This window comes from Chiloscyllium plagiosum, chromosome 16 (assembly GCF_004010195.1).
Source record: "Chiloscyllium plagiosum isolate BGI_BamShark_2017 chromosome 16, ASM401019v2, whole genome shotgun sequence".
Classification (NCBI taxonomy): Eukaryota; Metazoa; Chordata; class Chondrichthyes; order Orectolobiformes; family Hemiscylliidae; genus Chiloscyllium; species Chiloscyllium plagiosum.
Genome location: NC_057725.1, coordinates 17,993,341 through 18,065,429, shown reverse-complemented (window position 1 = coordinate 18,065,429; position 72,089 = coordinate 17,993,341).

Genomic DNA, 72,089 nt, shown 5'->3' with positions numbered 1-72,089 from the left:
TGTTTAATCATCGAAGCAGGAAATTCCATGTTTGAGTCTGACTCCAAGATCTGATTAGCGCAGGGAAAGTGCATTTGTAATGAGGGTAAACAGGTTGCATATCAATCTGCAAATTTCCTCCGACACATGCCAATAACAGGCAGTAAGAGTGGAGGAGATCTCTGGTCAGGCATGTGATGACAATAAATTGGAATTTAGACCATAACTCATAGAATCCCTACAGTTTGAAAACAGGTCATTTTGCCCAACAAGTCCACACTGACCCTTTGAAGCATAACTCACCCAGACCTATTCCCTTACCCTATTACTATACATTTACACCTGACTAATGCACCGAGCCTACACATCCCAGAACACTATGGACAATTTAGCATGGCCAATTCACCTAACCTGCACATCTTTGGATTGTGAGAGGAAACCAGAGCACCTGGAGGAAACCCACACAGACACGGGGAGGATGTGCAAACTCCACACACAGTCCCCAAGGCAGGAATCAAACTCAGTCCCTGGTGCTGTGACGCATCAGAGCTAACCACTGAGCCACCATGCCACCCATAGATGTAGGCTACAACGTGTTTGCAAAAGCATATGTTGCTATAGCAACCCAGACTCCTTGTGTGAGCTTAACTCATCATTTTTACACTCACACTCCTGCGACTGAATATCGACTGCAGCAGAAGTGTAGCTAATACAATACTTTAAGCAAATCATCTCACAACAAAGACTACATGGACTATAGTTGATCATTTCCCTTGCACTCTGAACTCAATTTCATAACTTTTGTATTTTGATTATTTACTTATTTGGATTTCCTTTGACAGAAAACTTTTATTTTAAATAGAGACCTAATGAAAAGATTTATTGCACAATATTAAGATAAAGATGTCATGTTTATATTTGTTTTTACATGCATAAATATTACAAGAATTGCATTAATTATTAGTTAAATATTACAAACTGTGGATGCTGGAGAATTATTGGCTCAAAGTCATGCATGCAATCAAAATTCCAGACCATGTACGAAATCCCAAAAATGGAGATGATACACTTATTCCAAAACAATGTCAGCATGATATTGGAACCAAAAAATATAATTGGGATTAAAGGTAAAATATGTGAATGCAAAGCCAGAAAGTGCAGTAAGCACAATGCAACTCTTTGGTATGATTATATGGAATTATGCACAAGTAATTTTCAAATGCTGTTTCCACGTACACAACACAATCTTCTCCTGTGTTGCTATGCAATTAAGCAGCTCATTCGACTGTCAGGCATGTCATTAAGTGCCATTGACTGTATCTTAGAAAAATCTTGCATTAGATAATACAACTAAAATATCAAACAAGAACAATTGTCATTCACAGAAGTCTGAAAAATACATTACCAAAGAATGGCATGTACCTGACTAGAAATTCTAAGAACTTCCATTATTTTCACGGAATCTAATCTTTATTTATGCTCTCTGCCTCCTTTCCATTTGCTTTGCAGTTATTGTCACCCCTTCATCTCCTTTTGTACATCATTATTCAGCCAATTTCACTTTCTCTCATTTACATTCAATTATTTTCTTCTAACCTTACAAGCATTCAGAATTTATTCTTACTTGTCAATTTTAAGAATTCAGATTTTCTCAGGCAAAGTACCAGTTTAAAACAATGTTCTGAGACTGAGACCTCTGAGCCACCCTCCCCATCCCTAACCACACTCCAGAGGCACATAGTTCTTCCACAGAGTCCTCCAAGTCATTTGTAAGTACTGTGAACAAGAGAAAGCATGGTGGATGGAGGTATGCTTGCGTCCACTTCGTCTTGCTCTCCTTGTGTATCCTCTATTTTATGCATCCTTGCTGGTATCTTCTTGCTCTCCACATTCTTCTCCTTTCCTGATCTCCACTCTGCTCCCCTAATGCTACACTCTCTTGGTGCTTCCTGCTAAGAATAGACAGACTTTGCAGTTAGAAGCAGATGCATCTATCTCATCGATATCTGTAAGCAAAAACCTATTTTCTTAAATACATTATCAAAACATTCTTTACAAGTTACATTTTCATGTCATATAGATGAGCGAAATTGCCTCCTTCTTCACTGTAATCTGTGAGAATTTAGATGTGGGGAAAGTTAAAAATCACACAACGACAGGTTATAGTCCAACAGGTTTAATTGGGAGCACTAGCTTTTGGAGCACTGCTCCTTCATCAGGTGGTGTGGGGAGATATCAATGATTCAAATGATTCAAATGAAAGGGTTCTTTAACCAAATATGTTGAAGGACTAATTGTTAAAATGTACCAAGTGGAGAGGCTGCACTTTGCCAAACGGTGGAGAGAGAGCTCACCCTAGTTTTGGTGGGTGCATTTACTTGGAGGTGACTTGATTATTACTGGAGGAGATCTTGAAGCTAGTCAATCACTTGTTTCTTTGACTGCATGTAATATTTGGTCGAAGAATATAAGGACAGAACATAAAGCAAAAAAAAAACGAGCAAGAGAATTTTGGTAGAATAATCTTACCTCCTGAAGCAAATCAATCAATTTCTTTCATATGCAATAATACTGTTGTGCTGATAACAGTATGACAATCCCAGTCTGGATCTCTTTTGAATCAATAATTGCAGTCCCTCGAAAGAATCCTGGTAAATAGAATTCCTTCATATATGGGAACTAGAAGACGGAAATGAAAATTATTAATTAATTATGTTTCATTTTACTTTTAATACTTGGACAGAGAGCCTTGAATGTGATTTTTAGTTTGTGCAGCATGAATTCATGAATACTGCTGCCTGATACCTGCAGCACTGCATTTTGTTATTTAAAATCAAAAGCATATTTGCATCTAAATGTTTGGAGAAGCAGATCTCATATAGGTTCTCATCAAGATCTAATTCCCTGTTTAGATGTAAAAACAAGTGATGGGGATTAGATTTTTCCAGAAATGCTTTTAATTTTACAATTGCCATGGTAACACTGGGCTGAAAATCACAATTGCTAAATAATTAATCCATCCTCCCATCATCTAGCTTAATGAGCCAAACGCAGGAACTCAGTGTAGCTGTTGTATATTACACTGAGGACAATACACCATGGGAAATTTGGAGGTGTCTTGTGGCAAAGTGGTAGTGTCCCTACTTCTGGACAAAGAGACCCACCTGCTCCAGGCATGCGTCATAAAACAGGTTGATCAAATACAAACACAGAAATAGGGCTTTTGTGGCATGATGGTAGTGCCCCTACCTCTGGGCACAGATACAAAGGTTGAAGTGCCACTTGCTCCAGAAGGTTGTTTATGAAATATCAACTTTATGTGGAAGGAGAGGTGAACACTGCAGAGGCTGAAGAGCACTACGCTCCTCATCCTCGAACTCTATTTTCACTTCTTTCCCTACCTTTCCCTTTTGAGATAACAACACTGCCTCAGGTGGGCAGTGCTTGTAAATTGTTATTTTAATTGATGGCTTGGGTGGTATGGTGCTGGTAATCTTTTTTGAAAAAGCATCATGTGGAATGATGGGGTGAGCGTTATCCACCCCTCCAATTCCATTCTGCTTTAACCCATTCCTCTTTCATGATTTTCCCTTAAAGTTTTATTATTGCACTGCCCTTGGTAGGCAGTGCTTGTTAATTGTCGAAAAGTGTGGAGCTGGAAAATCACAGCAGGTCAGGCAGCATCCGAGGAGCAGGAGAGTGGATGTTTCGGGCATAAGCCCTTCATCAGGAATGTGGCATTTCTGATGAAGGGCTTATGCCCGAAACATGGATTCTCCTGCTCCTTGAATGCCGCCCGACCTGCCGTGCTTTTCCAGCTCCACACTTTTCGACTCTCATCTCCAGCATCTACTGTCCTCACTTTGTGCTTTGTGCTTTTTAATTGTTTAATTGATTTAATTTTCAAAATAAAAACACACAACGTGAAGTGCTGTTATGATGCAGTGTTAGTGACTCTTCCTCTTTGTCAAAAGGTCCAGGTTCAAGTCCTACCTGCACAGGTATGGTGTTAGATACCTGAACAAGATGATTAAAAATACTTTTTGCACAGTTGAAAGGTAATGTGGTCTGTTTGATTGAGACTCTCAGAAAAAGCCACCATGTGGATTTGATCTCAGCAGTCATTATTGAACAGCTTATGTCTGCCTCCACAACAGAGAGGGCAGAATAGCAAGATGTGCATCCATTACATTATTCTACGGCAGCATAGCTGACAACTTTCAAAGCCTAATGTATATTTCTTTTTGTACATTGACTCTTTCCATGTCATATGTGATGTTGTACAGTTCTACATCTTATTTAAAAGGATGAATGAGATTTATAATGCCATTTGAGGCTCCACCAACATGCAGAGTTTTACTTTCCTCATTACAAAAGGAAAATGTCAATGTGGTTGATATAGTATCATCAAGCATATAGATATGCCAAAGGATTTAATAGTCAATTAATTCCTTTTGAATTGCAGTCACACATTTCATGTGGGTAAATGAGGTAAGCTCCCACACAAAAAAGAATCAAATGAATAACGATTTAATGTATTTGTTGTGGTATGGCTTGAGGGAGCCATTTATTTAGAACACCTGAAGAATGTCCTACTCTTCTCCAGACAATAAACATTAATATGAATTGATTAAGTTGAAGACTGAGGCCCCATTGCAACTTCTAAGTATTTCAACGTAAGCTATGCTTTGACATCCATGCGAATCACTGAAGCAGGGATGAGAACACCACTTAACAACATATTTGAAATAAACAGCTCCAATTTATACAGTACCCCCTCAGGAATACCTTGCAGTGCAAACCCATGTTATATATTCAAGTTCATAATGGTTTGGGGTTTGAATTCATAACCTGCTTCAGAGACACAAGTGTTACCAAGTGAAACACACCAACAATTGTGGTCTAGAGTTGGCAATTTTTTTTCTTACTAAATTGGTTAGTTGTCAGCTATCGCTTCCCTGGTGTGACATTATTCATCGGCCTAAACCATGACCTCACTTGCAGTTTAAGAGACTTTTTATTGATAATCATGCCTTCACTTCTTAAAACGCCTTACGAGGGTGAAATTGAACTGTGTGGTTTGAATCCCACTTGCAATTTTGAAAACGTCTACCCTGAAATTGTTCATACTTGTTTGACAATTTGCAAAAATAAATTATTCTAAAACTGGAATAGGATATGTACTTGACAGACAATATGCAGCTCTTAAAAACAGATATTGTTTCGATCAATTCCCCTCAAGTGAAAACTTAGTATTACTGTAAAGCAAATACACTGTGAAAAACAAATCTCTCTTCCTCTCTCAGCTGTAATCTTTTTGAAATTTAAGTGTTCACGCAGCAAGGCAAGAAAAAGTAGAAAAATTGTTTCTCCACTCATATTGGGCTCTGAGTCATTGAGGTAGAGTGCTACAACTAGTCCTCATTTCTCGATATGTTCTAATCAACTTGTTCAGGGACATTACAACACACCTGGAGCAGTAGGACTTGAACCTGGGTGTCCAGGCTCAGAGGTAGTTAATGTGATGTTATCCACTTTGGAAGTAAAAATAGTAGGTCAGAGTATTATTTAAATGATGAAAGATTACAGGATGCTTTTGTGGAGAGGCACTCAGGAGTGCTCACACATGAACCATTAAAAGTTAATTTACAGGTGCAACAGGTAATCAGGAAAGCAAATGGAATATTGGTTTTGATTGTTAGAGGGATTGAATTTAAGTGGAGGGAGGTTCAATTGAAATTGTACAATGTGTTGGTGAAGCCGCACCTGGGGTATTGTGGGCAGTTCTGGTCTCCTTACTTGAGGAAGGGTATACTGGAGACCGTGCAGAGGAGGTTCACCAGATTGGTTCCAGAGATGATGGTGGTTATTCTATGAGGAGAGGTTGAGCTGCCTGGCACTGTCCTCACTAGAATTTAAAAGAATGAGAGGGGATCTCATAGAAACCTATAAAATTATGAATTGAATTGAATTTATTGTCACATGTACTGAGGCACAGTGAAAAGCTTTGTCTTGTGAACAAAACAGGCAGATCACATAGTTAAATATGAAAGGGATAGATAAGATAGAGGCAGGCACATTGTTTCCACTGGTGAGTGAGACTAGGACTAGGGGACATGGCCTCAAGATTAGGGAGAGTAGATTTAGGACAGATATGAGGAGGAACTGCTTTTCCCAGAGAATAGTGAATCTATGGATTCGCTGCCCAAGGAAGCAGTAGAGGTAGCTTCATTGAATATATTCAAGATACAGTTGGATGGGTTTTTGCCTGGTAGGGGAGTTAAGGGTTATGGGGATAATGCGGGTAGGAGGACCTGAGACAATGGTGAGATCAGCCATGATCTTAATGAATAGTGGAGCAGGCTTGACAGGCCAAATGGCCTACTTCTGCTTCTGTTACCATGATACAGTGAACATGAGACTTCATGGGTAATGGGTATAGCAGCAGGTATAGGATGAGTGTGATGGAGCAGAGAGGAGAAGGACATTGATCTCCTTCCTGCACTGCAGCCCAGTACTTTATACCATGGAGGCAGCACTGAGTCAGTTGGCAATCTCCGATCAGACTGGCATGGTCTCATGGCATGGCCTCAACCACCAGTCCACCGATACGAGGACTTCTCTCTTCTCAACAACCTGTTCCTTATTGGAAAAACACTGTGCCTTGTTGCCCTTTCCTGAAAACATAATCTCCAAAACTGACCAGGGCAGCTTCCAGAGACTAGCACTCCAGGGTTGCAATGGGCTTTCAAAAAATGGCACAGAGTTAAGGGATGCTGGTCTGTGGGTGGATGGCCATTGAATGGTGAATACTCGCAGGAATGGTGCATGATAAAATGGGGTGGAAATCAGAAGTGATACATGCCATGGGGTGGGAATGACAATGTGGTGAGTTTAGTAGAATCACTTCACTCAAGTCGACTTGTTAGCCAATCCTTAATCCATGCTATTACGTCACTTCCTATCCCACATGCATTAATTTTGCTCATCAGCTTCCTCTGGAGGACTTTCAAGATTGACTTTTCTCCATCCAGAGACTGTGTGACAGCATCATACTGGGTGGTGTTTAATGCAAATTTAACTTTGACTTTCAGACCAATGCCTTATACATCAAATTGAATTGCTCACATTTTGCAGTTATTTGTCATAACTAATTGAAATAATACACATGATTTTCATTTGTTATTGAAAATTCAATAATATTATACTGTACAGCTGAATTCATTATTATTCCTTGAATGAATGCAACTTAAAAAAAAATCCCTTGATATAGATTTCATCCAATAAAGAACCTTGTAATACAGGAGGATAGCACTCTGTCCATTGACTCTATTCTAGCTCTTTAATAGAAATATCTTGTTGGTCTGATTTGTCTTATTCTTCCTATAGTTCTGCAAACTTTCTGTTTTCAAATATATATTTAATTGCCTTTTAAAAGCCATCCATGCATCTGCAAACACCACTGTGTCATGAGTTGATGCAAAATGTCTTTTTCCTCAACCCTCCTTTGGTTCTGAAGTAATTATCTTCATTTGATACCCACTTGTTACCAAGCCAACTTTCAGCTTCTCTTATTTTGAAATTTTAAATTTCCTTATAACATTGAACACTTTTGTTAAATATTCCTTGAATCTACTTGGTTTAAGGAAAACAATCCAAGACTCGATAAATCCAAAGGCCCGTTATCCCCAGTATCATTTTGAACTTGATATTTTTCTGAATATTTGATTTCCAGATCCAGACACAGTCGCCCAGCTGCAAGCATTCCTTTTCTCATTCATTAGATATGAGCAATTGCTGTCAAGGCTAGAATATATTGTCTATCTCTATCTGTCCATGCGAATGTGGTGGTCGGCCACCTTCTTGCGCCACACAGTTCATGTACTGAAGTTCTTAATTAGGGGCTTGCAATATTTTGACCTGGTGATAATGGAAGAATTGTGACATATTTCCAAATAAGGATAGTGTGCGCCATGGAGGGAACTAGGAGATAGTTGTATTTTCAAACACCTGATTATCTAGGCCATAGAATTTGTGTGGTGCTTTTTAAGAAGAGTTGCTATGGTGCATGTTGCAGCTGACACACTGCAATTACATTGTGACTATAAAATATATTATTTCCTTGATAGATTGATCCTTATGAAAATGTTGAGTAAAGAAGCAACATTTTAAAAATCCAAATTAAATATAAATCTCTTTGCCAGGTATCTCGTGTATATCAGTGAGCAATGCTTTAGCAATACACCCAATAGTCACAAATACATTACAGGGTGTTATTTATATAATTACTCAGTGATAGGTCAATCTCAAATCATACATCAATTACATTCTTCAGCAATTAAAATTTAAATGAAGTATCAAAACATTTGTTACAATAAATTTTCTGCCTTTTTTTCCAAAATGGGCAGGATGTTTCATTCATACTTGTCTAATTGTGCGTTTCACTCGAGCTTCAAGCCATTATGTTAAACAATCTAGCCTGACATTTTGCATCTGTTATAAAGGTCCTTCCATAATTACACCACTTTTAGATGCTACAGGTACTGATGATTATCAGTGCAGCTTCCTATCCCGGTCACACATGCTTCATAATCACAAGAGAAAACAGGAACTCTCAAATTAATAACTTTTTACACATTGTTATTTGGTGAATTAATGAGAAACAGGATTTATCTGATACCAAAAAGCACAGAAAATCACACACAGCTGATATTATCAATCATTGTAAAGGCAATGAGTTAAAATGGAGAATATGAGAGGCCATTGGAAATGGTAGAAAGTGGAGCTCTGAACAACCACAAGATTGGATTCAGTGGTGTGCGGAGCTCAAAGGGGCATGACTAATGATGGCAACGGCCTTTAATGCAACTGGAATAATGACACAGAGAGCGGGCCTTTTGTTCAGATCACCTTGGATCACGGCTGCTTGGAACCTATGGTTGCTTCTGATCTGCTTTTGAGTTGTGGTATTTTATTCTACATTTTTATTCTAATTTTATCTCACATCCATTCCACTGCCTTATCCCACTCTGCATGAATGAAAATCATGCCATTCAGTGCCAAGCTGATTGTAGTGAGCCAGGAAATTTTCCAACACAAGCCATATAAACTTCAGCTTCAATCTCTATGAAATAAAACAAAGACTCCATGTCCATTTTTTTGGACAGATTCATTAACTTGTTCTGCCATTGACAAAGGTGTGAACACAACACCCATCACCCACACAAGGTGGTTATCTGACTGTGCATCTCTTTTAAAAGTGTACCATTTAATTCAGGGCTGACCTTATCAAGATTTATAAAATCATGAGAGGCATTGATAAGGTGAATAGCAAATGTCTTTTCTCTAGGATGGGGGAATTCAAAACTAGGGAGCATTTTTTAAGTGGAAAGGAGAAAGTTTAAAAAGGACATGAGGGGCAACTTTTTTACACAGGGAGTATTTCATATGTGGAGTTAGCTGCCAGAGAAAGTGATAGAAGCGGGTACAATTAAAACATTTAAAAGACATTTCGAGAAGTCCATAAATAGGAAAGGTTTGGAGGGATATTGCCAGGAGTTGGCAAGTGGGACTAATTCAGTTTAAGAACATGGTCAGCGTGGGCTAGTTGGACTGAAGGCTCTGTTTCCATGCCATATGACTCCATGGCTCTAATCACCTTGCTTCATTCTCTATCAAAGTACATTTTCTCACGCTACTCCGCAATAAATTTCCCTTTGAATTCTTATTTAAAGCACTTCACAACCAAGCTAACTCCTCAAAGAGAGAAGTTGGAAATCACAGACATTATATTTGTTTGACTAAGCAGTCTTTGAATTGAGAGAATTTGTAATCCATCTCTCTCATAGTTGTACAGCATGAAAGACCCCTCATTAATAATTGCATGCAGGCCCATTCTTAAATCCACCGTGATTCAATTCAGATTTCAAAGCCTCTTCAATGCTTCTTTGTGGAAACATAACCAAATACCTCTGATAGATGCAATATAGCACATTGAATGTGCTCCATTATTACCAACCAGCTAGCAAGCATCATTGAATATTGATCTCCAATTGCTGGGAAGATGGGGACCATTGGAGAGAATATGTTCAGTTGATTACACTTGATCCTTGCAATAGAGCATGTGCAGCTGACATTAATATGGACTGTTCCTCATTCTGGCTCCCTCCAGAGGAAAAGGAATGCCCATGGAAAGCAATTTAATGAGAAAACTTTGCAAAATTTTACCCGGACCTGCTCACCACAGAGGTCATGAAAGAACAAAGAAGGACAAAACATTCAGCTGATGTAATCCATTCCTTCCAAATTCATGATCTAAAATCCACATTACCACAAGGACCATGTATTTTAATAATGTTATATGTGACAACATCACTCATAGAATCCCTGCAGTGTGGAAGCAGGCCATTCAGCCCAACAAGTCTACACCAATCTTCCAAAGAGCACCCCAGCCGGACCCGACTCTGTAATCCTGCACATTCCATGGCAAATCCATCTAATCTATACATCTTTGGACTGTGGGAGGAAACTGGAGCACCTAGAGGAAGCCCACGTAGGCACAGGGAGTATGTGCAAACCCCAAACAGACAGTCTCTTGAGCGTAAATTGAGCCTGGATCCCTGCTACTATGAGGGAGCAGTGCTAACCACTTTAAGCCATCATACTGCCCTATATCATGCAATGATTTCTACCTCACTCTAAGGACTGCTGACCGTACTGTATGTTTTTGTAATTCACCCGCAGTATTTAGTAGTTTCTGGCAAGGTCAGCTTTTATTATCTCACCACAGTTGTCTTTGACAAAATAACGGTGAACTTTAATTTTTGAACAATTACAGATAGCATTTTATCCTCCACTTTATAGCACATCTGAGTCATTCAGAATACCGTGGGCCTGAAATCACATTTAGGTTATACAAGGTAGCGAATGCAGTATTGTGAAGAAGGGTCACTGGTCTAAAAATGCTCCACTCTGTCACACCAACTGAGTTTCCCCAGCAATTTTTGACTTTGTGAGTTTTAAATCTCCAGCATGCACAGTTTTTTTTAAATTAAAGAATGTAGGTTTCTTTTTCTAAAATGTCAGTTATAGTTCAGATGGATGGTCACAACAATTAGGGGTGGCACAGTGGCTCAGTGGTTAGTACTGTTGCCTCACAGTGCCAGGGACTCAGGTTTCATTCTCGCCCCGGGTGACTGGCTGTGTGGAGTTTGCACATTCTCCCTGTGTCTGCGCAGGTTTCCTCCCACAGTCCAAAGATGTGCAGGTCTGGCGAATTGGCCATGCTAAATTGCTCAGAGTGTTAGTCACAGAGAAATGGGACTGGGTGAACTACTGTTCAGAGGGTTGGTGTGGACTTGTTGGGCCAAAGGGGCTGTTTCCACACTGTAGGGAATCTAATCCAACAGCTTCATTATCAAGTGTCAGAAGCTGAGGGGTGACCTTTTAGAGGTATATAAAATCATGAAGGGCATTGTTATGAAGGTGTAGATGTGTACTGTACCTTTAAGACAGAGAGAGGAAGTCAGCAAGGACTGACTGAAAACACAGAGTGTGCTGAACAATTTAAAATGTAACATTTAGTTGAAACAAATAGCTCGAGTTGTCTTGCCATAGAAGAAAAACAAATTCAAATTTGACCAATCAGTTAAGTTATGCCCCAGACACCAAAGTCCAATTGAGTTTGAATTTTACTGTTTAGGATGACATGAAACCAATTAAGTGATCCAATTGTTTTGGGGTATAAAACCAGACATTTTGAACAATTGGGGGAGAACAGCAAAGAGCACCAACAAGCACAGGCTGCTAGCCAAATAGCCTTCTGAAAGGTACTGGCTCATAAGGAAGGTTGTGCAACAGAAGAAAAGATGACCCAGGAAAACACAAAGGAGAATTGACAAGCTGGCTGGTTTTGAAACATGATTTATTTTTGTAAATCTTAATCATTTTTTTATTGGACCAGTATTGTAGAGTGGGAGGTAAGAGATATGTTAAAAAGAAAGGATCACAAGGGGGCAAAAAAAAAGAAAGTTGTAAATAATTGTGTTTTAATGTTCTCTGTCAGACTTAAAGAATAAAATTGTTAATTGTTAATTTTTACTTTAAATAGTGAGATTTGGGATGGTTCTTTGCCTCTCGAAATTTAACAGATTACAGTGCGAGATGAACTTCTCTTTATGTTGGGTTTAAATTAGTGGGGGGGTTTAACCCCGAGTCATAACAGCATGGATTGGAGAAATTTTCCCTGGGGTGGGGATGTCCAGAACTAGAGGGTTTAAGGTGACAAGGTAAAGATTTAAAAGGAACTTAAGGAGAAACTTTTTCAGGTAGAGGTTGATGCGTGTAAGGAATGAACTATCAGAGGAAGTGGTGGAGGTTGTTAAAATTGTAACATTTAACAGGCATTTGGATGGGTATATGAATGGGAAGAGTTTAGCGGGATATGGGCCAAATGTTGGCAAATGGGACTAGATTAGATTAGGATATCTGGTCGGGCATGGACGAGTTGGACTGAAAGTAGAAAGTGAGGACTGCAGATGTTGGAGATCAAAATCAAGATTAGAGTGGTGCTGTAAAAGTACAGCAGGTCAGGCAGCATCCAAGGAAAAGGGAAATTGACGTTTTGGGCAAAAGCCCTTCATCAGGAATGAGAAACATCCAAAAAAGCTTTTGCCTGAAACGTCAATTTTCCTGTTCCACAGATGCGGGATGGAGAGATAAATGGGGGGGGGGGGGGGAGAGTTGGGGCAGGGCAGAAGGTAGCAAGAGAGCAATAGGTGGATGGAGGTGATAGATCAGAGAGGAGGGTGGAGTGGATCAGTGGGAAGGAAGATTGGCAGGCAGGACAGTTCATGAGGATGGTGCTGAGCTGGCAGGTTGGGACTGGGGTAAGGTGAGAGGAGGTGAAATGTGAAAAATGGTGAAGTCCTGGGGTTGAAGTCTTCCAAGGCAGAAGATGAGGCGTTCTTCCTCCAGGCGTCAGATGGTGAGGGAGTGACGGTGGGGTTGATTAGTGCAGGTGTCCTGGAGGTGTTCCCTAAAGTGCTCTGCGAGAAGGCATCCAGTCTCCCCATTGTAGAGTAGTCCGCATCGGGAGCAGCGGATACAATAAATGTCATTTGTGGATGTGCAGGTGAAACTTTGAAGGATGTGGATCATTCACAGACCATCTCTGACACCTCCTTCCCCTTCTTGGACTTCTCCATCTCCATCAATGGCGACCAACTCCCAAACCTACCGATTCCCACAGCTATCTGGATTACGCCTCTTTCCACCCTACCTCCTGCAAAAATGATATCCCGTATTCCCAATTCCTCTGCCTCCACCGTATCCACTCCCAGGAGGACCAGTTCCACCACAGAATACATCAGATGGCCTTCTTCTTTAAAAACCATAATTTCCCTTCCCACGTGGTTGAAGATGCCCTCCAACGCATCTCATCCACGTCCTGCATCGCCGCCCTCCGACCCCACCCCTCCAACCGTTACAAGGACAGAACCCCCCACAGTCCTTCCCTTCCACCCCACCAACCTCTGCATAAACCGCATCAACCGCCGACATTTCTGCCACCTCCAAACGGACCCCACCACCAGGGATATATTTCCCTCCCCACCCCTTCTGCTTACCGCAAAGACCGTTCCCTCCGTGACTACCTGATCAGGTCCACGCCCCCCAACAACCCACCCTTCTGTCCTGGCACCTTCCCCTGCCACCGCAGGAATTGCAAAGCCTGCTCCCACACCTCCTCCCTCACCTCCATCCAAGGCCCCAAAGGAGCCTTCCACATCCATCAAAGGTTCACCTGCACATCCACCAATGTCATTTATTGTATCCGTTGCTCCCGATGCAGTCTCCTCTACACTGGGGAGACTGGATGCCTTCTCGCAGAGCGCTTTAGGGAACATCTCCAGGACACCTGCACCAATCAACCCCACTGCCCTGTGGCCCAACATTTCAACTCCCCCTCCCACTCTGCCAAGGACATGCAGGACCTGGGCCTCCTCCATTGCCGCTCCCTCACCACCCGACACCTGGAGGAAGAACGCCTCATCTTCCGCCTCAGATCACTTCAACCCTAGAGCATCAATGTAGACTTCACCAGTTTCCTGATTTCCCCTCCCCACAACTTACCCCAGTTCTAACCTGTCAGCTCAGCACCATCCTCATGACCTGTTCTGCCTGCCAATCTTTCTTCCCCACCTACCTGCTCCACCCTCCTCTTCGACCTATCACCTTCATCCCCACCTCCATTCACCTATTGCACTCTTAGCTACCTTCTCCCATTTATCTCTCCACCCCAGAGGCTCCCTGCCTCATTCCTGATGAAGGGCTTTTGCCTGAAACGTCGATTTTCCTGCTTCTCGGATGCTGCCTGACCTGCTGTGCTTTTCCAGCACCATTCTAATCTTGAATTGGACTGAAAGGTCTGTTTCCTGCTGTACATCTCTATAGCACAAGGAAATGTAAACTCAACTCAGGGTTTCTGGATAATAATTGAAGGTACTATGTTCTTTCTTCAGACAAATTGCAATCATGCTTTTCAGGATTCCTGATTCATGAATGTCCAGTTTATGATTGCTCATGTTTGTGAATCCCATCCCACAAGTGGTTTTAATTATAAAAACTCAAAGTACAAACATTCCCTGCATTATGAACGGCTGCTTTCTATTGTCCTGAATTGTGCTCCGAGTTGTGAACTAATCAACCTGCAAATAAATTGACTTTTAAAGGAACATCAGAATGGAACCTGTTTGCAACTCCCTGTAATCATACATCAGTCAGATTCCATGTGTTTCTTTGATGCCATGGATGAAAACCATACAAGATGCCATCAAATTTAAAGTATTAACTAAGTTCAACTCAAATCAAGATTCCACACTCTTGCATGAATTTAAAAAGTCTTTTCAGTGGAAATAAAAATTAACGAAAAGCCACATCAAATTATCCACCATGGCGAGTGATCTGCTTATTATGTTGTTTTGTAAACATTTGAGGAAGCTTTAAAAATCAATCTGGTACTTCTGGCCCTAAGGACACCAAGTTTTTTTTAATTCACTAAGAGGGTGACTCTTGTACCTGAATGTTGTTGGGTTCCAGATCAGACAGGCACATTTATGTTACACTCCAGGTTAGAATGGTGCTGGAAAAGCACAGCAGGTCAGGCACCATCCGAGTAGCAGGAAAATCAACATTTCGAGCAAATGCCCTTCATCAGGAATGAGAAACATCCGAAAAAGCTTTTGCCCGAAATGTCAATTTTCCTGCTCCACAGATGCTGCCTGACCTGCTGTGCTTTTCCAGCACCACTCTAATCTAGACTCTGATTTCTAGCATCTGCAGTCCTCACTTTTGCCCCATTTACGTTACAAACAGGCTGGGGAATCAGCAAGATGTATTGCTTTGGTGTACAAAGTGAGGGATCCAGTGAATATAGTGTCAAGATTCCATGGCTTGAAACAAATGACAATAAACTTTACTGTTCGAACCACTTAATACTATGTACAACACATTTACAACTAATAGTGTATGATTCATATGGGCAACAATGACTGAATCCTCCAGAACACATATTAAATAGCAACTGTGATCAAAACAGATTTGAACAGATCTTTCAGCAATTTCCCCCAAATTTTAATAATGCATCACGCCATCCACTCTCAATCACTGGACAGAATTGAATGTTTCCACCTCGCATCTCTTGAACTGGTCTATTCAAAAACATTGCCAGTCATTGATTACTCAGTCCAAAAAAGGTGATACAGGAACAGGATCTCAGCACTTTTTCTTCCCCTTGGGCAAAAGAAAGTTTTGACATTTTGAAAATTTCTTCATAATAGCCATGAAAATCATAAGCATCGAACAAAAATCTAACTGCAGACTAGACAGGTAACACTTCCGGTTACAGACTTGCATTTATCATACTTTTTAAATTCACTTGTGGGACATGACTGTCAGGAGTCAGGCCAATATGATTCGCTGTGATGATATGATGGCTTCAAGAAGTCAATGATGTCCTGCTTTTTATTTTGAAGAGAAGTTTGAGCTATAGGTGCTGAGCTGCCTATTCAAAGCCAACAAAGTTAACAGATTGTCTGTTTTTTTTTAAAAGCTGGAATAATAGAAACAGCATGAATGGGTGGAGTCGGGCACCCACAGAACCAGGATTAGTGGAAGATGTTACATGTCTCTGCCACAGTAGAGCTGGAGTTCTCTCTCTCTACCAGAATTTTCTCTTGGTATTCTTTCTCCTGAACTACAGAAACACTGCATTGAGACAATCTATTTTACTGATCTTGCCTTTGCCAAGGGTGTGTTTATGAGATGTTGCCATATTGGAGCAGTTCTCGTTTGGTATTTAAATAACCCAATATTATGTTAAGTCTTCCAATACAGTTAATTTTATCTTAATTCTTCTTTCTTCTGTTTGTATTTTAACTGTGGGTGAGAATAAAGTGTGTTTTGTTTAAAGTTGAGTACTGTAACTAATGTGGAACACAACACTTGCCTTTCAATGAGACAAAAGTTTGGGTCGAGGCTATGTCCTTGATATATTTGCAGGAGTTTGGTCTGGTCCAGAACTTCGCCCATCCCCAGATGCCCATGAGAAGGTCCTTGAGAATAAGCTAGAAAATTCAAGATGTATTACCCACCCGAGTCACCGTGGAAGGCCAACAGAGCTCTAATTCAAACAAAAACCGGGACTTAAATATCATCACTCAACACCAATGCTTTTCTTATGCCCTTTCTTAAACTTTGAGCAGATTATCAACAATCACATTTTTTGCCAAATTCATGCTCAATAAAATGCAGTGAACACTCATGAAAGTTTCCTTTAAAAACATCTTAACTAGTTTGTACTTTTATTCTGTTCCATAATTTTACGGGCCTTTCTGATTTAACAGCAAACTAATGCTATGGCTGCCTCCCCCTCTTCATATATTGTTGCATATTAATCATGCTAGATCATACAAAGCTTTTACCACAGCTTTTTCAACTTGAATAGAGTTTATTTTCATACTTTCCTCTGCAGTTGACAGAAATGCATTTTCAATTACTCCTTTAAGTTTGCTGTAGAAAGTGTGCATTTCTGATTGATGACCAACTTTAAAAATATCTTTCTCAATCACATTTTCTATAAAAAAAAATCCACTTTCAGATGGGTGAACCTGTGCCAAGGGAATTTTGTCCTTTCTATGCATCATTTTCAAATTTATTCAAGCCACATCCTTCTGTAAGCATACATTTCCTTCCCACAGATTATGAAAAAGCCAAGAATTTATTTCAAATTACTTCACAATTTCCTCCAAACATTTGTTTACTCCTTTCTTGTTGATTTCTTTTGTGGGTTGGTTGATGTTTTCAATCAGCTTAGCACCTGCTCCAGTCACTACAATCACCTTTGTTTTTGAGTCATCAAGAGAAAACAATTTTCATCACTTCACAAAGACATTCTGCTCATTTCAGAATTTTTCTTCCAAGGCTAGCCATTGCTTCTTAGACTCTTTCAAACTATTGTCAGCTCCTCATTATGACTCTTCATTTTTTTTTTCCTTCAGCTGCTTCTAAAATCTTCTATACTGTACTTCTCAACATTTTCTATTCTCTGTATTGCATCAGAGTTCAAAATCTTTGTTGGCTTTTGTAGGACAACGTTCTAAAACTTGTCAGTCTGAGTTTTTCATTCTGTGTTCAACCAACTGTTCTGATTCATCCACAATTTCTCCTGCCTAAGGCATTTTCACGATACTTCATAGAGCCTGTGACTGTAAGGTTTATCAAGAAGATTTATTGAATATCTTTCTTGGTTGACTTTGCTTTTACTAAATGATAAATGTTTTATCATTTAGATGTTTCTAGCCTTCATACTACTGTGTAGATTCTTGTCAGCAATGCTCAACGGTCACCACCATTTTACAGTTTTCGTGAGCAAACTCCAAACTGGGGGAGGTGAAGGCTTCATGGTATTGTTGCTGGATTGTTAATCCAGACACTCAGGTAATGTTCCAGGAGTCTGGGTTCAACTCATGTCACAGCAGATGGTGGAATTTGATTTTTTTTTTAAATCTGCAATTTAAGAGTCTAATGATGACCATGAATGCATTGTTTGTAGTTGGAAAATGATATCTAGTTTATTAATGTTGTTTAGGGAAGAAAACGGTCATCCTTGCCTGATTTGGTCTACATGGGACTCTTGATCCACAGCAATTTTATTGATTTTTAATTGCTCTCTGGGCAATTAGGGATGGGCAATAAATACTGGCCTCACTAGTGATGCTCTCATCCTATGAATGAATAAAACAAACTCATCTTTCAAGCATACATGTTGGTTCTCTCCACATTAATCAACTTTTCTTTTGCTGTGTCCAAGTTAATTGCCTTCAACGTTCTTGCATTTCTGGTACTAAATTTCCTTGGATTCCTAATCTCATTGACCTTTTTCCACCTTAACATGTATTGCTTTATGATCTTGGGTTAAAACATCCATATAATTTAGGCAAATCGTCTCAAATATTCCTTCTACAAAATTTCAGTTTCTCTCAACTGGTTGTCTTGAAACTTGAAAATGACAGCTATTTCAAATTTGCCAAATGTTTACCCAGTATAAAATTCACCCTTTCAAAGGATAATCTAGGAACAATCCTCAATGTAACAATTTTGATTGCTAAGCAACTCAGTAAGCTAACTTTGTCCAAGAGAATAGGTTCGTAAATTGGATAGAAACTCTCTAGTAATATTTGCTCTGGCATGAAAACATCTGGAGCAAAAATCGTATCATCTGCCACGATCAAAGACTGATCTGCTCCAACACCTCTCAAAATATTAGTTTGGTTACTTGTGCAGGTGGGCAAGTAAACAAGTATAGAGTCAGAATCATAGATTCAGTACAGTACACTAGAGGCTCAAGGGCCCATCGAGTATGTGCCGACTTATCTACGTCTGTGCCACTTTCCAGCGCTTGGCCATAGCTTTGAATGTTATGACATTTAATGTGTTCATCCACATACTTTTCAAAGGTTGTTAGGTTTCTTCCACAACTGCACTCCCAGGAGTGAATTCCAGATTCTCACCATCATCAGGGTGAAAATATTTTTCCTCAAATCCTGTCAAGACCTCCTGCCCTTCACCTGTCATGGTAGGAGACTTTAGCTTTCTAAACATAGACTGGGACTGCCATAGTGCTAAGGGTTTAGGTGGAGAGGTATTTATTAAGCATGTACAAGAAAACTTTCTGATTCAGTATGTAGATGTACCTACTAGAGAAGGTGCAAACCTTGACCTACTTTTGGGAAATAAGGCAGGGCAGCTGACTGAGGTGTCAGTGGAGGAGCACTTTGGGTCCAGCGACCACAATTCTATTACTTTTAAAATAGTGATGGAAAAAGATAGACCAGATCTAAAAGTTGAATTTCTAAAGTGGAGGAAGGCTAATTTTGGTGGTGTTTGGCAAGAACTTTCAAAAGCTGATTGGCAGCAGATGTTCGCAGGTAAAGGGACAGCTGGAAAATGAGAAGCTTTCAGAAATGAGATAACAAGAATGCAGAGACAGTCTATTCCTGTTAGGGTGAAAGGAAAAGGTGGTAGGATTAGGGAATGATTAAGAAAAAGAAGGAAACATATGTCTGGTATAGACAGGATAGATCAAGTAAGAGTACACTTAAGAGGGAAATTGGGTGGGGAAAAATGGACATGATGCAGCTTTGGCAAATAGGGTTTTTACAAATACATTGAGGACAAAAGGGTAACTCAGGAGAAAATAAGGCCCCTCAAAGATTAGCAAGGCGGCCTTTGTGTGGAGCTGCAGGGGATGGAGGGGATATTGAATGTAGGGAAATAGAAGGTGACATCTTGAAAAATGTCCATATTACAGACAAGGAATGCATAAAAGTAGATAAATCTCCAGGACCTGATCAGGTGTACCCTAGAACTCTGTAGGAAACTAGGGAAGTGATTGCTGGGCATCATGCTGAGATATTTGTATCATTGATAATCATAGATGAGGTGCCAGAAGACTGGATGTTGGCTTATGTGGTACCAATATTTAAGAAAAGTGGTAAGAACAAGCCAGGGAACTATAGACCAGTGAGCCTGACATCGGTGGTAGGCAGGTTGTTGGAGGGATTCCTGAGGGACAGGATGTACATGCATTTGGAAAGGCAAGGACTGATTAGGAATAGTCAACATGGCTTAGTGCGTAGGAAATCATGTCTCACAAACTTGATTGAGTCTTTTGAAGAAGTAGCAAAGAGGATTGATGAGGGCAGGGGTAGACGTGATCTATATGGACTTCATAGATTACATTACAGTGTGGAAACAGGCCCTTCGGCCCAACAAGTCCACACCGACCCGCCGAAGCGAAACCCACCCATACCCCTACATTTACCCCTTACCTAACACTACGGGCAATTTAGCATGGCCAATTCACCTGACCCTGCACATCTTTTGGACTGTGGGAGGAAACCGGAGCACCCGGAGGAAACCCACGCAGACACGGGGAGAACGTGCAAACTCCACACAGTCAGTCGCCTGAGGCGGGAATTGAACCCGGGTCTCAGGCGCTGTGAGGCAGCAGTGCTAACCACTGTGCCACCGTGCCGCCCACATAGTAAGGTGTTCGACAAGGTTCCCCAGTGGGAGACTGGTTAGCAAGGTTAGAAGAGGAAAGGGGACCTAATTGTGGTATACAAGATAATGACAGGCATAGATAGAGTCGATAGCCAGAGACGATTTCCCAGGGCAGAAATGACTAACATGAGGGGTCATAGTTTTAAGCTGGTTGGAGAAAAGTATAGAGGGGATGGCAGAGGCGGGTTCTTTACACAGAGAGTTGTGAGAGCATGGAATGCGTTGCCAGCAGCAGTTGTGGAAGCAAGGTCATTGGGGAAATTTAAGAGACTGCTGGACATGCATATGGTCATAGAAATTTGAGGGTGCACAATTGAGGATCAGTGGTCGGCACAACATCGTGGGCTGAAGGGCCTGTTCTGTGCTGTACTGTTCTATGTTCTATGTTCTAGAACTGGCTCAAAGGTAGAAGACTGAGGGTGGTGGTGGAGGGTTGTTATTCAGACTGGAGATCTGTGACCAGTGGAGTGCCACAAGGATCGGTGCTGGGTCCACTACTTTCCATAATTTATTTAAGCATAAGAGGTATAGTTAGTGAGCATAAGAGGTATAGTTAGTGAGTTTGCAGATGACACCAAAATTGGAGGTGTAGTGGACAGTGAAGAAGGTTACCTCAGATTACAATGGGATCTAGATCAGTTGAGCCAATGAGCTGAGAAGTGGCAGATGGAGTTTAATTTAGATAAATGCGAGGTGCTACATTTAGGGAAAGCAAATCTTAGCAGGACTTATAGACTTAATGGTAAGGTCCTAGGGAATGTTGCTGAACAAAGAGACCTTGGAGTGCAGGTTCAAGCTCCTTTAAAGTAGAGTCACAGATAGATAGGATAGTGAAGAAGGCATTTGGTATGCTTTCTTTTTTGGTCCGAGTATCGGTTACAGGAGTTGGGAGGTCATGTTGTGGCTGTACAGGACATTGGTTAGGCCACTGTTGGAATATTGCATGCAATTCTAGTCTCCTTCCTATCGGAAGAATGTCGTGAAACTTGAAAGGGTTCAGAAAAGATTTACAAGGATGGCTAATGCCTGAAACATCGATTCTCCTGCTCCTTGCTTGCTGCCTGACCTGCTGCGCTTTTCCAGCAACACATTTTTCAGCTCTGATAACTCCAGCATCTGCAGTCCTTGCTTTCTCCTTACAAGGATGTTGCCAGGGTTGGAGAATTTGAGCTACAGGGAGCGGTTCAATAGGCTGGGGCTATTTTCCTTGGAGCGTCGAAGGCTAAGGGGCAACCTCGGAGAGGTTTATAAAATGATGAGGCACATGGATAGGATAAATAAACAAAGTATCTTCCATGGGGTTGGGGGGGTGGTGTCTAGAACTAGAGGGCATAGGTTTAGGATGAGAGGGGAAAGATATAAAAGAGACCTAAGGGGCAACCTTTTCATGCAGAGGATAGTACATATATAGAATGAGCTGCCAGAGGACGGGGTGGAAGCTATACAATTACAAAATTTAAAAGGTATCTGGATGGGTATATGAATAGGCAGTCTAGATTAGAGTGGTGCTGTAAAAGCACAGCAGGTCAGGCAACATCTGAGGAGCAGGAAAATCGAAAAGCCCTTCATCAGGACTCAGGTTTTTGCCCGAAACGTCGATTTTCCTGCTCCTCAGATGCTGCCTGACCCGCTGTGCTTTTCCAGCACCACTCTAACTTCGATTTTGATTTCCAGCATCAGCAGTCCTTACTTTTGCCTATATGAATAGGAAGGGTTTGGAAGGATATGGCCCGGGTTCTGGCAGGTGGGATTAGATTGGGTTGGGATAGCCGGTTGGCATGGACGAGTTGGACCGAAGGGTCTGTTTCCGTGCTGTACATCTCTATGACTCTGTTCTATTTGGGTTTGAGCGGTCCATGACACACGAATATTTGTCCCTAATTCTCCAATGTTTGTTAGAAATTCTCTTTAGGACTTTACTCTCTGCTTAATTGGCTGGCTTAATGCTCCATTCAGGCTTCTTTGTTAAACGAGCTCAGAATTTCTTACAGCTTTACAGTACAGTAACAAGCCATTCAGTGCAACAGCTCTGTGCTAACATGTGCATGGTTTGGTAAGTTTTCCTTGCTCTTGTAACAGCCAAACCAATGATCCTTGAAAGGGCAGTTGGAGGCTGGTATCAAATGGTGAGGTAATTTTTTTATAACAAACAAACAAAAAAGAATTGCTGGAGAAACTCAACAGGTCTGGCAGCAAATCCTTCATCAGAACCATGTTTATTTGTATGTGAATGTAGTTTCATTCCTTACCTGCCTAAATGTGGGAGAGGTACACCCTATGTCAAAAATTGCCAGCCATTGTTGGCCGCTGATTTCTCTGCAATCCTCTACTCCCCTAGACCCACAAAATTTAGCTCGAGCCTGATGCTTGAGTTCCTGAAGTTAATCTTTATTCTCGTCAGGACCAGCACACTTGCGTTTGACTAACATCCTCAGTTGCAACATCTAATGCTATTTTGTGTTGCCCATTTTACTCATCAATGCAGTGTGGTAGCTCTTGCTTTCACATGGTTTGCAATTGTGTTTGAATGCAAATCAATTTCTACCATAGTATCCTGTTATTATCCTATTTACAGGTGGCCTGTTCAATATTATAACAGGGAAAAATGTAAAGCAGATGTACGCATTTATAAAGATACATGGGCCAAACTGCATGAGTCAAGTTTTGAAACAGAAACCTAAAATGATTCAGTTCAGGAACATGTACTTCAAGTTGCCTCCGATTTCCTGTTTGATTTGGATTGCATTGTAAATTTGCCAGAGGCAGTTATTGGGTATGATTTGTGGGAGCTTTAAAATATTTTTGCCGTAGTTTGTCGTGTTCTTTCAGTTCAACATAAGCAATGCTGACAAGATCTAAGGAGAGAGAAATTGTGCATTTGACAGTAGGGCTGATCAAAACACAATGGGGTTGAGGAAAGCTCCAGGCAACTGAAGAATTCATCCAGAACCGAGCTCATCGAATACCTGTCTTCCTCCAACATTTAAGCAGAAGTAATGGGATTGTAGAATAAAAGCGAAAGAATGGGTGGTGGAAATCTGAAATAAACATCACAAATCCTGGAAATTTTCTGCCATATTTTGAGGTCATAGAGTCAGAGAGTCATAGAGATGTACAGCACGGAGACAGACCTTTTGGTCCAACTCATCCATGCCAACCAGATATCCCCACTTGCAATGGTTTTTGTATCTTGAGGTGCCCCTTGTAGCTGGTCCAAGGCTCTCAAACATAAAGGAACATGGAAATCCCTGTTGTTTAGTCTTGTCCCCATATGCTAAATTTCCTCAATCAGCTAAAGGTTGAGCTGGAACATTGAAGGTCACAATAAATATAATCATTGATATCTATCTTCATCAGATATAAAGATGCTCCACATTTTCTGGTAACAATGTTTAGTAGTCTTGTCAGGAGTCTGGCACCTTGAGATGATGATTCAACTCATTTAAAGGCAGAATATAAATTGTTTATTGGCTGCATGATACACCCAATTTAATGTGCTCATTGTAATTAAAAATGGAAACATACACAGAAGTAAAATTTTAACTGTACTGTTAGTGCAATTTTAACTTTCACAGGCAGTGACTATGCTGCACCATTCAGTCCTTCGTAAATGAGACTGCAATGTGATTACTGCCTGAAGATATTATTCACTGCTTTACCATTCTTGAATGACAGGAAGTTAGGTGTTGTATGATTACATAGAAGAAAGACACCTAATTAAGCAGGTTGGTCTGACTTTTGGAATGGTATGAAACAGGTGATAGCTAATTGGCAGTCTATTTTGTTTCATATTTTTCTCAACCTTTATTTACCTCAACTGCACTGGATATACAAATCATGAGATATGTAAAATGGGTTTCACTCTCATTGTTATCTTCATTTTACACAATCTCTGAATGTTGACATTATTCCTGCCTGTGAATCACCACAAACAGATCCCCTCCACTTCCATCATACGCAATCTTTTCCTTTGTTTCATTGCAGGAGTACAGGCCCACCCCCAGATCAACATTTCTATTGTGTCCCATCTGACCTACCTGTAATCCCCAGGCTGTTTGCAGATACAGGCCACACTGTGCCTAATTCCCAGATTATAACGACACAGATACCTGGACTCTGGTCAGACCAAGTGCCTGAATAACCCGTGGTCAAGTCTCTGGATTGGACTGGGATAGAATGAGAACCTTGACAATCTGACTTCAGACCCCCTTGATCCCAATAAGCACAGCTCCCCTATGTCTTCCTCACGTGTCCATTTGCATGAAGCAAGTGCAGTAAGTTTGCCACAAAATCTGTCAGTGCATGCTGCAAGTGTGATGTTGTGAAATTGTAGTGCCAGCCCTTTGACTGTTTAATGCTCCCTACCAGTACAAAGTCGCCTATCACTCTTAAAAATAATGCAAACTCCAGTGGCTGACAACCTGCAACTGAGTGCTGAGGATTCTGTGCACTCAGTAATCAATATGTCCCACACAGAGCATAGGTCGATGCTGAAGTCAGTGAGTCTGTGCCAAGAAAGCAGTGTGTAGCAGACTGAGGCTGGCAGACTCCAATGAAGTGCAAAGTGAGTGAGCATTGAGAAAGCAAGATAAGTGACATCAAAGGCATCCTATGTAGATGCATGCGATGCATGTGTGTGTCTGCAGGTGAAGCAGCCTGGCAGAAGCATGCCCTGATGAATTAGTGTTGAGTTGGCATAAGACCACTAATGTTGATGTGGTAAAGCTAGTAGTTTGCCAAGACCAACACACGCAAATGCCGGGTCGAGAATGTTGATGGCCTTACAGCATGCGGTTGTGAAGAAGCAGTTACATGATGGTGGGGCAAACATTCACTGAGCCACAGCTGCCAGGTAGCTGCATTGATCTACGTCAGGACTCTTCACCATCTAATTTCTCTGAGAAAGAGAGGGGAATTGAAAGTGGCAGCTTAGTTAGGCAAGGTAGCATGCAAATGCATGGAAATAAGGTAGTCACAACTGAATGGAAACATTCTGAAGTTGTCATTTAAGACTTAAGAAGAAAATTGTAAAATAAACCTCTTTAACATCAGAATCCCGATTTTTAAAATTTTCTCTGCATTTATCCACCTGTCTCCCCATCGTTCACATCATACTAGGGAGAGACGATAGCCCAGCGGTATTATTGATGGACTATTAATCCTGGTGCTCTGGCAACTTAGGTTCAAATCCTCCCATGGTGAATAGTGAAATTTGAATGCAATATAAAGAGGTTCTGGAATTAAGAATCTACTAACGACTGTGAAACATTGTCGATTATTGGAAAACCTCATCTGGCTCATTAACATTCTTCAGAGAAGGAAATCTGCTAGTCTCACCTGGTCCAGCCTACATGTGACTCCAGAGCCACAGCAATGTAGTTGACTCTCAACTGCTCTCTAAAATGGTCTAGCAAACCGCTCAGACCTATCAATTGTTATGAAGACTTAAAGAAAACAGACAGATCTGGCATTGACAAAGGTACTGAAAGCGACAAGGCAAAACCAGCTCTGTCGCCCCTACAAAATCCTCCGTACTAACATTTGGGTGCCAAATGGGGTTAGTGCCAAAACTGGGACAGCTACCGCCCAGACTAGTCAAACAACAGCCTGCCATCGTCTATAAAGGTATAATTCCAAGAGCAAGACACTGTCCCAGATGCCACTAACTCTTGATATGCACCTTCCCACCAGCTGGACAGATCCAGCAAAGTGGCATACAGTGGGAGTTCTCAACATTGACTCTGAACCTCATGAAGTCTCCAGTACAGTTTAAACACAGGCAAGGAAATCTGCTGTTGATTATCGCTTAGTCATAGAGTCATAGAGATGTACAGCATGCAAACAGACCTTTCAGTCCAATTCGTCCATGCTGACCAGATATCCTAACCTAATCTAATCCCACCTGCCAGCACCCGGACCATATCCCTCAAAACGCTCCATATTCATATACCCATCCAGATGCCTTTTTAATGTTGCAATTTTACCAGCCTCCACCACATCCTCCACCACAGCTCATTCCACGCACCACTCTCTGCGTGAAAGTGTTGTCCCTTAGGTCTCTTTTATATCTTTCCCCTTTCACCCTAAACCTATGCCCTCTAGGTACAGTCTTCTTCCATGTTGAGCAGCCCTTGGAGAACACACTGAGGGTGGCTGGGGATTTCAAGAATGGCTCAGCAACAGCACTACTGATCAAGTTGATTGGATGCTAAAGTGCATAGCTGCTAGACTGGGTCTGTGGGAGGCTGGTGAGGGAACAACTTCACCCTTATCCATCTGCCAGCTACAGATGCATCTATCCATGATTGTATTGGTTAGAATGACCACATAGTTCTTGTGGAGATAAAATCCCACTTTCACATTGAGAATGCACTCCATAGTATCTGTTTGTCATCAGATCTGGCAACTCAAGACTGGGTATCCATGAGGCACTGTGGGCCATCATTATTTATTATGTATTTATGTTTTAACAAAATGAATTGTTAACTATTATCATGCAAATTTAAATGAAATATACTTTGAATCCCAACACATACACATTCATTCACAATTAGGCTTGTTCTGCAAAAATAACATGGATGATAAACATAGGCAAAAAAGAATAGATATTGTGGATCTAAAGTCAAAGTCACAATGGCGGAGTGAGGTGACTTTCCCAGTGTTTTTTAGCTTTTGGGGATAATATGTTGTTCAACCACAGAAGATCCTCAATTTGGTAGCTGATTAATTGGTCCTACGTCTTTGGTTGACTTAGGTCTTCTTGTTTTTGGATGATTTTTGGAGAAAGACAGAAACCTATCTTGGTTTATAGGTTTTCTGGAAGTTTGATAGCAGCTGCCCTCTCTCAGTTCTGCGTCAAACTTCAACTTACCAATGAAAAAACTGCTGCTAGGCAGTTTGACAGTCGAAAGGCACCTAGTGCCTGCTTGCCTTGTGAAAAAAAATCAGATCCAGCTTTTCCAGAAGATATGTGATCTTGCATACCCAGTAAGTGAATATTTCACATTTCACTGTTGAACTTTGAGTTGAAAAAAAAAACTACTTCATTCTCTGCCATCAGCAGCATTCAAACTCCAATTATATTTCGTATTTCCACTCCAAATAAATTTATTTTAGTCCTTACAAAAGTGTGGAATGCATTTACCTAGAAGTTAGTGGAGGCTAGATCTTTAATTTATTTGAGGCAGAGTTCTGTAGATTTTTGACTGATGAGGGTGTCAGGGGTTATGAAGTAAAGGCAGGACAATGAAGTTGAGTCCAAGACCATATCAGTCATGACCTTGTTGAATTGTGGAGAAGCCTCAAAACGTCTACTGCTGTTTCTGTATACCCACCTATTGTACAATCCCATTCTTTAATGGTTTCGCATAAAAGGTTCCTTGGACAGAGGGTGAACAACACATCAACACATAAAAATAAAAATGTTGAATACCTTTTGGATCCTTATCAGGCTCTTTTCTTTCACTGTTTGTATTTCTAGGCATGAGACCAGCATCTACTTTCCTTGATATAGCATACCACTGCCCATTTGTGGCTTCCTCCCATAACTACAGAAGTCCCTCTTTTCATTACTATCTTTCACTCCAGTGGATTTATAGTTTAGCTTCTTCAAAATTTAGTGCCCTCTGTCTTGTCTCCTTCCCATGTGCTGCTTTCTTCTGAGGTACCTTTGTTAGATCCATAAACTGGAAGCATGAAATAAAGCCCACAATCATACAAACCCTGACAGTTAGCTCACTTTGTTGAAAAGAGACCTAGACATTCTTCCACAAGTTGTTTGATTAATATAACAGAATTAATGGGATCTTTTTTTTTCATTTCAAGTTGTAAGAATCAGTATCAATTTGGAATTTCAGTCTGGTCTCAATGGTTTAAAACAAAATCTTTTAAATTCAATTCTGAGCTGAATGCTTTGGCTTTCTGATCTTAACAGTGTGCAGAATATATCCCTGAACATGAAAAGGATTATTTACTATGTGTCAGCAAATTCTCTACCCAATTTCCACCAGGCAATGAAATGGTTGTGCACAAAAGTCATTTTAAACTAGTTTTTCATCGTGCGCTCAAATGGTACAAAACTATATCGTGGAGACATCTCTGATCATTTAAAGGCCTGTCTGACATTTGCTGTTCCATATTCAATGTTCCACCAGATGGAATAATAGCAGACCATAAAATGTTTTGCTAAGGCAAATCGAAACATTATTTCATTGACATGTAACATCGAACTGTAATGTGGGGGCAAAATTTACAGAGGACCTATTACTGTTACACTTTCTCAAACTCCTACCCATCTCCAATGAAAAAATAAAGTTGTTTGCAAAAGGATCAATTTTTAAAAAGACCAGCCTACTGCAATATTATGCTCTTCTATTTTGAAATCCGATCTCTAAACATGATATATATCTCTCAACAATGTTTCTACTTCCTCAGTAGGCTAAGGAAATTCAGCATATCCACAAGGACTCTTACTAATTTTTATAGATGCACCATAGAAAGCATCCTATCTGGATGCATCATAGGCATGATTTGGCAACTGCTGTTCCCAAGACCACGAGAAACTGTAGAGAGTTGTGACCACAGCCCAGTCTGTCATGCTAATCAGCATTCCATCCATTAACTCCATCTATGCTTCCTGCTACCTCTGGAAAGCAACCAACATAACCAAAGATCTCTCCCATTCTCATTAAAGTCTCTTCCACCATCTTTCATTAAGCAGAAGATATAAAAGTTTGAATACATGCATTAATAGATTCAAGAACAGCTTCTTCCCCACTGTTATCAGACTTATGAACAGACCTCCCAAATGTTAAATCTGAGTTTCCTGTCTGCACTTTCTCTGCAAATGTAACACCGTATTCTGCTCCGCTGGTACACTTTGTATGGCATGATCTGCCTATGGTAACCACACAAAACAATACTTTACCTTGATGCATTTGACAACAATAAATCAATTGATCAGTATATACATAGAACATACCTTTCATTACAATTTTCAAACAAAAAGCATTGACGACTCAACAGTTGGCTACAGTTAAACGGGATTGACTGTCAAGCTTTTAATGGAGATATAACAAAAGTTCATTTTTTGATGCCATTGCAAAAGGAATTTACCACAGTGACTGAATTATTTTCACTTACATTTACTTGTTTAAGTAAAATTAGTGTTAGTTATTAAACATGTATGAAACCTGCCAATGGTTTTGGAAATATTCAATGTTCTTTTCAGCCTGACATTGCTATTCTAAGTTAATCATCTTAAATATTAAAGTATAATTTTTTCATCTTGGATAATTAACGCTTGTAACAGCATTCTAGTTGCATGGTTGATTTTTGAAAAATATCATAACAATTCATATTGACATATGCGTTCTGTTCTCAGCGCCTTTCTAAATATTTCTTTTTGCTTCTCATTCTAGGGTCAAAGATACGAGAACAGCACCTTTTAATTGTGGCTTAGAGCCACACATCCTTTATTACTTTTCCACTAAAAGAATGTTGAGAAGAGTGAATTTTTTATTAACTAAAATACTAAGGAACACAATATTAAGAGGCTAGGTGATTAAAATGCAAATACAGTGCATTGAAGTTCTTTCCAATAAGTAATTTGTCAGCCTGTCCCAGTAATTGATAAACTCTTGTCATTTGTTATGCAAGGAAACCTTTACTTCTGGATGTTCAGTGTCAGATCTTTCAGTTAGATGCTGTCAAGGCACTCGTATGAGAAATAAAACATGGAACAAATTGCACTGAGAGTGATGATTTCAAACAGAAATCTATTAGGAAATATATTTTCTCAGATTCAGTCCTAGGGCAAGTATTAACATTTATCATCTATTTACATTATTTTGCTATTTATATCTCCTTTGCACAGATATGTTTTGGTTGTTAGTTGTTATTACTTTTGAAACCACTCGATAAACGTGTTGTCATATTGGACCAGGATTTCAGCATGTTAGACAGCCTCTCTATAGAGAGGTAAAAATGGGAGTGGTGGGAATTTCGCAGTCCAACCCACAAACATTTTACTTCCCACTTCCACATGGAGGTCACTTGGGCTTCACACGCTCATAGTACCCCTAGCAATAGGAACAGGAGTAGGCTGTTTGGCCAGTTGAGCTTAACTCACGTTCAATAAGATCATGGTGGATTCAGCACTCCTCACAATCACTTTCCTACCTCCTTCCCATTTCATGAATCCCAGAGGCTACTGGCCATTTGAATAGAAACTCTCTGAAACCCCACTGTGTGAAACAGAGTGTGCAAGACAGAGCAGCTCAGAATGAAAAGTTGATCTGTTCCCCATGCATTATTTTTTGGATAGCCAAGATATCACTTGGGAGAGTTGTGGTAACCATGGGCTCACAACATCTTGCTAGGGGGCATCAGATTTTTAGGTTGGAGGAGGGAGAGGGGATTTTAAGGTACTGTTTGTGGGATGGAAGGTGAGTTTCAGGTACCATTTGCTAGGCATCAGGTAACCATTGGGATTGATCATCATCAAGCAAATTGCATGTAAAAAGTGCTTAAAGAAGTATCAAACCCATCAAGACCTGTGCAATCTGTCAAGAAGTGACAATGTTGATAAGATGTGTCAACATTTGTTTTACTGAATGAGATTGTTTTTCAATAGAAATATTAGCCTGCAATATTAGAACTTTAAGGGTGGAACTTTACTTTTTCTGTCCTGTGTAGGTAATGTGTGAGCTCGCATTGTCTGTGAAGTTGTAAAAGATGTGAGTGCATGTAGGCACTAAGTTGGCATCAGTGGATGAGGTATTTTCTGTACATATGGAGGAATGTAGGATGACGTCGGATTTTGAAAGACCTCGGGCAATGGGTTGATCCCATCAGGTGGCATGGAATCCACATTAAGTAATTGCCGGAAGCTTATCTCTCCAAAGAGATTTCCAGGAGTCCAGCAGAACTCCAGAAAAGCACAAATGCATAAATAAAAGCATGGATTCTGATAGAAAATAAAACGTTCCTCCCAAATTGTCAGGGTCACAATTTTGACACAGTCCATAACAAAGCAGCTCCTTTTTGGTTGGCATAACATTCACAAACACTTACAACCTCCACTAATAAGCTACTGTGTAAGTGAATATAAAAATATAGAACATAGAACATAGAAGAATACAGCGCAGTACAGGCCCTTCGGCCCTCGATGTTGCGCCGATCCAAGCCCACCTAACCTACACTAGCCCACTATCCTCCATATGCCGATCCAATGCCCACTTAAATGCCCATAATGAGGGAGAGACCACCACTGCTACTGGCAGGGCATTCCACGAACTCACGACTCGCTGAGTAAAGAACCTACCCCTAACATCTGTCCTAAACCTACCACCCCTTAATTTAAAGCTTATGGCGACCAAAACTGCACACAGTATTCCAGATGCGGCCGCACCAGAGTCTTTTTCAACTGCAACATGACCTCAGTACTCCGGAACTCCATTCCTCTACCAATAAAAGCCAGTACGCCATATGCCTTCTTCACCGCACTATTTACCTGGGTGGCAACTTTCAAAGATCTGTGTACATAGACACCAAGATCCCTCTGCTCATCCACACTACCAAGTATCCGACCATTAGCCCAGTACCCCATCTTTTTGTTACTCTTATATAACTTCTTGGGTACTTTCTGTAAAAGAGAGATGAGGAAAAACATCAGCACATTTGTATTTAATTGTAAGCTCAAACTATTGTTATTTTTATAGCTTTATCTACTCAAGACTGTGAAGCTTAATGTTGAAATTCCTCCTGATGCTGTTTCTTTTGTTATGATGTTGAAGGTGCATAGTGTACCTTAGGAGAGACTGAATGCTGTTCTGAACTGAGAGATTACAAGTACCCGTGTACCTGAATTGGTTGCTGTTTGGCAACAATTCAAATTTAACCAATCAGTTTAAATTATGCCACAGGGTAACAAAACCCAATCGAGTTTTAATTTATTGTTTTGCCAATATCAAATCAACGAGGTGATCTGACGTTGGGAATATAAGAATGGAGACATTTTGAAAATTGAAGACAGAGCAATTTTGAGAGAGACCCAAGAAATTAGGAAATTCTTGTTATCAAAGGTACCATTTCATATGAAACATTTGTAGTAAAAAGAAAGAAGATAACCCAGGGACATCTTCAGCCAAAAGAAGACAAAAACCAAAGATGATAGCGACTGTGCAGTTTTGAAATTAAGTTGATGTAATTTTACTAAATGTCTTATTGGAACAGCATATTGTTATAGAGTTGAAGGCAGATAATAAGCAGTTAAGTGAAGGGGTGACTTAGAGTTGCAAATAGTTGTTGTTTAATGTTCACATTTAGAGTTATTTTCTTTAAATTGTGGAATTTGGGAGTTCTCTGTCACTCATATCTTAACAGATTATGAGATGAGGTGAGGTTTTCTGGGTGTTTGGTTTAATTAACAGTGGAGTCCACCACCATGTTCTAACACATAGGACCAGAAATCCAGCCCATCGAGTCAGCTCCACCAAGCAAACATAGCTGATAAGTTTCTCAACCCTCTCTTTCTCCCTGTAACTCTTGATCCCCTTGATAATTAAGAATTTATCTATCTCTGTATTAAATGCACTCAATAACCTGGCCTCCACAGCCTTCTGTGGTAATGAATTCCATTGATTCACCACTCTCTCGCTGAAGAAGCTTATCATTTTCTCCATTCTAAAAGGTCTTCCCTTTATTCTAAGGCTATGCCTCAGGTCCTAGTCTCTCCTACCAATGGAAACATCTTCCCAACATCCACTCTGTCCAGGCCATTCAGTATTCTGTAAGTTTCAATTAGATCCTCCCTCATCCTTCTAAACTCCATTGAGTACAGACCCAGAGTCCTCAAACGTTCCTCATATGTTAAGCTTTTTTATTCCTGGGACCATTCTCATGAACCGCCTGTGAACACACTCAAGGGTTAGTACATCCTTCCTGAGATATGGGGCCAAAAACTGAGCACAATGCTCCAGATGTGGTCTGACCAAAGCCTTATTGAGCCTTAGAAGTGCACCCCTGCTTTTATATTCAAATTGTCTCAAAATAAATGCCATTTGCCTTCCTAACTACAGACCCAACCTGCAAGTTTACCTTGAGAGAATCCTGGACTAGAACTCCCAAGTCTCTTTGCACTTCAGACTTCAGAATTTTCTCCCATTTTTAAATAGTCCATGCTTCTATTCTTTGTATCAATGTGCATGACCTCATCCTTTCCCATGTTGTACTACATCTGCTACTTCTTTACCCGCTCACTAACCTGTCCAAATCCTTCTGCAGTCTCCCTGCCTCCTCAATGCTACCTGTCCTTCTACCTATCTTTGTATCATTTGCAAAATTAGCCATCATGCCCTAGATCATTAATGTATAAAGTGAAAAGTTGTGATCCCAAGACTGACCCTTGCAGAATTCCACTTGTCATTGACTACCATCCTGAGAAGGATTCTTTCATCATCACTCTCTGCTTTCTGCCAGACAGCCAATTTTCTTTCCATTCTAATACCTTGCCTCTGACACCCTGGACCCTCATCTTACTCAGTAGCCTCATATGCGGCACCTTGTCAAAGGCCTTCTTGAAGTCCAGGTAGATAACATCTATTGGCTCTCCTAGGTCTAACCTGCTTGTTACTTCCACAAAGAATTCTAGCAGATTTGTCAGGCATGACCTCCCCTTGATAAAACCATGCTGACTTCAACCTATTTTACCATACACTTCCAAATATTCAGAAATCTCATCCTTCACAATGGACTCCAAATCTTACTCAAGACTGAGGTTAGGCTAATCAGTCTGTAATTTTCCATCTTTTGCCTCCCTTTCTTTTTAAACAGGGGTGTCATGTTAGGGATTTTCCAGTTCTCTCACAGATTCTAGCAATTCCTGGAAGATTACCACTAACACCTCAACTACTTCTTCAGCTATCTCCCTTAGAACTCCGAGCTGTAGTCCATCTGGTCCAAATGATTTATCTACCATCACGCCAGGCAGTTTTTCTAGCACCTTCTACTTGGTGATGGCTACCATACTCAGTTTTGTCTCCTCATTCTCTTGCTTTTTGGGAAATTTCTCGTGTATTCCACCATGAAGACTGGCGTGAAGTATTTTTTCAGTTCCTTAGCCATTTCCTTGTTCCTTACTGCTATCTCTCCAGCATCATTTTCCAGTGGCCCAATTTCCACTTTTGCCTCTCTTTTACCCTTTATATTTGTAGAGAAACTCTTACAGTCTTCCTGGCTAGCTTACCCTTGTATTTAATCTTCATCCTCCTTATTTATTTCTTTGTCACCCTCTGTTGGTCTTTGTAAGTTTCCTAATCCTCTGGTTCCCCACTGCTTTTTGCCACATTGTATTCTTTCTCTTCTGCGTACATCCTATCCTGACTTCCCTAGTCAGTCATGGTTGCCTCATTCTCCCTGTACCATGCTCCTTTCTCCTGGGGATGAATTTTGCTGTGTCTCCTGAATTACTCCCAGAACCTCCTGCCATTGTTGTTCCACTTTCTTTCCTGCTAGGCTCCTCTCCCAGTCAATCTACTCCGCTCCTCTGCCATGCCTCTGTAGTTGTGTTTATTCAACTGTAATACCATTAACTTCTAATTCAATCTTCTTTCTCTTAAATTGCAAGGTAAATTCAATCATATTATGATCACTGCCTCCTAAGGATTCCTTCATCTTCAGCTCCCTTTTCAAGTCTGCCTCATTGCACATTAAATCCAGTCTTTAATTTCATGATTTGCTTTAAATGTTATTTCATTAAAGACTATTCTGATTTGGTGTCATGGTGGCTCAGTGGTTAGCACTGCTGCCTCACAGCACCAACTTTCAATTCCAGCCTCGGGCGACTGTCTGTGTGAAGTTTGCACATTCTCTCCACATCTGCTGGGTTTCCTTCGGGTGCTCCGGTTTCCTCCCACAGACCAAAGATGTGTAGGTTAGGTGAATTGGCCATGTTTAATTGCCCATAGTGTTCAGGGATATGTAGGTTAGGGGTATTAGTCAGGGGTTAATGTAAAGTAATAGGGTAGTGGAATAGGTCTGGGTTGGATGCTCTCGGTGTGGATTTGTTGTGCCAAATGGCTTGTTTCCACACTGTCAGGTTTCTAAATGATTAAGATGAAACTGTAGTGTCATTCCTTCATTGTCACTGAGTCAAAATCCCCTCCCTTACAACACTGCAGGCTTACTTACCTCACCATGGACTGTACTGTTGCAAGAAGTCAGTTCACCATTACCTTCTCCAAGCTTCAGCAACAAATGTTAATTCAGGCAGTGAAGCCCGAATCCCATGAGCGAATAAAAACAAAAATTTATTATAACATGATCATTGTACAGTTATACTTGCACTGGAGGGTCGTAGATATACTAATGTTCCATTAATTCATGAATCTGAACAATAGCTCACCAAAGAATGTATCAGTACACTGTATGTCAATTGAAGTTAGCACAATTTATTTAACATTATTGAGCAGAGTACAACAGTAGCTTATGAAAGCAGAAGAACAATATTAAACAATAGTTATGTCCTTTAATCTTAAGTATCTTACAATCAGTTCAGAAGTGGATCAACTTCCATAGCTCTTGAAATTTCTTCTTTTTTGTTTTTGTATTTACCTCAAGGTAAATCTTCTTGAAGCTCCTTCGACTGCAGTACCCGATCTTCCATGATTTGTTTTAAATGTTATTTCTGCTGGTTGAGGCTTAAGTAAATGTTAAAGTCAATCCACAATCAAAGCTAATCACCCACTGTCCCTTGATATTAACATTAGTCGTTTGGTGTGTGTGTGCAATTCACCTTATTTAGAGGTTAATTCAGAGTAACCCTTCACCAATTGCCATTTCCTTCTGTACTCTTTATCCTATTTTATGGAATGCAAAGACCTCTTTATCAGTGTCTGCATTATTTGTAAAGCCTGGCTTCACATAAACGTGTCTTTCCCAATTATTTCTAATCACAACAGCCTTTAAACAAAGTTAAAAATCACACAATACCAGGTTATAGTCAAACAGATTTATTTGGAAGCACCAGCTTTCAGACTGCTGCTCCTTCATAGGTGATTGTGGAGAATAAGATTGTAAGACACAGAATTTATAGCAAAAGTTTACAGTGTGATGTAACTGAAATTATATATTGAAAACGACACAGATTGTTTGTTAAGTCTCTCATCTTTTAGAATGACCATGTTGGTTTCAGTTCTTTCGTATGTAAAGCACAAAACGTTTTTTACAAGTTACATTCTCAAGTGAACTTTAACAATTGGTGTCTTGCCGGCCCAGATAAGGTATTGAAGGTGTTAACTCCCTGTGAGGCTGTTACAGTGTGATGTAACTGAAATTATATATTGAAAACGACACAGATTGTTTGTTAAGTCTCTCATCTTTTAGAATGACCATGTTGGTTTCAGTTCTTTCATATGTAAAGCACAAAACGTTTTTTACAAGTTATATTCTCAAGTGAACTTTAACAATTGGTGTCTTGCCGGCCCAGATAAGGTATTGAAGATGTTAACTCCCTGTGAGGCTGTCTGTGTCACAATTTTCAGACTGATTCTAATCTAAAAAAACGGAGTTACAGAATCTTACATGGATTCATTCCGTTTTTGAGCAAAGTAACATGTAATTCTGTAAGTACAAATTCACCCCACAAACTTACATGTGTATGTGTGCAAGTGGGTGCGCGTGTGTGTGTGTGTATAGGGGTTTAAGTCTGTGGGAGTGTATGTGTGAGTGTGTGAGGGTCTGAGTGTGTGGGTGTGTGTGTGTGATTCTGGATCAGTGGTGCTGGAAGAGCACAGCAATTCAGGCAGCATAAATCCACATTGGTGCCCTGGGGTTGAAGTGTTCTGAGGCGGAAGATGAGGCGTTCTTCCTCCAGGCGTCTGGTGGTGAGCGGCGGTGGAGGAGGCCCAGCACCTCCATATCCTCGGCAGAGTGGGAGGGGGAGTTGAAATGTTGAGCCACGGGGCGATTTGGTTGATTGGTGCAGTGTCTCGGAGATGTTCCCTAAAGCGGTCTGCTAGGAGGCGCCCAGTCTCCCCAATGTAGAGGAGACCGCATCGGGAGCAACGGATACAATAGATGATATTAGTGGATGTGCAGGTAAAACCCTCGGATGCTGCCTGAATTGCTGTGCTCTTCCAGCACCACTGATCCAGAATCTGGTTTCCAGCATCTGCAGTCATTGTTTTTACCTCGTGTGTGTGTGAGTGTCTAGTACAATGGGGTTACCTATAACGTGACATGAATCCAAGGGCCCGGTTGGAGCCATCCCCATGGGTACCGAACTTGGCTGATGGGGATGGCCTCAACTGGAACCTTGGGTTCATGTCACACTACAGGTGACCCTATTGCACTATACACACACACACACACACAGATGGACACACACACACACACACTCAGACCCCCCTCTCATACATTCACACATACACTCCCACACACATCCTCTCACAGACTTAAACCCTTCTCCACTCACACTCACACACATACACACACCCTTTCACAGACACTCATAAGCCTCCCCCAAACCCCCACACACGCACACCCACATGCACACATACACATGTAACTTTGTTGGGTGAATTTGTACTTGCAGAATTACATTTTACTTTGCTCAAAAGCAGAATGAATCCATGTAAGATTCTGTAAATCTGTTTTTTTAGTTTAGAATCAGTCTAAACTAAACAGTCTAAACAGGGAGTTAACACCTTCGATACCTTTTCTGGGCCGACATGACACCAAATTGTTAACGTGCACTTGAGAATATAACTTTTTTTTAAACAAGTTTTGGATTTACATATGAAAGAACTGAAACCAACATGGTCATTCTAAAAGCTGAGAGACTTAATAAACAATTCGAGTCTTTTTCAATGTATAATTTCAGCTGCATCACACTGGAAACTTTTGCTATAAATTCTGTGTCTTACAATCTTATTCCCCACAATCACCTATGAAGGAGCAGCACTCTGAAAGCTAGTGCTTCCAAATAAATCTGCTGGACTATAACCTGGTGTTGTGTGAATTTTAACTTTGTACATCACTGTTCAACACCAGCGTCTCCAAAATCATGACTGCCTTTAAACAAATTCTCTCCCTTTGATCTTATCAGTTATTTTGAAACCTTTCTCAATGATGTTAACACGGTCTGTCTTTTTATTTTAAATTCACAAAGTAGCACTGCAAAAACGAGTCACCATGCCTCTCCTAAAGGCCTGATTTGGAGATGCCGGTGTTGGACTGGGGTGTACAAAGTTACAAATCACACAACATCAGGTTATAGTCCAACAGGTTTAATTGGAAGCACACTAGCTTTCGGAGCAACGCTCCTTTATCAGGTGGTAGTGGAGGGCTCAATCCTAACACACAGAATTTATAGCAAAAATTTACAGTGTGATGTAACTGAAATTATACATTGAAAATTTGATTGTCTGTTAAGTCTTTCATCTGTTAGAATACCGTGATAGTTTCACTTCTTTCATGTGTAAATCACAAAACCTGTTTTTAAAAAGTTGCATTCTCGGGTTAGCTGTTAACAATGGTGATAGCTAGACAATATGTTGAAGGTGTTAGCCCCCTGTGTTCTCTGTCTATGCCATGATGTTTAGATTGATCCTAATCTAAAAAGTGAGATAACGGAGTTTTACATGAATTCATGCAGTTTTTGAGCAAAGTACAATGTAACCCTGCAAGTACAAATTCACCCCACAAAATATATGTGTGCATGTGTGGCTTTGTCTGTGTGTGTGTGTGTCTGTCTGGGTTGGGGTTGTGAGTGTGAGAAAGTGTATGTGTGTGTGTAGTGAGTGCAGAGTGTCTTAAGTCTGTGACGGGGTGCATGTGTGAGTGTGGGAGTGTGTGTGTCTGTAAGGGTGTGTGTGGGTGTCTGTGTGCGCGTCTGTGTATATGTGTGTCCATGTGTATGTGTGTATAGGAGTGCCTGTGTGTGTGTGAGAGTGTGTGTGTGTAGGAGTATCTGTGTGTGTGTATAGTGCAACAGTGATCACCCGTAATGTGACATGAACCCAAGGTCCCGGTTGGGGCCCTCCCTATGGGTACCGAACTTAGCTATCAGCCTCTGCTCGGCCACTTTTTGCTGCTGCTTGTCCCAAAGTCCGCCTTGGAGGATTGTCACCCGAAGATCTGAGGTCAAATGTCCTGGACCACCAACTGGGAGGGAACCCTCCTGTCTGTTGATTGTCATGTAGTGCCCATTCATCCGTTGTTGTAGCCTTTGCTCGGTTTCACCAATGTACCATGCCTCCGGGCATCCTTGCCTGCAACGTATAAGATAGACAACGTTGGCTGAGTCACATGAGTACCTGCCATGTACAAGGTGGGAGGTGTCCCCACGTGTAATGGTGGTATCTATGTCCAGACTCTGACACGTCTTGCAGCGCCTACAGTGACAGGGATGTATGGAGTTGTCCTGAGAGCCGAGCAGCTTGCTACGAACAACGATCTGTTTGAGGTTTGGCGGTTGTTTAAAGGCAAGTAGTGGAGGTGTGGGGAAGGTCTTGGTGAGGCGCTTATCCTCATTAATAATGCATTGCAGGTCACGAAGAACATTGCGTAATTTTTCAGCTCCTGGGAAATGCTGAACAACAAAAGGTACCCTGTCGGTTGCAGCACGTCTGTTTCCTGAGGAGGTCATTTCGGTTCCTTGCTGTGGCACGTCGGAACTGGCGGTCGATGAGTTGGGCATTGTACCCCGTTCTTGTGAGGGCATCCCTGAGTACTTCCAGGTGTCCATCACGTTCCTCCTCCTCTGAGCAGATCCTGTGTATGCGTAGGGCTTGTCCATAGGGGATGGCTGTTTTAATATGTTTGGGTGGAAGCTGGAGAAGTGTAACATTGTGAGGTTGTCTGTGGGTTTGCGGTAGAGTGTGGTGCTGAGGTGACCATCCTTGATGGAGACGCACATGTCCAAGAATGAGACAGATAGTCACGAGTAGTCCATGGTAAGTTTGATGGTAGGATGAAACTTGTTGATGTCACTGTGTAGTTTTATCAGTGACTCCTTGCCATGGGTCCAGAGGAAGAAAATGTTGTCAATTTACCTGGTGTACAATGTTGGTTGGAGATCTTGTTCGATCTTGTTCGAACCTGTGCATAAAAATGTTGGCATATTGGGATGCACATTTGGTCTCCATGGTTGTTCCGTGTGTCTGGATGAAGAATTGGTTGTCAAAGGTGAAGACGTTGTGATCGAGGATAAACCATATGGGTTGTAGGATGGTGTTTGGAGATTGGCAGTTGTTGGTGTTGAGTACTGAGGCTGTTGCCGCGATGCCATCATTGTGGAGGATGCTGGTGTAGAGTGCGGAAATGTCCATTGTGACGAGGAATGTTCCCGGTTCGACTGGTCCGTGGGTGCTGAGTTTCTGTAAGAAATCCGTAGTGTCGCGACAGATCCCCTGTACAATAGGTTTCAAGATGCCTTCCACATAGCCGGAGAGATTCTCACATAGGATCCCATTGCCTGACACAATGGGATGTCCTGGTGTGTTGGTTTTGTGTACCTTTGGAAGGCAGTAGAAGTCACCTACACGAGAAATACGTGGGATGAGGGCATATAGGGAATTCTGAAGGACTGGATCAAAAGTTCTGGTCAGTGTGTTTAATTCACGGGTGTACTCTTTGGTCGGATCAGCTGTTAGTTGCCTGTAGTGTTCCTAGTTGTTCAGTTGTCGGTACACTTCCTTGCAGTAATCTGTTCTATTCTGAATGACAATGGCTCCTCCTTTATCTGCTGGTTTGATGACAATGTTGTGATTGATTTTGAGAGCTTGGCTGTCATTGCGTTGTGAACGGGTGATGTTTTGCTCTACCTTGTGGGTACGGCTGATGAATCTGGCATTTATATATTTCCTGACAGTTTGAGCATTCATGTCAAGCCCAGGGCAGCGGCCCTCCGGTGGGGTCCAAATTGACATCTCCTTTGGTCGCTCCTCTACAGATCCCTGTAATGACTGTTCCAGTTCGTCAGTGGGCTCAGTGGGATCACTGCTGGCACCTTGAAAGAATTCCCGGAGTCTCATTCGTCTGATGAACTCTTCCGTGTCTGCTGCCAGAACCAACAGGCCCATTTTGGCAAAAGTTGAGACCCCTACTCAGGATTTCAATCTCTTCCAGTCGAAGGGTATGGTCCGATAGGTTGATAATAGACTTCCCCGCAGTGATAATATTGTCTACTGTGGTTCCAGGGCGGGCTTTGCTATTACTGGTGAGAATGCCAAGTTCCTCCAGTTTTTTGTTCTTGGTGTGCATGTACATGGTGTAGTTTTGTCGCCTTGTCTGTTTGGCAATGGCGCGTAATTGTACTGCTGTATCCTGTGTGCAGGCTGAGAGTGTGTGGACTCCATCTGAATTTCAAGGTTGTGGCTCCTGCTGTAGAGTTGGTGCATGAGATGATTGAGGAGTTTACGAGAGGTGCGGTGGCAAAGTTTCTCTGCGTAGTCTGTGTTGTAGGTCGACTTAAGTGGGTTTGTGATCCGTAATCCTTTTGGGATCTTTCCTGCTTGCCTGCATTCCTGTAGAAACTTGATGTCTGTGTCGATATGTACGATCTTCTTGGAGATCCTCTCCACTTTAAACCGAAAGTTAGTGGTGTCGATAGTAGTCATGATTTGGAGATGCCGGTGTTGGATTGGGGTGTACAAAGTTAAAAATCACACAACACCAGGTTATAGTCCAACAGGTTGGACTAAAGGCAGGTTACATTCATGTTATGTTTGAAGTCTGTGCACTAGCTGAGAGCCCTTTAATAGTTTGCTGAAAGATTTTCATTAATGGAATAACTTCCAAGGTTTTATGAATAAGGTGAAAATGGCTGAGAAATCATAAAATTTAGGATCTGCAGGATTTGGCCTACCAGTTTCTTCTATTGAACTAAGGTCCTTACAGGGTCTATGATAGGAAAAAACATGAGATACAAACATATCCGCTCTACCTGATTTGCTGTTCAGTAAGATAATTACTGACTTAATGATGGGCTTAATTCCACTTTGCAGACTGTCTACTCCCTACATAGCCCCATTACCCCCACCCCACCCCAGTCCCTCAATACCCACTATCTTTAATTTATTATAGACAATCGGTCTACTTTAACCTTATACGTGTATGCAACAACCAAGCCTGCACAACTCACTGAGGGAAATGGTATGCTAAAGACATTCTGACAGAAGCTGTTCCTCCTTAAATCCATCTTATATTGGAGAACCCTTATTCTGACAGTATTTGTAGAATTCCACACCAGAGTTATGCCCTATGAAGCAATCCTCGCTGCCCTCTCAAATCTTTTCTGTTTTAACAAGGTCATCTCTCTATGTATCAGAGTATGAGATATTAGACCAATCTGCTCAATCATCGCTCAAAATACAATCGTTCACCCCAGGATTGAGCCTTGTGAACCTTCTCAGAACTGTTTCTAATGGAAATATTTAGCAAGGAAACGAAACTTTAAGTGTGGCTTCAACATAGTCTTTACAGTGGAGCAGAGGCAGGGTCCTTTTATGTTCTAAACCCCTTGCAATAAAATGGGGTGATAGGAAGTGGGGACTGTCGGAAGGGTTAATGTTTCATTTTCCTTCTTAAATTACTTGCTGCACTGTGTGATAATTCTTTGTGCGTCATGTACAAGGACACTTCAGATGCTTTTTTGCAGCAATCTGAAGTATCTCTCCACTTATATAATAGCTGTTTTCCAACCTTTCATTTTCCCACAATCCATTCCATCTGCAAACCTGTTTGATCGTCAACTTAACCCATCCTTTTCCCCTAGCAATCTTTTAGATCTTTCTCCTAACCTCTTACCCCTACACCATAAGCTATTATGCTGTTTGGTTAACTTTTATAAGACAACTTATTGAATGTCTTTTGGGATTACAAAGACACTATCTTGACTAGGTTCCCTTTGTCCATCCTTTTTGTTACATCCTCAAAAATATTTGAACAACTTTGTCAGACTTGAGTTTCATCTCATAACATTGTGTGGACTCTTCTTGATTGTATTAATATTTTCTGACAGTCAATCCTTAATAATGGGATCCTAACATTTTCTCAGTGACAGATCTTAGGCTAACTGACCTAGCAGTCTTTTCTATTTCCCTTTCCTGTGTTATATTTGTGATTTTCAATCCACAGGAACTTTTTGAGAATCTAATTAATTTTGAAAGATTGCAATCCATGCATCACTATCTTTTGTAGTTATATCTGAAGACTTTAAGATAAAGACTATCAGATCTAAAGAGCATGTCAACATTTAGCATCATTACTTTGTCAAGTTTGCTTTCTGAAGAGTATGGTGTGCCACATTTCCATCTTAAACAATGGAGATGAGGAGAATGGGGAGGAAACTCCCATTTGGGTTAGAAGCTGTAGCACACATAGTTGGTTGCAAACATAGCAAAGGCTAACACTGCAAAAATGGAAGTTGTAACCACCTGGGAAAACCTTGAGTAGGAAGGATTACAGTTGAAAGGGATGTCAAAAATAGACAGGCAGGAGGCTGAAAGAACACAGAAGGCCAGGCAGCATCAGGAAATGGAGAAGTTGATGTTTCAGTTGTAACCCTTCTTCAGGACTGGGCGTGGGTGAAGGGGGAGCTGCAGATAAAGGGGGGGTAGTGGGGCAGGGTGGTGAAGTGGCGATAGGTGAGGACAGGTAGAGGGTACGACCAGGTTGGTCAATGGGAGGAATGAATCCAGTAGGTGGCAGGGAGCAGTGGAAGGGTTCGGGAGGGACTGGGAAGGGAGTCAGGAGTTGGGAAGGGAGGTTATTTGAAACTGTAAAACTCAATGTTGAGTCCTCCCAGCTGTAGAGTGCCCAGGAGGAAGATGAGGTGTGTTCCTCGAATTTGCAGTGTGGTTCATTGTGATAATAAAGGAGGTCAAGGATGGGTCAAGTCAAAGCGGGTGCACTGACCCCTGAAAACATTATTTTACTACAGGGACATCTATACGGCACAAGTCCAAATTCAGAACTACAGAAGCCTCCACGGAAGTGGCAGGTAAAGCTTCACATTAATCTTTTTTCCTTTTCCAAGTAATCGTTTGACATAGAAAAACTGAAAGATACACTTTTCTGCAGGGTACATAAAAAGTTTGCACTTCAAGGCAGAAATGCTGAAAGTTACGGTCTATAAAGTCAACACACGAGGACTAATATACACACTACATTGAAAGCTTTCACACATGGGATAACATAAATTGGCCATCAGGATAGGTGTCCAGCAATTTCTAACATTTTATCTGTGTTTACAAGATGACAGAGCTCACAGTGACAACAAATACCTAATTCTGATAGACTGGTCACATTTAATAGAGCTTTATAGATTTCACTTATTGGCCTTTGGTACATGTAGCTCATTCTATGCAAAGAGCTGAAGATGAAGTCACTGATCAATCTACAAGAAGCTAATGAGTTTTGTGATAGCTGCAGAAGGCCTTCCATCAGCTGGTTTTTACTGTGATCATGCTCAATGCTAAAGAAACTGAAAACACAGTAGCACAGTAAATATATGAAAAAATGTCTCTATTTTTCAATTTGTTCACACTCTACAATGGCCTGACCTTGTACAGTAAAATACATTGAAAAATGTTGAGAATTAGTTCTGGAAAACTGTTTTCTGCTAGCAGGCTGTCTTCAGATGAGTGTGAGATACTCCACCCTGTCATTTATGCAGGCAAGCATGTTTCCTCTGCATATTTGCTGCACTGCGTAATCCTGGATCATTTTCCCTCCCCCACCTTACCCCAGTTCCAACCTTCCAATTCAGCACCATCCTCATGACCTGTCCTACCTGCCAATCTTTCTTCCCACCTATCCGCTCCACCCTCCTCTCCGACCTATCACCTTCATCTCCATCTCCATCCACCTATTCCACTCTTAGCTACCTTCTCCCCAGCCCCAACCCCAACCCCCTCCCATTTATCTCTCCACCTCAGAAGCTCCCTGCCTCATTCCTGATTAAGGGCGTTTTACCCGAAACGCTGATTTTTCCTGATCCTCAGATGCTGCCTGACCTGCTGTGCTTTTCCAGCATGACTCTAATATTAGATTTTGAACCAACTGATATTTTTGTTTAAGAGGCATGTTAGAAGAAAGAGCCTGCAAAGGGATTTAATCAGTTAAATGAGCATTAAAAATGATGGATGGAGTGTAATGTGCAACATGTGTTGTATTACGCTGTATAAATTGTTGCTGCCTTTGAACTTTGGCATTCTTGCATCATCCAAGATGACAAATGCCAACAGCATTTCTCCTTTTTCTCAAAAATATTCAGATTTGGTTATATTTTCTTTATTTTAGGGTTGATATTGTGACCTAGTGCTTCTGAAGAGGAGAAATACTTACAGGGAGCACAGAGGAAGAAATCATAGGATCTCAGTCCCTAATACTGTGCCCCTCAGTGACAAAAATCATGTGATTTGGATGATTTGATTTTCAGATCTGCCCTTTCTGGGAATGCTACTTTACACCAGTCGAGTTAGATTACAGAATCAGCCTTCATTTTTTTCCCCACTCTCTCTTTCCTTTCACTTCCATTTGTTCTGTACAGAATTTTGATAAATACATCCACAAAGGATCAGTCAAGTTTTTGCTATGGTCTTAAAACAAGACTCAATTCATTCGATTTGGAGCAATTGTGGAAAACAATTTAATCTCAATCGAAAACAACATTTCAATTATGCAAGTACAATGCCAATATTTTAGATTACATTTTAAGCAAATAAAGTAAGCTGTGTTGTTCATTGATAACAAATTTAGAACAGACACAAAATACAATAATAGTCATTAGAGACTTGTCTCACACAATAGATGTTAAGAGAATTAGTATTCAGCGAGTGCATCCTTTTACTGTTTCTAATTGTTATACTGTGCATGTCTCTTGAAATTTCTAATGGCCTGCATAGAGCTTATTTTGGAACTTAGATTGTTTCCTACATTGTACGCAAACAGCAATATAACTCCATTAAACTCTTTACACAATATATTTATAAAATAATATTCTGCCATATTTGTGTACTTTTAAAACAAACAGTGAAATAACTACTGATTTTCAAGAGACAGGATTTCAATGAAACAGTACACCGTGAGACTGGGCAATGCAATTTTTTTTTCATCAAGTCCATTAGTTTATCTAAGTGAGCATGTGCATAAGACGTGAGAAGAAATAAAGGAGAACCATTTATGCCATCAAGGCTATGTGTTGACTGGAAGTTGTCAATGCCCTATATCTTCCAGCTGTGAAGATACATTTAAAGAAACATCTTCACTTACTGTGTTGTGGAATAAACAAAGATACACTACAAAATAGGGAAATACTAGCCTGAGGTATATCACTAACCAGAAATTTTCTACTTGGCATTTATCCCTATTGAAGTGAGTGCGATCAGAATGTTGGAAGTGCTATTAACTTCTATATTGTTTTGTTTCCATTCTGTACAACAGATTATCTGTTTGTTTATAGATATAGCTATCAAAAGTAACAGTTTACAAAAGTAAGAGGGAAACACAATGTGTGGTGAAACTTGTTATGTACTTCAATCCCACATAAATTGGCATGCTTTGCCTGATAAATAAAACACAAACTATTCATTCTCTTTCTGTACTCTACAGGGATTATAAATCACAAAAGATGAATTGGCATTTGAAGTTTAAATCCTTGGCATCATCAATTAATTTGGATTAAGTAACAGCTCACTTGCCCATTTCTTTTTATGCAATTGAACCATGATGGATTTGATTAACTTTTAAATGCAGTTGGGTAAAGTTTCCACTTTGATCACAGTTGCCAATTCCTGAGCAACTTGTGTCTGTCTTCCATTAGTTTCCGCTCACGTATATTTGCATATCAAAAAACGTAAAATCTGTCATGAACCTGTACAATTGAGTTGTGTGATAAAATGCAATGAACTAGATTTTCCATTCTCCTAATAATCAGAGACTGGGGTATGACAGCACATTGCTCATTGGAACCCCTCAGAAGTTTTCATTCACTGAACCCATGGGAATTGCTCAGTAATTTTAATTGATCCCTGCTCCTTGAGATCCTCTGAAAACCTCTCCATCTCTAAGTTAGTGTTGGGATCTATGGACAGCTGTGACCTACTTACCTTGATAGTTTCCCAGGAATAGTTAAATGGACAAGTCCTAATCTAACTCCTAACTTATGATATAACTCACCCCTCCGACTTACCTCAATCCTTGACTAACCCAGTATCTATCACTTGACCTCCTTCTATCCTTCTAACACCCCCACAAACATCTGATTCGCCGTTGACCCTGACTTCAAAAAACCTCATTATCCACTTGACCCCCAACACTCTGACTCCTCTATGATCCCTGTTTCTACCAAACCTAATCAGACTAGTCCTACCTCCCAAATTCCATGACAAGCCTCTATTCTGACAACTCTCCCAACTCAACAACCCTCTCACCTTTGTGCCATCTTAACCATCTACATCCCTACACAACTGCCATCCTATCAACCTGACACCGTACTCAATTGTCCCCAGGTACCCATCACCCTACTATCCTACATGCTTGCTTTGCAACCATCCATTGACCCATTCACCTCACCAGCCCCTAGCTGTTGACCTCACCCACTCTCCACACTTACTCACTGATATCATCCATTCTATCATTTACTTACCTATTTGACACACTTATTCATTCATCCTTCCAAACTTTCCTACTTACTTCACCCATATACACCCCTGAGCATTCATCTATTAACTCATTCATTCACCTATTCACCCAACCTTAAAAATAGGGGCACGGCTTGTCTTCTCCTGATGATCCAGCACAATGAGATCTGACACCAGGTATGTTCCACATTTCTGAAGAAGTCAGGTTTTGGAGCTGGCTTAGGTCAGTAAAACAAAAGTGGAGAAGCTACTGTCCTCAGATTGCCTGTCCTCGGAAGACTCAGACATAAATCTTTCAAAAAAAATTGCAATGAAATATTCTCTTTAGTTTCTTTAAAGATGATGGCAACTCGTCAAATTTTTAGGTTAAATTTGCTAAAAGTAGGTTTGTAGAAACTAAGTAATTATAATCACAGTGGAGCACCATCTCGGTTTCACTTGAATCAGTTTCATTTTACAATAACACCCAACGTGGTTCTGCATTTATCATAACCTGTCAGTCGGTTCCTGAAGCTTATCTTGTGTTCTGGGTCCCAAAACAAGCATCAGAATTAACAAACTTCAAAAGTGATTGGTGGTTAGGGCTTGTTTCCAGCTGATTTTTAATTAATAACAGAAGATTTAAAAACCCCAGATGGACAGAACACAGTTTTGGGCTGTTTCAGCTATTTTAGTTGCATTGCATTGAAAACAACAATTGAACTGAAACTTCAAGCGCTAACACCCAATACTTATAACCAAGTAATTCATAACTTGTTAACATTCCCAGCTTTAACCTAATTGTTTTCACAGGCTGTTTGTCGTTTTATGTTCACTCGTGGGATATGGGAATTGGTGGCTGAGCCAGCAGTTATTACCCACCCTAACCTTCCCCAGAGAATGTTGTGGTAAGCTGACCATCTTGAACTGTTGCAATTCCATGTGCTTTAGATGCCCCTGTTAAGGAAAGAGTTGCCAGAGTTTGATCCAACGAATCTGAAGCAACTGCGATATATTTCTAGGTCGGCAGGAGACGAACTTGCAAGTTATTGTTTTCTCACATGTCTGCTGCCCTTATCCTTCTTGATGATAATGATTGTGTGTTTGGAAGGTGCTGTCTGAGGATCTTTCTTGAATTTCAGCAAGGCATCCAGTAGATGATACACATTAATGGTACTGAGCATCATTGGTGGAGGAAGTGGATGTTTGTTTCAATCTAAATGGCTGTGTTGTCCTGGAAAGTGTCAAGTTTCTTGAGTGTTTTTGGGGCTGCACTCATCCAGGCAAGTGGGGAGTATTCCATCACACTCCCGAGTTGGGCCATGTCGATGGCTTTGAGCAGGCAGGAGGTGAGTTACTCACTGCAATATTCCTAGCCCCTGACTTGCTTTTGGATTCACAATATTTATATGGCTAGCCCAGTTGATTTTCTGGTGAATTGTAACTCCAGGATGTTAATAGTGGGGTATTTAATGATGGCAACACCAATTGAATATCAATGGGTGATTGTTAGATTGCCCCTTGTTGAAGATAGTCATTGCTTGGCATTTGTGTGATGTGGATATTACTGCCAGTTGTCATCCCAAACCTGGATGATAAGATTAACATAAAATTTTATTTATAGATAAGACTTCTTCATGATGCTGGATCCAGTATAACAGATTTTGTAAGGGTGTCATAAGTTCCTATAGTATTTATCTGATGCATAATTTATTTCAGCAAATGAAGTGAAGGAACAGGATTGCAGGACAGACACCATGCAATATTAATATCTTCTGAAAGGGAGCTCTGATAGAATTGCTTTCAAAAGTGGAACACCTTAGTTCAATGGAAAGAAAAAAAAATGAAAATCTGTGCAATGTAAAGAGTAGGGATAACCAAAATGTGTCAAACCAAGTATATAGCTAGAGAAATGGAAAATCAAACAAAACATCTGAAGGAAGAAGAAATTGAAAGGACAACCAGTAAAATGAAAATTACATGGGGGCTTTTCTGATTGAAAATCTTAAACCAAAAAGTCATGAACAGAAATTTCAAATAATAATACAAGACCAATGTGCACGGATATGTGTGTGTGTGTGTGTGTGGGAGTAAATGGGCTATGTACCACCTGTCATGCAGTCTCTTAACACTAGAAAATGACAGGATTAGCTCATAGCAAGAGGCCACCTCTGCAGACAAGCTTTGTGCATCTCTGTAATATCAACTGCAGTGAGGAACAATCCAAGAAACATCTTCACTTCATGAAAGAGGTTGTGACTGAAATCTGCTAAATGCTGCATCCACAAACGCAGTTCAAATTAGGGCAAGAAGAGCATTGCCTGAAGCTGTCAAGAAGACAGTAGATCTTACTTCTTATCTGCAACTTGCCTGATTTAAGCAGCATCTTACAGTATAAGAGAGATCACCTGAGGGTCTCAAAACACATAAGATAGACAGTTTAATCTCAATCTCTCTTGCTTAAAACAAGCTGAACAAGTAAAAACAACAGCTTGCATGAAGTTCAGACTTTGTCAAGGTGCAGGGTGCCATTGATTATATCCTCATTGAAAACTTGATCCAAACATTATGCATATAAAACCAAACTAATCACATTTGTTATTCGTTAAGTCTCTGTTTCTCCACGTGTCATTAGCTGTCCTGGTGCTCCAGTGGCTATTACATGGGTGTTAGAAGGTTGCTAAGGAGTGTGTGAAGGGGATTTGGAGGGGGCTTCTCTGCCCCAGGCCAAGAAGGCCAAACTTAAGTAATCTGAGGTGGCTGGCCAGCTGACAGGCAATGGTAAGGCAATTGGATCGGCAGGAGTGCGATCAGGAAAGCTGTCATCCTGACAGGTCATGTTCCAATGGTTCATTACCACAATACCCACTGATTTGTTGGAAAACAGACTAAAGGACTACTGTCATGCCCTGCAAATCCTTTTGAACAATGGGACCCAGCACCGTGGCAATAGAGGTCAAAACTTCCAAAACAGCAGTCAAATAAAAGTTGTGTGCTGCAGAAGAAGCTGTGACATTGGCCATTATGGTGCTGTCCACAGGTGTGTTGATGGAAGCGGTACACCGCGTGGGAAAGAATAGACTGCGAGGTGTTGGCAATCTGTGTCAAGTTGCTGCTGGACTCTACTCTGATCCTTAACATTGAGCATGGACAGACTGACAAAGACAAGCATTTGCCTAAATATCCTGATCAACCTTAGCATATACCCTGACCCATTGAAGGGCTGATTTGAGTCCTCTACGGTAGAACCTATGTGCAACCTTGCCCTCAGGCAAACTGGCAACTGTGCTATTGTTTCTCCCAATCATTGGTCCTGTGCATTTGTCCAACATCTCACCATATGAAGATCCTTCCTTCATCCTAACCTTTAACATAAGTGCAATGGTCATCTCTTGGATTGCTGACTGTGAGGAATCTGCTTCTTCCTTACCATGCTTTTCTACTGACTGAGAAGGTGGATCTTGACCACATTCCATCTAAAGAGGGCAATGTTTTGAGTTATGGTGAGGGGACAGCAGAAAGTAAGAAATTCATCATCTGCAGCTAGCAAGTCGGACGTGGTTGTGGGAAGCAGGGGAATTGAATGAGAGGACATATATTAAGAATTAAGATTTCTGAAATTCAATCTCTCCAACTTTGGCAGGAGAGACAGACTTGATGCTGCCCCTTCCTATTATTGGGAGCACAATCTCCTCAATCGAGATTTAACACGCAGATATACCAGTGCTAATATAAGGTCACAACATGAAAAGTTGACCTTGTTTCGCTCCCCAGATTTTGGAGATCTACTGAGTAGTTCTGGCATTTTCTTCTTTTAGTTATGCAGACATGCATGTCCTACTTCAGTTAGCTGTGAATGATGAGCTCTGAGCTGTCAATGGGTACAACATATGTATGGGTAGGCAAAGTATATGAATTTTAGGGTGTTATGGACAAGGCCAGACCACTCAAAATATTCTTAAGCAGGTTCCCCAGACCATAACTTTGCAATTTGTTTTGGTAAGTGTACAGTGAAAATTACCCAGAGTAAGTTAGCAAGGTTGACTACCAGAGTTGAAAGCAGACAAAAATTTATTCACAAAATTACACAATGAAACACAAAGAACAGAATAAAGAACCCCTACAAAACTCAGTCTATCCAACTAGACTGAATTATGCAGTTCTGAATATACACAACAGTCCCAATAAGCAAACTCTCATTAAAAACCAATATAAATGGAACACATGCTTACAGGTTGAAGTTGAGAGGCAGAAAGAGAGAGAGTTTCCACAAAGCTCCCGGTTGAACTTCCCAGTTCAAGACTGAACTAAAACTGCTCAGCTCAGCTAAAGAGCTGACCACTCTCCTCTCTTTATACAGGTCACTTCTAAAACGTGACCACTTTGGCCTGAAGTCTTATCTGTTTGCATACAAACAAAAGGCCTCTCAAAATCCTTTCCAGCTCTATACCAAACCAGACTGATCGGAGCGCAGCCCGCTTTATTGCCCCTCTGAAAAAATGTCAAGAACAGAATCCCCTTGAGCCAAGGAACAGCCTTTAGAAAAAAAAGGGACTAGCTTTGTGACAAGGGCTGTATATTAATTGGTGAGGATTATTATTAAGTGGGTGATAGGATGTAGAGATTTGAGCAGCAGGTGTAGCTATTAGCACAACATGTGCGTCATTTTCCTCTATCCCTACTTGTTCCCACTGTTCCCTCAACATAATACTAGGAATAAGTTTACGTCACAAAGTGGACTGCATCAAACAGCATACAGTTGCTTACAACAAGCAACAAGTTCTGACCATCCCCAGTCAGCCCACACTTTTAAACAATGTGTCCAACATTATTGTGATCTGCAATCGGACATTTGCCACATAATCCTGAGTGTGTCAAGAATCACACTGACTACCCATCTTAACTTGATGTCATAGGTCCCATAATGAGGACCAAGAGCAGTTAAGCATCCATGGAGATGGAGGGACAGTAGGGGTGATCTTTACTCATCAAAATCAGTTATGAGCATTTACAGTAATAGTGATAGATGTTGCCACTTCCGAGGCTGCAGGGAGAAGAATAGACTGCCTCAAAATGGAGGCAACCTCAAAGAGCTAATAAAAAAGTGTTTAGAAGGGCTGGGTATGAGTAGGCAGCTTCTGGTGGTTGGAGGGCTGAATCCTCCAATTGTTAAAAATCACACAGCACCAGGTTATATTCCAGCAGGTTTATTTGGAAGCACTAGCTTTTGGAGTGCTAGCACTTCCAATAAGCTTGTTGGTCTATAACCCGATGTTGTGTGATTTTTACCTTTGTCCACCCCAGTCCAACACCGGCTCCTCCACATCATGTCCTCCAAGTGTGGAGATGATTGGGTAGTTACTGCCTTGATGTATGCCACTGTAGATCGTAGAGTATCCACAATGCACACCCAGGATATCATTCGAAGGCCTGCATTGAAATTATTGGCAGTCTCCTCAAGCTGAAAGTCTTTTTGAGACATGGGAAATCCATATGGCCATGTAAAATTGCTGCCAGAGGCCAAATAACTGGATTCATTGGTGCAGTCATTGAGTGGCTGAGTGACGTCTGTTCCTACCTTTTGTATATTCCCCTGGCAATGTCTTCCCTCATTATTTTACCACTCCTCTTGCCAACCTGCCCATCCTCAAATGGTTGGCAAAATTCTAGCCATGGCATTATGACAGCACAAAGAAGAAGTCAATTCACCCACTGACTCCAGCCGTTTTAGTTTTTCTAATTGACCCTGTTCAGATATATCATTAGACATCTCTGGAGCAGGTGGGACTTGAATCTAGAACCTATGGCTCAGAGATAGGCACCATGCTGGCTTTATACAGAGGAGTCCAGTTCATCTGATTCACCCAACTCCCTCATCCTTGTAATTTCATCTCCTTTGAGTATCTTTTAAATCTTCTAATGAAACAATTGATCATTGCGACTTCCATCACTTTTGAAGACACCGATTTCAAGTCATTAACATTCATTGGATAAAAATTGCTGCTTATTGCATTCCCACTGCATCCCTTGCCCTACATCTGGAACCTGTGCCCTCTCTAATGAGAACAGCTTTTCTTTGTCTACTTTATCCAAACCTGTCAGACTCTAAAAGCAGTAGCAATATAATGTGTTTCAAATACCTGTCAAAGGACACTTGCTTCAGATATAAATAACTATGATTTAACTCTCATTAGTATCCTTTATAGCACAAGAATACCACAAAAATTGTGAGGTGATTCACTTTACGCTAATTATTGATGTACTTGCATCATTATGAAGTATGGTACAATTAGTGAAGTACCAATTGTAGAAGGGCTCCATCTAATCTTGATCTTCCAGCTCCTTTCACATTTTCTACATAAACAAACTACTCTTAAGTTATTTCATTTTCAATTGCTTTCTGTGAAATTTTACTGTGAACAGCATAGTGCCCTGAGTGCATCACGAACCAGTTATAATTTGTGCACACGTTTGAGGAATGTGCATTTTGAAATAAAAACTCTGTAATATAGAATTAATAAACTATGTTTGGAAATGCATATTTTCTATTTGTGCAGTAATCAATATGATTGTTTGAAACACTTAAAGAGCTAAAATATGTTTGAAGTAAATTTCCACAGACATTATCCTGAATCTGAAAGATTATTGATGGTGATTTGTTATGTTCAATGTTGATGCTGTGGCATAGAATTGCTCCAATCTCTTCATTGTAGCCACCTAATTCCACGTATTGAAGCAAATTGGAATCATGCCAACGTATCTGGAGATGTGACTGTTCGATCATGAGAAGCTGAATTTGCTAGAAGTTCCTGGCCCAGATATTGGATTGGCTCCAAAGTAGGGCTATGATTTGGTTACATAATAAGATGCATGCACAGTGATACCAAGAGCAGAACCACAGCAAATCGGTCCGCCATTGTTGTCTGCTTATTGGCTAGGGGCAAGTGGCAGCACAGGAAACAGTTGGCCATCCAGGAGCCAGTCAAGATTTTGATGACAATTCAGTTGCAAATAATTTATTATATTCCTATTCCTATTCCTAAATTTTCTCATTTTTATTTGGTGAAAGGATGTATGGAGGCAATCAGGAAGAACCTCAATGCTGACAAAGGAATGAATCCATACTTGTTCTTCCAAACTCATAGCAGGGAAATAAAACAATAATTCAAACTTTAGGGATCTTTGTTTTAATGACTGAACATTAGATTAGATTCCATACAGTGTGGAAACAGGTCCTTCGGCCCAACAAGTCCACACTGACCCTCCGACGAGCAACCTACCCAGACCCATTCTCCTACATTTACCCCTGACTAAGGCACCTAACACTCTAGGCAATTTAGCATGGCCAGTTCACCTAACCTGCACATCTTTGGACTGTGGGAGGAAACTAGAGCACCCAGAGGAAACGCACACAGACACAGGGAGATTGTGCAAACTCCACACAGACAGTGGCCCAAGGTGGGAATTGAACCCAGGTCCCTGGCGCTGTGAGGCAACAGCACTCAGCCACCATGCCACCCTTAAGAACCAACTACAGGAGATATGGGTCATAATCATATGCAATTCAGTTTTGCCGCAGGGCTCTCAAACAGGGATTAACCCCATATTTGCATGTGCTAAAGGCCTAGTACCTGTTGAAAGGATGCAGATTGAATGCTGATGGAGGAACCTTCATCAAAATATATTAAACTAGGAATAGTTTAATATATTTTGATGAAGGTTGATAGTGAGTCCAATGGGACATAGCATGACTCAAGTCATCAAATCTGAGACATTTACAGCACTTGTCTGAACCAATCCCATTTTTAAGCACACAGTCCAAAGCCTTGAATGTTGTGGTATTTCATCTCAGTATTTCTTAAATATTGCAAGGATTCCTGTCACCCGATTTTTCTGTATCCAATCTTGTGCAACCTTCTACACCCTGGAATTCCTTGGACTTGTTGGCACCACCCTTCACCTTTATCGAAATATGTTAGCTCTGCAGCCTCCTTTTAGTATGACTCTCACTGTTCTGGAGTAGAACTTCTGATGTGCAGCTGCTCCCAGTTCACTTTGGTCAGATCCTGTCGTACCATTTTAAAATTGGCCTTCTCCCTGTTAAGAACCATTATTTCTGTTCCATCTCTGTCTTTTCAAATAACTTTACTGAATATTGGTGTCTGTCATCAAAATGCTCCCCCACTGCCACATTTACCACCAGTCCAGCTTAATTCTCTAAAATAAAGTTTAGCACAATCCCCTCTCCTGTAGAATTTGCTAAGTGTTGACTTAAAAAGCTCTCCTGAATACTTTAAGAACTCTACCCTTCTCAGCTTTTGAAACTTTGTCAATCCTAGTTAATACTGGGGATGTTGAAGTCTCCTATTATTATTAACCTATAGAATGGTGTGTTGCCTCTCTGGTGGATTAAGGATGTCTCAGAGAGGGTGCAGAATGTTCTCAAAGGGGAGATGGACCAGCATGAAGTCGTTGTACACATTGGAACCAATGACATAAAAAGGGAAAGGGATGAGATTCTGAAAGGAGAATATAGAAAGTTAGGCAGGAATTTAAAAAGGAGGTCCTTAAGAGTAGTAATATCTGGACTACTCCTGGTGCTACAAGCTAGTGAGGGCAGGAATAGAAGGATAGAGCAGATGAATGCATGGCTGAGGAGCTGGTGCATGGGAGAAGGATTCACATTTTTGGATCATTGGAATCTCTTCTGGGGTAAGAGTGACTTGTACAAGAAAGATGGATTGCACCTGAGTTGGAAGGGGACTAATATGCTGTCAGCGAGATAGCTGCTTGGGAGGATTTAAACTCGTAAGGTGATGGGGGGGGAACCAGGGAGATTGTGAGAAAAGATATCAATCTGAGACTGGTACAGCTGGGAAAAGAAATGAGTTAAACAGTCAGGGCAGGTAGGGACAAAGAAGAGAACAAGGTAGGACTGATAAATTAAACTGCAGTTCAATGCAAGAGGCCTAACAGGGAAGGCAGATGAACTCAGGGCACGGTTAGGAACATGGGACTGTGATATCATAGCAATAACAGAAGTGTGGCTCAGGGATGGACAGGACTGGCAGCTTAATGTCCAGGATACAAATGCTACAGGAAGGATAGACAGTGGAGGCAAGAGAGGAGGGGTTTTTGATATGGAATAGCATTACATCTGTATTTAAAATGTTTATTTCTGGGAATGCATCCAGGGAAGTTATTTGAGTTGAACTGAGAAATAAGAAAGTAATTATCACTTTATTATTATATTGTAGACCCCCCCAATAGTCAATTGAGAAACAAATTTGTATGGAGATTTCAGTTATCTGTAAGAATAAGGTGGTTATGGCAGGGGATTTTAACTTTCCAAACATAGACTGTAACTGCTGTAGTGTTAAGGGTTTATATGGAGAGGAATTTCTTAAGTGTGTCCAAGAAAATTTTCTGATGCAGTACGTAGATGTACCTACTAGAGAAGGTGCAAAACTTAACCTACATTTGGGAAATAAGGCAGGGCAGGTGGCTGAGGTGTCATAGGAGAGCACTTGGGGTCAGCGACCATAATTCCATTAGCTTTAAAATAGTGATAGAAAAGGATAGACTGGATCTAAAAGTTGAAGTTCTAAATTGGAGGAAGTTTAATTTTGACAATATTAGGCAAGAACTGTCAAAAGCTGATTGGGGGCAGATGTTTGCAGGTAAAGGGACGGCTGGAAAATGGGAAGCCTTCAGAAATGAGATAACAAGAGTCCAGCGACAGTATATTCCTGTTCAGGTGAAAGGAAAGGCTGGTAGGTGTAGGGAATGTGGATGACTAGAGATATTGAAGTTTTGATTAAGAAAAAGAAGGAAGCATATGTCAGGTATAGACAGGATAGGTCGAGTGAATCCTTAGAAGAGTATCAAGGCAATGGGAGCATACTTAAGAGGGAAATCAGGAGGGCAAAAAGGGGACATGAGATAGCTTTGGTAAATAGGGTTAAGGAGTATCCAAAGGGTTTTCCTAAATACATTAAGGCCAAAACAGTAACTAGGTAGCTGGAGAATAGGGCCACTCAAAAATTAGCAAAGACTTGGGGGAAGATACTAAACAAGTATTTTGCATCAGTGTTTACTGTGAAGAAGGACATGGAAGATATAGAATGTGGGAAAATGGATGGTGACACCTTGAAAAATGTCCAATTTACAGAGGAGGAAGTGCTGGATGCCTTGAAATGCATAAAAGTGGATAAATCTCCAGGACCTGATCAGGTGTACACTAGAACTCTGTGGGCAGCCAGGGAAGTGATTGTTGGGCCCTTTGCTGAGATATTTGTATCATTGGTAGTCACAGGTGAAGTGCTGGAAAACTGCAGGTTGGCTAACATGGTGCCACTATTTAAGAAAATTGGGAAGGACAGGCCAGGGAAGTATAGACTGGTGAGCCTGACGTCGGTGGTGGGCAAGTTGTTGGAGGGAATCATGAGGGACAGGATATACATGTATTTGGAAAGGCAAGGACAGATTAGAAATAGTCAGCATGGCTTTGTGCACGGGAAATCATGTCTCACGAACTTTATTGAGTTTTTTGGAGAAGTAAAGAAGAGGATTGATGAGGGCAGATGGATGTGATCTATGTGGACTTCAGTAAGGCATTCAACAAGGTTCCTCTTGGGAGACTGGTTAGCGTGGTTAGATCTCATGGAATACAGGGAGAACTACACACTTGCATACAGAACTGGCTTGAAGATAGAAGGCAGAGGGTGGTGTTGGAGGGTTGCTTTTCAGACTGGACACCTGTGACCAGTGGTGTGTCACAAGGATCGGTGCCGTGTCCACTACTTTTCATCATTTATGTAAATGACTGAGATGTGAACATAAGAGATATAGTTAGTAAGTTTGCAGTTGACACCAAAATTGGGATTGTGGTGGACACTGAAGAAGGTTACCTCAGAGTACAATAGGATCTTGATCAGATGGGCCAATGAGTTGAGGAGTGGCGATGGAGTTTAATTTAAATAAATGTGAGGTGCTGCATATTGGAAAAGTAAATCGAACAGGACTTATACACTTAATGGTAATGTCCTAGGGAGTGTTGCTGAACAAAGAGACCTTACAGTGCAGGTTCATAGTTTCTTGAAAATAGAGTTGCAGGTAGATAGGATAGTGAAGCAAGTGTTTGGTATGCTTTCCTTTATTGGTCAGAACATTGAGTACAGAGGTTGAGAGGTCATGTTGCGGCTGTACAGGACATTGGTTAGGCCACTTTTGGAATATTGTGTGCAGTTCTGGTCTCCTTGTGAAAGTTGTTGTGAATGTTGAATGCTGTGAAACTTGTAAATGTTCAGAAGAGATTTACAAGAATGTTGCCAGGGTTGGAGAATTTGAGCTATAGGTAGAGGCAGGATAGGCTGGGGGTGTTTTCCCTGGAGCATCGGACATTGAGGGGTGACCGAATAAAGGTTTCTAAAATCTTGAGGGGCATGGATAGGATAAATAGACAAGGCCTTTTCCCTGGGGTGGGTGAGTCCAGAACTAGAGGGCATAGGTTTAGGGTAGAGGGGAAAGATATAAAAGCGACCTAAGGGACAACATTTTCAGGCAGAGGGTGGTGCGTGTATGGAATGAGCTACCTGAGGAAGTTGTGGAGGCTGGTGCAATTGCAGTATTTGAAAGGCATCTGGATGGGTATATGAATAGGAAGGGTTTAAAGTGACGTGGGCCAAGTGCTGGTAAATGGGATTAGATTGGGTTGGGATACCTGGTCGGAATGGATGACTTGGATTGAAGTGTTTGTTTCTGTGCTGTACATTTCTACGGCTCGATGACTCTCTGAGATTTGTTCACATCTTTGTTCAGTGATGTGATTGCTCCTTTGTCTTTGTAAGATCTACCAATGTGGTCTTATTTGAGGAGTCATCTAACATGTCCTCCTTTACAGTAGTAATTGATGTCTTGATGAATATTACAAAACCACTTCTTCCTTTCCAATTCCCGAGTCTTGCCTGGAGACTCTATAATCCTGAAATTGAGCTGCCAGTCCAGCTCCTCTATCAAACATGTTCTCCATGGCATTCATGATATCACATTCTCATGTGTTAATCAAACACTCTGCTTTCATTACAAAACTCCCTGAATTAAAATAAATGCCATAATTGATTTTGATTTTACTGTCACATATACTCAAGTTCAAAAGTACAGGAGGACAGCGAAAAGTATATTATATCACCGCATAAGGCACCTTCCTCGGTACAATGACATAGGTACAGAATTTTGAGAACAAGATAGGAAAAATAGAACAAAGGTAAACATTGTAGTGATCATAGTACAATTACAGTGTTTTAGCTGGAAGTAGAAAATTAAGAAATAAAGCTAAAGGTTCAAACATTACAGTCTTTCAGAAGCAATGGTGGGATCGCATTTGGAGGAATTACCTCGAGACTGGAAGCCCATGCTGAGGCCATGCCAGTCAAGACACCACCACCTACTGCCAACAGACCACTATGCTGTGCCAAGAGACCGTCTTGCTGAGTCACTGAGAGATCGCCAAACCAGACCGAGACACCGCCACCACACCAGGCCAGGCCGAGAATTCGCCACTCCGGCCTATGATCACCATCCCACTAGGCAGGGAAACTACCGCACCCAAGCCAGGAGGCTACCATGTCAGGCCAGGTGGTTGCCCACCAGACTGGGAGGCCACCTCACCGATCCTGCACTGAATCCAGAAGCCCATGGCCGGGAGAAGAAAGAAGAAGGAAAAGAAACACAAAAAAAAGGAAAGAAGAGAGAAAAAATGAAAAGGAAACAGACAGAGCGGACAAGTTGAGTTTCAGCATCTTGGGTTAATTGCTACTTGAACATTAGAATATGCTCTACCTGATTTCTTCGTATTGTTTTCATTGAATGATTTCACGTTCGTAAACGATCATGTTAATCATACTGAAATTTGTAAGTGCAGCAGTTTTCACTCAGCTTTCTGTGTGTATGTGTCTGTGTCCTTATGTGTGAATACTCAGCTCACGTTTAAATGTAATGATATTTTTATTTTTAAAGACCAGTTTTTTCTCCTCACTCTTTTGTAAGTAATAGCTTCATCATACTAAACTGGTTCACAATTCCTGTTGTTACAATGCATAAACAATGTAAAGTATTGAACGGTGACGTACATGGTTGATCAGTTTGATTCCAAATCAACCATTCCAATTCAGATGTAAGAGCTTGAGCTTCAAACATGTTTTCATGTAAAGTCGATTAGACCGGTCAAGGAAAACTGTCTCCAAAAGAAGTTCTTAATTGTAATGAGTCATTCTTAGAAATTCATACATCCACTATTCCTAATTAATCAAAAATTGGACTACATTTTTAAAATTGCTATTTTTATCATGCCTGCATTGCTTACTATGTGATTTTGAAATCTGGAAAAGTTATGTCCTTGGCATTGCAAAAATCATGGCCATGGGTCAGTTTCTTTTATCTCTCTTTTGCAGCATTCACGTTTTACAGCAGTCATATACACAAAAATATATGGTACTCCTGCTGCGCTATTTTCCAAATATTTATCAGTTGTACAGTTGTAATAGTGTGATAAAGGTGTCCATATGTTCCACTCTCATAACTAAAGATTTATTTAATGGACAATTGATCCTGGTGGAGGGCGTTACTACCTAGGAATACATATAGAACAAAGAACAAAAAAAGTTTCAGCACAGGAACAGACCCTTCGGCCCTCCAAGCCTGCACCGATCTAAGATCCTCTACCTAAGCCTGTTGCCTACTTTCTAAGGGTCTGTATCCCTCTGCTCCCTGCTCATTTATACATCAGTCTAGATACATCTTAAATGATGCTATCGTGCCCGCATCTACCACCTCCGCTGGCAATATGTTCCAGGCACCCACCATCCTCTGCGTAAAGAACTTTCCAAGCATATCTCCCCTAAACTTTTCCCCTCTCACTTTGAACTCATGACCCCTCATAATCGAGTCCTCCACTCTGAAACATAGAAACATAGAACATTACAGCACAGTACAGTCCCTTCGGCCCTCGATGTAACTCCGACCTGTGGAACCAATCTGAAGCCTATCAATTCTACACTATTCCATTTTCATCCATATGCCTATCCAATTACCAGTTAAATGCCCTGAAAGTCGGTGAGTCTACTACTGTTGCAGATAGTGTGTTGCACGCCCCATCACTCTCTGAGTAAAGAAACTATCTCTGACATCTGTCCTATGTCTATCATCCTTCAATTTAAAGCTACGTCCCCTCATGCTAGCCAACACCATCTGAACAAAAAGACTCTCACTGTCCACCCTATCTAACTTTCTGATTATCTTATATGTCTCAATTATGTCACCTCTCAACCTTCTTCTCTCTAATGAAAACAGCTTCAATTCCTTCAGCCTTCCTCATAAGACCTTCCCTCCATACCAGGCAACATCCCAGTAAATTGCCTTTGAACCCTTTCCAAAGATTTCACATTCTTCCCATAATGTGGTGACCAGAATTGCATGCAAAGCTCCATCTGCGGCTGCACCAGAGTTCTGTACAGCTGTAACATGTCCTCGTGACTCCGAAACTCAATCCCTCTATCAATAAAAGCTAACACACCTTATGCCTTCTTAACAATCCTATTAACCTGGGTGACAACTTTCAGAATCTATGTACATGGACATCGAGATCTGTCTGCTCATCCACACTGCCAAGAATCTTACCATTAGCCCAATACTTTTTATTCCTGTTGCTCCTTCCAAAGTGAATCACCTCACACTTTTCCATATTAAACTCTATTTGTCACCTCTCAGTTCAGCTCTGTATCTCATCTATGTCCCTCTGAAGCCTGCAACATCCTTCAGCACTGTCCACAACTTCACCGACCTTAGTGTCATCTGCAAATTTACTAACCCATCCTTCTACACCCTCATCCAGGTCATTTATAAAAATGACAAACAGCAGTGGCCCCAAAACAGATTCTTGCGGTACACTACTAGTAACTGAACTTGAGGATGAACATTTTCCATCAACCACTACTCTCTGTCTTCTTTCAACTAGCCAATTTCTGATCCAAACCGCTAAATCACCCTTAATCCCATGCCTCCATATTTCTGGGAAAAAGCTTCTTGCTATCCACCCTGTCTATACCTCTCAAAAGTTTGTGGATCTCAATCAGATCCCTCTCAATCTCTGTGTTTCTAATGAAAATAATCTTAATCAATTTCACCTTTCTTCATAGCTAGCACCATCCACACCAGGCAATAGCCTGGTGAACCTCCTCTGAACCCTCTCCAAAGCATCCACGTCATTTTGTTAATGTGGTGACCAAATCTGTATGCAGTATTCCAAAGGTGGCTGGACCAAAGTCTTCTGCTAAGATTTCCATGATTTTTAAGCTGGTCAATTGAATTGTGTTGAACCATTGAGAATTTCAGATATATAGTTTTTCAGATGCAGCATCATTCATAACATCCTTCTTGTCTGCTTGTTGGCCCATTTTATTTTTTAAAGATGGCTGATTTATAGCCTTTATTCATTCATACAGAGAAAGATAGGAACACAGGAATTAGGAACGGGAGTAGGCAAGTTAGCCACTCAAGACCCTCTCCACCATTTAACATGGTCACAACTGATCTAATATTGGTCTCAACTCCACTTTCCTGCATGATCCCCATAGCCCTTTATCCTGCATTTCATCAGAAACATATCTATTAGTTTCCTGAATCTGTTAATTGATTCTGCCTCCACTGCACTCTGGGGGATGTGAGTTCCACAGATTCACAACCCTCTGTGAGAACTAATTATTCCTCATCTTACTCCTCATCTCAGTTTTGAACCAAACTCCTCGATACCTATAACCTCTTGTTTAAACTGTCCCAAAAGGGAAAACATCTGTTCAATGTCCATCAAGTGTAAGTATCAATTCCTAATAATGATTGATTACAATTAAGAACTTTTTATCAGATACAGTTTTTCTTGGGAGGTCTAATTGACTTTACATGTTAAAGTCAACAAATGTTGATTTAATTACTATACATATATTTGTTACCCCAGCTATTCCATTTGAATTGGAATGACTGATTTGGAATCAAACTGATCAGCCATGTACGTAGTATTTTATATACCTCAGTCAGATCGCCCCCATTCTTCCAAATCTGAGAAAGTACAGGCCTAAGCTATTTAACTACTCCATGTATGACAGACCTTTCACCTCTGGAATCAACCTGAACTGCCCCCAGTGCCACTACATCCTTCCTCAAGAAAGAAGACAAAAATTGCACGTAATAGGTGTTCTCCAGGTGTGGATTAGAGTGGCACTGGAAAAGCACAGCAGGTCAGGCAGCATCCTAGGAGCAGGAAAATCAACAAGATGTCGATTTTCCTGCTCCTCGGATGTTGTCTGACCTTCTGTGCTTTTCCAGTGTCACTCTAATTGAGACTCTGATTTCCAGCATCTGCAGTCCTCATTTTGCCTAGTTCTCCAGGTGTGGTCTCACCAATACCTTATATAATTGTAACAACACTTCTTTACTTGTATAATCCAGTTCTTTTGCAATAAATGCCAGGATTCCATTTGCCTTTCTTATTATATGCTACACCTGCAAGCCAACTTTTTGTGATACATGCACAAAGACACCCAGATCTAGACTGACATACCTTGAATCTGCTTCCTACTTAAATAATTATTTGCCCTTTTATTTTTCCAGCCAAAATGAACAACCTCGCACTTATCTAAGTAAAACTCGATATGTCAGAATCTGGCCCATTCTCCCAACCTATCAATATCCATCTGTAAAATCTTTACCTCCTCATCTGCTTTCTCATCTGTTTAGTATCATCGTGATTTTTGCTATGTTATACTTTGTCACTGCTTGGAGAATATTAATGTAGACGGTAAATAGTTGATGTCCAAGAACTGAATCTTGTGGCACACCACTAGTTACAGATCGCCATCCAGAGAAGGACCTATTCATCTGAACCCTCTGCTTTCTGGCAGCCAATCCTCTATCCAAGCCAACACTCTACCTTTAACCTCTTTGCATCTAAGTTGCGAGAGTATCTTTTACACAGCACCTTGTCAGATACCTTCTGGAAGTCTAGATATACCACATCGACTGTATCCCCATTATTCACTTTGCTGGTTACATCTCAAAGTAATCCAAAAAGTGTGTCACACACGAGTTGTCTTTCATGAACTTGTGTAGGCACTGGTGAATTGAGCATTGGTGTGTATGACTTTTGTTGTATGAGTTTGCTTTTTAAAATTCAGCATTACTTATTTGGTTAAATGTTCCAGAGAGCAGAGAAAGCTGCGTCACTGCATTTAGTCAATTCTGCGTTAGATTTTTGAATGATGAGGGAACTGAGTATTCTGGGCAGCAGATCAAAAGAGGAGAGGAGACCATAGTCAGATCAGCTATGACCTTTTTTTTCTCTTCTCACCCCCACACAACCACCTAACTGAGGTAGTGCTTATATTTTCCCCAGCACCCATGTTGTGTGCGTGCAGGTTTAGGACACAGTGAAAGACAACAGGTGTACAAATCTTTATTCAATTTCCACCACCAGGAACATGACTTTATTGAACAGCAAAGAAGGCTTGAAGAGCCGAATGGGCCCCCTTGTCTGATAAGTCTCACATTCCTATCTTCTGTCACAAGTTACGAGAAGTGAGACTGTACATTGCCAAATCTAATAAGTTAGAAAATATATCAGCAGCTATTGAAGTATGCAGATTTAAGCTGTATTTACTGTTTGTTCTTTAGGCTGCTGTTGGAATTAGGTGCCTTAAGAGCTTTGACTTTGACTCGAGCTATAAATTGCTGCGTTTTTATTTAGGCCCTGAAATTGCACAGTGGGAATGGTATATGTCACCGGAAATTCCTCTGTCTGCTATTTTAGCAGAAATATTAACCCACTTACTGTAAATAAGTTGTCACCTTAGTTAAAATAGTAGTAAAAGAAGCAGTAAGCAATAATGTTAAGCATTCATATACTGATATCCCTTGGCATCAATTCAATATTCAGCTATTTCTGTTCTAATTAGGTGTTGTAAGGTTCCTTCTGTATGCAGTCTTATGTATTGTTCAACACAGTTGTTGTGAATAAATTTTTAAAGTTTAGTTGTTTATCTATTGTGATCTGGAATGTTTGGTTGGATTTGGAGTTTAGTGCACTGGGTGTACATGTCAGCTGAAAGGCATAAAAATTACATTCAGGAGTGAATTTGTCAGCCTTTATTTTTAACTCACTCACAGGTGTGGATGTTGCTGGCTAATGCAGCATTTCTTGCCCATCCCTAAATGCCCCAAAGGGCAGTTAAGAGTCAACCACATTGCTGCAGTCACAGGTAGGCCAGACCAAGAATGTCAGATTTCCTTCTCTTAAAGATAATACTAAATCAGGTAGGTTTTTCCAACAAATGACAACAGTTTTATGGTCATCATTGGACACTGTTTTCCAGATTTCTTTCTTAAACTAAATTCACCATCATCCAAGATGTTCCAAGATGGCAGTGGTATACGATGCTTCAGCCAGAGCTCATCCATTTTGTCTATTTCCTTCTTGTCTCTTGCTCTTTTTTGTCCTCTTTTTCTTTCCCTCTTGGTAGTTATTTTCTTCTTTTCTCCACTCCCAGCCTCAGCACAGACCCAGCTAATTGTCCTCTTAGCCCAGTCTCTCAGCGGCACATCGTGGTCTCTCAGCCGGGCGTAGCGGTATATTGAGCCAGTCCGACAGTGGCATATTGTGGTCTCTCGGCCGGGCATGGCAGTGTTTGGCCTGGTGTCTCAGTGGCCCCTGGAAGTCTCTCAGCTGGGCATGGCTATATCTCAGCTGGTCTCTCGGTGGCACACCATGGTATCATAGCAGCCCATGGCAGTATCTTGGCTCGTGTCTCAGTAGCGCACGGCGGTATATCAACCTGCACGTGGGTCCTTCCCAGGTCTAGCAGGACGAGACTGGGGAGGCAGCAGCTTCAACAGCAACAGCAGTGATGGCATCATGGCCCAACAGGGGAAGAGTGAGCAATAAGGGAGCTCGTCCTACATCTGCAGCGACAGTGACATTGAGAACAGGCAGCTGAGGTCTCCCAGACAGTGAGATAAATAGAGGATTCGTCAAAAACTGTTGAACTTCTAACTTTATTCCTTTATTTTTCTAATTTATATGAAGAAAGACTTTAATGTCATCTATGACCTTATTTCTTTATTTTTCTATTATTCTATGAAGGTTATGGTTAACTTTATAACTTTGTTTCTTTTGCTACTTTGTATCTAAGTTTTTTGTCCCTTAGTACCTTTGTGCTTAAGATGGCACTATGTGTGGCAAAATTATATACTTTTCACTGTGCTCCTGTACTTCTACACTTCAGCGCACATGCCAATAAAACCTAAATTCGAATCAGATATGGCAGGATTTAAACTTAGCCCTCCAGAACATGCCTGGATTAAGTATCTCATAATAATGTCACTAAGCCATCACCTCATCAAGACATCTTTTGTTCTGAGTTATGTCAGTTATTTGTCACTTTGTTCAAGCACTGTGTGCTGTTTACTTCTCTCTCATTGGTTGTTTTTGCATGCAAATCTTGATGGTTCTTGCAATCTGAGTACTCTTCAGTGTTCACAGCAGTGAAAAACATTTGTGCCAATCCAGTATTGTCACAAGTTCCCATCTTATTGATAGTATGAAACACATTTCTTAAGACAACATAACCAATCTTAATGAATGCTGTTGTTTTTGTTCCACCGTACATTCAGGGACCCCTAAGAAATCTTCTCCCAGATGCTTTCTGATTGGCTGTTCCTTAACTTTATATTATTTAACTACTTCCGCCATTTGAATGAGAGTAAGCTGAAGGCATACCTTCCCACTCAATGAGTGGTCTTGATTGTGCAAAACACTGATTTTCTTTTATTTGGCATCCTCCAAGATGGAGAATTATTTATAGTGTAAGATTTTTGGGTTCACTTTCATTGTAAAATCTCAGTCAATTACAATTACTGACTGAGTTGAGAGATCCAGTCTAAAAGAATAATGGGTCCTGATTGGTTGCAAAATCCATTACAGGTACAGGTACACTTTCACAAGTTTCAAAGTTTTTTTTAACGTTTAAAATTAAACAAGTACAAAAGAAACAATTCTCTCCTGATGCAGCGGATTCACTCAATTCACAATGGAATATCAGTATGTGGTTTCTAGCTGATTAGGCACATGACAATTGTGGACTGGAATTGCCCTTCTGTCTTTGCTCTTCTTACTGAGCACTGAGTAAGGTTATTCTACGTTATGGCTTATTAACCCTAGTTAGCCATGACCTGCTGCGCATGATCAAAGGTACCCTGAACTCTAATTTGCTTGAAAGTATATGAACAATAAAGAACAATAAACAATAAAGTATATGACTAAAAAATGAGTGCCCAATTTTTAATTAATTTTTTTAAGTGTGATGGTCACCGCACTGATGTCATTTCCTGCAATCTCTTACCCTCTTCCTCCAAACATTAATTCCTATGTTTCACCTGGACATAAATGTTCATTGTCATTACAGTAATGACTCCACTTCAACAACAGTCCTTTGGGTCTATAATGTTTTGCAATGCCCAGAGCTCATGAGAGCCGCAATGTAAATTACAAATACTTTTTGATTTCTGTTTTGCTTGTTTTCCAGGGCAAAATTCTATTGATCTAACAACCATAATACTATATAGTGCACTCAAATGCACAGCAATCTCTAAGAGGCCAGTTCAGATACCATAGCAACTCAGTATCAGAAATAGCCTTTAAATAATTAATTATCCTTGATCCTCATTGGATGATTATTAAATGACATAATTTGGTAGTTAAAAGTAATTTCCTATTTGGTCTTGACCCCCATTTTCTTCCAGGCTAGAGAGCACTAGATATTAAATCTCATATAAAAATGATAGATATGACATACATAAAGACATCAAATTAACTTCACATAATGTCAGATTGAATTCAGTCCAAATGAAAAGATTAAACCAAATTTTATTTCATGGGAGATAAAGGCTAAAGGAAAGCTATACAAGAAGCCACTAAGAACGTCAGTTTTAATGAATGGATTGAGATTCTTGTTTAGTTAGTCCAGAAGTGTCCAATGGTATATTAGCAGTACCTGACCAAATCCAAAAACCATGTAATTTGATTGCCTAATAATGTAGCCCTGCTGATTCATGGATATTAAATTATGGCTTATTTTTATGAATGGATATTGAGAGTGCTTTTGCAATGGATGTAGTATTGCCGAGATGTTTGTCTCTGTTCCAAGGCAATAAGAAGCCCATGAAAACTCAATTTATGCCTTGGATAAAATTAATCTAAAACAAGAATTGTGCCTTTCAGTCTCAGTCTTCCATAACCATTGCATCTTTAATGTCCTTTCAGAGACTGGGAGCTAACTTTTCCCGAGGTACACTTCCTGCTTCCTTTGCAAGGATACTGTGAGACACCCAGAAAACAGAAACTGAAATGGAGTAATTGCATAAATACTGCACCTCCAAGTACAAGTCAGAAGTTACAAATTTTGCAGCAAGTAACTAAACTCTGACTGTTCAAAGCTTGCCACTATCTGTAAGGCACAAGTTGGGAATGTATTAGAATATTCCTCACTTGCCTGCATGGGTGGCATGGTGGCTCATTGGTTAGTATTGCTGCCTCACAGCACCAGGGACCTGGGTTCAATTCCAGCCTTGGGCCACTGTCTGTTTGCACATTCTTCCTGTGTCTGTGTGGGTTTCCTCCCATGGTCCAAAGATGTGCAGGTTAGGTGAATTGGCCATGCTAAATTGCCCATAATGTTCAGGGATGTGTTGATTAGGTGCATTAGTCAGGGGTAAGTGTAGGGGAATGAGTCTAGTGGGTAACTCTTTGGAGGGTTGGTGTGGACTTTTTGGGTCGAAGGGCCTGTTTCCATACTGTAGAACATAGAAAAGTACAGCATAGAAAAGGCCCTTTGGCCCACAATGTTGTGTCAAGGGCTAATCCTAATGTAAAATAAAATAACTTAACCTACGCACCCTCAACTCACTGCTGTCCATGAGCATTAACAGTCGCTTAAACGTCCCGAATGACTATGCTTCCACCACCACCACTGGCAACGCATTCCATGCATTCACAACTCTCTGTGTAAAGAATTTGCCTCTGACATCCCCATTATACCTTTCTCCTAATATCTTCAAACTATGACCGCTCGTACCAGTTAAACTTGCCCTGGGGAAAAGTCTCTGGCTATTGACTCTATCTATTTCTCTCATTATCTTGTATACCTCGATCAGGCCACCTCTCTTCCTTCTCTCCAGTGAGAAATGTCTGAGCTTATTCAACGTCTCTTCATAAGGGAAGCCCTCCAGTCCAGGAAGCATCCTGGTAAACCTTCTTTGTACCTTCTCCAAAGCCTCTGTATCTTTCCTATAGTAGGGTGACCAGAACTGGACACAATATTCCAAGTGTGGTCTCACCAGGGACTTGTAGAGCTGTAGCAAAACCTCACTACTCTTAGGGATTCTATGAGTGCAGCTCCAAAAAATGCATGTTATAGACCTGACCAAACCATCCGCAAAAATGTCAAGGAGATAGACACTAGTCACAGGGAGGTAGTCGCACTAGAGGTTCAGTCAGGTAGATAGGTGACCGGCAGGAGAGGCAGGCAGGTAGTGCAGGAGTCTCCTGTGGCTATTCCCCTCTTTAACAGGTACATCATTGTGGGGGTGGGAACATAGCCTCTCAGGGGATATAACTGCAGCAGCCAGGCCTGTGACACCCACAACCAGCCCTGCCGAACAGGGTCCAGCAAGATCCAAGCTAGCAATAGTTGGAAGAGACTCACTAGTTAGAGGCACCGACAGGTGTTTTTGTGGCCGCGTTTGAGACTCCATGATGGTGCGTTACCTCGCTGGTGTCAGGATGAAGGACATCTCTGAGCAGTTACACAAAATTCTTAAGGGGGAGGGTGAGCAGACAGAGGTTGTTAAGCACATTGGTACCAATGACATCGGTAGAAAGAGGGATGAGGTCCTGCAGAGTGAGTACAGGGAGACTGGAACGAGGCTGAGAAGTAGGATCTCAGGGGTAGAACTCTCTAGGTTGTGACCAGTGCCGCATGCTATTAAGGCAAGGAATAGAAAGATAGGAGAGATGAATGTGTGGCTAAGGAAATGGGGAAGGGGTAGGGTTTGAGGGTCTTGAATCATTGGGACCTCTTCTGGGACAGGGGTGACAAGTAAGAGTGGGACAGGTTGCACCGACAAGCTGGATGTTTAAAAAGGAAATTGAAGGGAAAGTTAGAACAAGAGAAGTCAAGAAAGAAAACTGTATCAATGAGGCAGAAAACTTGGAAAGGCATCATGCTGTAAGGTTGAGTGAAATAAGGGTTGATGAGAAGGGTGAGAGCAGTAACAAATTAAAAATACTATACATGAAAGCACGAAGCATGAGACATAAGATGGGTGAGCTTGAGGCTCTTTTGGAAATTGGCAGATACGATATTGTGGGGATAACTGAGACGTGGCTTCAAGTGGACAGGGCCTGGGAAATGAATATTCAAGGCTACACGTGCTATCTTAAGGACAGACTGACGGGCAGAGGGGGTGGGGTGGCCATGTTGGTAAGGGACGATATTCAGTCCCTTGAGCGGGGGGACCTTGAATCAGGGGATGTAGAGTCAGTGTGGATAGAGCTGAGAAATTCTAAGGGTAAAAAAACCCTCTTGGGAGTCATCTACAGGCCCCCAAACAGTAGTCTGGATGTCGGATGTAAGTTAAATCAGGAGCTGAAATTGGCCTGTCACAAAGATGTTACTACAGTTGTTATGGGGGATTTTAACATGCAGGTAGACTGGGAGAATCAGGATGGTATTGGGCCACAAGAAAGAGACTTTGTGGAGT